The following is a 60948-nucleotide window of genomic DNA, read 5'->3' as shown; positions in this document are numbered from 1 at the left end:
AACGCCAGTGGATGTCAGCCCTGAAGCTGCATGTGTCAAAGGGCGAAGGTCCTAATGTGAGTGTGACCGTGTGCGTGTGTGTGTGTGTGTGTGTGTGCCCACCCATGGTTGAGTCTGTTTGTATCTGTGTTTCTCTGGGTGTGTCTGTGGTTCTGAATGTGTATCTCAGGGTCTACACCTGTAACTGTGGTCAAGGATCCCAAGGCATGCAGCTCATGATTATTTGCTGGTCTGTGTTTGTGTTAGTGTGTGTGATTTGTGTGGCTACATGGATGGGGGCATATAGCTAGGGTCTCAGTGGGCTCTGTCTTCCACTCTGGCTGAAGGGCCCCCATGGGGGCTGCTTAACTTCCTCCTGGACAGATAGTACCTGGCCCTCTGTCTGCTGGGCCTGGGGTGATTTGCTGCCTCCAAACTCACACACACATACACACACAGCACAGCCCTGGATGAAATAGTAGACTGGAAATCTGGGGAGTTGGGTGGGTCCCTGAAGCCGTGCCTCAGTCTCCTGGGATGTAAATGGAGACGGGAACCCCCGGTCACCCTTTGGCTCCCCTTGGACCTTTCTCACTCTTCCCTCGGACGCTCTCAACGTCGCTCTCTCCATCGTTGGGCTTCCTCTGTCTTCTCCTGCCATCTTGTCCACCAATGTCTTTCCCTCTCCTCGCCCTTACTTCTGTCCCTCTGCCGGAGGATCCACCCAGCCCCTGCAGGGCCCCCCAGGTCGCGCCGTCCTTAGTTCCCCCTAGCCCTCTGCCGAGCCAAGATCGCTGCCCCGCTGCGGATCGCGGACTGGCTGGGGCGGGTGAGGGAGGGGGGTCCGCGCCCCACCGTCTCCTCTGCGCCCCCTCCCCACCCCCGGACACGGAGACAGACACTCGCGGGTGCATTTTTAAAGGTTTATTTTTCCAGGCTGCGGGGGGCTCGGGGGTTTGGGGGCGAGCGAGCGGCTCAGTAGACGCCGGGCGGGGCGGGCTCCGCGGGCTCGGGCGCTCCCGCCAGCTGCACCAGGCGCAGCAGCAAGGCGCCGGTCGGCCCGTCCAGCTGGGTCGCGTTGCTCCGGTCGCTGGCGCGGGCGCGGCGGTGGAAGCCGGAGCCCCCCCGGCACTCGGGCTCGGTCACGCAGCTCTCTGCGGGCGGGGGGGGGGGCGGGCACGGGGTGAGCGCGGCGCGGGCGGGGCCCAGATCGGCCAGGCCCGCTGGGACCCCGGGGCCCGCCCCCGCCCGGCCCCCCGCCCGCCCCCGCCCGGCCCCGCGTCCCCGTCCCCGGCCCCGGCCCCGGCCCCCGGCTCACCCGGGCTGCAGCAGATGCCCGCGGCGGCGCAGCGGCCCCCGCTCCCGCACGGCTGGTGGCCCGACTGGCAGGGCGACGGCAGGTAGTTCTCCTCCTGGCAGCGCAGCGCCTCGGCCGTGCCCACGAAGCAGCCCAGCTCGTCGCCGCAGCAGATGCTGGGCCCGAAGCAGCGCCCTTTGCCCCCGGGGCCGCAGGGGAGACACTGGCGGGAGGGCGGGGGGTGAGCGCGGGCCGAGCGAGGCCGGGGGCCGCGGTCGCGGGAGGGGGCGCACGTCCACTAGAGGCCCCGGGTCTTCAGGTGACTGAGGACCGGCTCTCGGTGACAGCCCTCGGCACCCTCCCCCTTCGTTGAGGGAGGCCCCCTCCGCACCAGGCTGCGCCGAAGAGACCCTCCCTCTCAGCTCCGGGGCCATCAGAGGTGTGCGCCCCTCTCTCCCTGCCCACCCCTCCCCTAAGGCCGACCTTCCTCCCCTGCCCCCAGGACTCAAGCTTGATCTCTAGCACGCACGCCCCCGGCAGACAGGACTCTGCCCCGCCCAGAACACTTCCAGGCCCCTCCTCCCGTTTCCTGGCCCGGCTCGACGAGCCGGTGGGCCTCTGGGGGCCCGGACCTGGGCTCACCGGCCAGGCACTGACTGTGGGTGGCAGGAGCCTGAGCCCCAGGGAAGGGCACGGGGCACCTCGCTGACTCCGGTGTCGGAAGGTGCCCAGCAGAGGGCAGCCAACAAACTGCCCACAGACCCACCCCAGTTTGTTCAATAGCTCGGAACTGAGCCCCCTGTGCCCTGGGAGGGTTTGAGCATGGGGATGGGATTTCCTTCAGCTCTGCTGAAAAGGGACTGAAAGGGAATTGACTGGACAAGCAGGGCGGGAGAATTGGGCTAGGTTCCCAGCAGAACTGCCTGGCAGGAGGTGCACCCTCACTCGAAGGAGCTCAGAGCAATGGGCAGCTTCTGTGTGGGGCCCTGGGGAGCCGTGGCTAGGAGAGGGTGACGGCTGGATGGGGAAGGCTCCCATGCTGGTTATGACACAGCCCGTTGCGGCTGTGAGACTCCGATGGGCACGAAGGAGGCCCTGCTATCCAGTTCTCCCTGATCTGCCCCAAGCCCCATTACTGGGGAAACACGGGCTTTCCTGCATCCCTTGCCTGGATGGGGATAGTGTCCCCGCAGTCCTGCAGCCCGTCCTAGCCTGCCTGGCAGCCTGGTCCCCCCACCCCTGCCCAGCCATGCCAAGCCTCCCTGCTGCTTCCCCTAAAGCTGGCCTCTTCCACGACTGCCCTCCTGCCTGGCCCCTGCAGGGTAGCGCAGGCCTGGGGGCTCTGTCCCCTCCAGGCAGCCCCGAGATGCGCCCGGGTCATACCTGTCTCAGCTCCAGGTCAGACAAGTCCCTCTTGCCGCCCCGTGGGCAGTTCTGGAAGTAGCAGGCAGAGGTGAAGGCCAGCAGGCCCAGGAAGCAGGCGGGGAGCATGGCGTCCGGCATCCTGGCGCAGGTGGGCACAGTGTGCGGAGTGTGCTGGGCTGCCTTCGCGGGCTGCCTTTTTATGTCTGCAGGTGCTCCCCCGGAGACGACGTGGCCGCCACCCCCCCTCCCCAGTGACTCCCCAGGAGCCCACGACCGCCAGGCAGTGATTCAGGCATCTGGGGACGCACGTGGACCTGTCTGGGGGGGGCTGGGGAGGAGGGGTGCCGGCCTGCGGGCTGTCACTGGCAGCCGCGTAGCTGTCGAGTGACAGGAGCTGCTGCGATTGTGGCTCTCTGGACCCGGGGAGAGGGACGGATGGGGGCGGGGGGGTCTCGCGGAGACCGTCCCCGATCTTTCTGGCTGCTCAGAGGAGGCTGGGGGGCAGCGGGCCGGTCCCCAAGCACAGCCCCCTGAGAAGGTGGGGAGGGGGGCCCGAGGGGCTGGTGTGCAGGGAGCAGGGTCCGCCCCGGCCCAGGATCAGTGGGACAGGGGACCGTCAGGTGTGCAGAACCCCATCAGGAGGGTTAGCCTCCCAGGGGGGACACTCCCACCCCCCATCCCACACACACCCAGAGCAGGGTTCAGACCCAGTAAGGTTCAAAGGTGGGGGGAAAGCCACCTGCCCCAATTCCTACCCCGACAAGGACCCTAGTTTGTGGGTGCCGAGGCAGGAACCATCTCGGGCCTCGGGTGGAAGTGGGGGCGAGGGAGCTTTGGTGTTGGGGGGCTGGAGGAGCCACAGCCAAATGAGCCCAGCCTGAGAAAGCGGACTTTGGTTCACGACCCCAGGCTGGTGGGATGAAGGGACTAAAGCCTCCCTCTCCTGGGCCACTGGAGCGCCCCTCTGGCCCTTGGACCCAGGCCAGCCACCCTGCTCCTCTCAGGATCTGTTCAGCCCCCAGCTCTCCCAGCCCCAGGCTCTTCGCCTCCTCTCCAGGGTGCCCAAGAAAGTTCTGGGCTGCCTTCTCCCCACCAAGTGCTCTCAGGGGTTTGGCGTCCCAGGGAGAGACCTCCCACACTGCGGACCTGACGGACCTGACGGCAGGCTCTTCAGGAACATCCCCTTATGGACTGTGAGGACACCGGAGCCCAGTGGCCTGTCAGAATCTGGCTTCTGTTGCTCAAAACTTCATGCCTCGGGCAGGTTACTTGACCTCTCGGTGCCTCACTTTCTTCCAGCGTAATGTCGGGAAGATACTAAGTACCCACCTCATGGGGTTGTGAGGGCTGAAATCATGTAATACATAAGAGCTTTAGAAAAGTTCCTGCACCATTGTAAAGCTAATTAATAACGGTATTGTATTGTTAATGCCATTACTCTGTTTTTTTTAAAGATTTTATTTATTGATTTGAGAGAGAGAGAGCATGAGACGGGGGTGAGGGGCAGAGGGAGAAGCAGACGCCCCGCTGAGCAGGGAGCCCGACGCGGGGCTCCATCCAGGGACTCCAGGATCATGACCTGAGCCGAAGGCAGACACTTAACTGACTGAGCCACCCAGGGGCCCTAATGCCATTATTCTTATTAAGAGCTGAAGAGAAGAAGAACCATGAGAGACGATGGACTCTGAAAAACAAACTGAGGGTTCTAGAGGGGAGGGGGGTGGGAGGATGGGTTAGCCCGGTGATGGGTATTAAAGAGGGCACGTTCTGCATGGAGCACTGGGTGTTATGCACAAACAATGAATCATGGAACACTACATCTAAAACTAATGATGTAATGTATGGTGATTAACATAACAATAAAAAATTAAAACAAAAACAAAAACAAAAGCTGAAGAGAGTCTTCCAGAGAGAATAGCATCCTGGGTTAACCCAGGGGGAACATGCTCATTCCACTCATGGGGCCTGGAGAGAAGCTGGGTCCAAACTGTTGCTCCCTTGTGATTCTTGGTTGTGGTGGAGGCCACAGGCCTAGTTTAGGCCAGCTGCGTGGCCTAACACCCACCCTCTTGGAACATGCAGGGGCTAGAAAAAGTCTTGTTACTGCGCTGTCAGGTCAAATATATCACCTCACATGTCACATGGACCTTTTGAACACCCCACGTTCCTACACTTCCCTCTTTATTAGTCCTACCTGGAAAATACATCTCAAATCTATCCGCTTCCTTTCGCTCCTGCTTTGAAATCTCAGAACGTGTTGTTTCTTTGTTCTAGAAGCCTCCCCTACCCTCACCCCTCCGTAGGATTCACCTGGCTGCTTCGGTGTCCGCTTCGGTGTCCTCTCCTAAGAGGAGACCTCCCTGACCGCCCACCTGGCACATCCCTCCCTCAGCCCCACTTCGATTACTTTCTAACATGAGTCAGCGTTGAAGGGTTAATAAGCACTTACTACAACCTGCAGCTCATTTCCTTGTCTGTTTATCTTTTGTGCATGTGTATGGCTGTGCCCCTCTAGAGTGAGACCCCCAGGGCAGAAGGGACTTCATTTTTCTGTTCAGTGCCATAGTCTGGTACGGTGCTTGCCACACAGTGGGTTTTCAATAGATTATGGAAAGGAGGAAGGGAGGGTGGGAAGCTCTGGGTACCAGCCTCAGCTTTCCGGGGAGTTACTCTGTGACCTTGGGGAAGCCACACCTGCTCCCAGAGTTACTCGCTTAATGTACTAACAACCTCACTTCCTATCTCAAGGAGGATTTAAGGGAATCAGACCAAGGTGCTATAAAGGTTAAGAGTTTCTGAAATATTTACAAAACAAAGAGTTGCAAGCCTCCAGATTAAGCCTCAAATCTCAGAATACTCTTTATTTCCTGACTGTTACACCATCTTTTCTTTTCTTTTTTTTTTTAAGATTTTATTTATTTGACAGAGAGACACAGCGAGAGAGGGAACACAAGCAGGGGGAGTGGGAGAGGGAGAAGCAGGCTCCCCGCGGAGCTGGGGGCCCGATGTGGGGCTCCATCCCAGGACCCTGGGACCATGACCTGAGCCAAAGGCAGACGCTTAATGACTGAGCCACCCAGGCAACCCTAGACCATCTTTTCTGAGAGCAAGTAACAGTTAACTGCCCCAGGGTCCATCCATTCCTGTTTCTCATTCTCCTTTTCTCAGGATCAACCCAGAGCCCGCACCACATGACATGCACACAGCCTGTCGGAAGGGGGTTGACCTCACTTGCAAAGGGCCTCTGCGGCCACCATAAGTCCACCTTTCGCTCTCCTCACCTGTGGTCCACCAGTGACACTTGAGGACCCTCAGCAGTGTAGACACGCAAATGCTCTGTCTACTGTGAAGAGGGAACCTGCAGGGAGCAAAGTTGTAGGAGCCCCAAACTGCTCACTGAAGTGAATCAAAGAGGATCCACAGAGCAAGGATGAGAAAATGCTGGGCTTTAGGCAGACAGGCCCCGAGCTGAGATGGATCCACACCAGGAGTGAGAAATGGCAAGCCTTGGCTTCCTCCTCTCATGGGGGGAGCTCAAGGTGAAGATCCATCAGATCTCTACAGGGGCTTACATTAAGCTTCAAAGAATCAGAAATGAAAAGGCCTCATAAGAGGTCTTACTTGCAAAAACAACCTAAATAAAAAGCAAAATAAACCGGGACACATATTTTTGACACTCTCTTCGGTGTTAAACGCCTGTAAGCGGCCGGATGGGTGGAGTCCCATCTGGGGACTCCCAGCTCCGGCTGGGACCCCGGGGCCCGGCCTGGTGTCCCCGCTGGGCTGGGCCCAGTGGCTGCCCCCTCCCCCGCGACCCCCTAAGCACCCCCCTCCCCCGCCATGCAGTCCAGGGGAGGGCCAGGCCTCCGGGGCGGCGGGGGCGGGCGCCCAGGCCCGAAGGAAAGACAGGAAGAGGCTGCGAGGGCCTCGGGGACCGGCGGCGGCGGCGGAGCCGTGCCCTGACTGCCGAGAGCCACATGAGTGCAGCGCCCGCGTCACTCGCCGCCCCCGGGGGCCCGGCCCGAGCTCCCGCCCGGGAAAGGGGCGCACCCCAGCGCCGGGGGCCCCGCGGGAGAGCGGGAAGCCAAGGCCAAGGCGCCGGGAAGCCTTCTCGAATATTCCTTTGGAGCCTGTAGTTTGGGGACTGAAGGTTAAATGGGGAGCTCCGGGAAGAAGGCCAGGGAGGGCACACCTGGCTGGAGCAGGATGCATGTGTCTGTGTGTGTGTGTGTCTGTGTGTGTGTCTGTGTGTCTATGTGTGTGTGTGTGTGTCTGTGGGGGAGGGGAGCAGCAGTAAGGACACAGCACAGGACACACAGGCTCCAGAGCCTGATGACCCACAGACGACGACAGCAAAGACTTCCGTAGTCTGGGCCAAACTTCACATGCATTTCCTTCTCGAATCTGCATAAAACCCTAAGAAGGAGAAAGTTTTTTTTTTAAGATTTTATGTATTTGAGAGAGAGAGAGAGAGAGAGCACAAGCAGGGGGAGGGGTGGGACAGAGGGGCAGAGGGAGAAGCAGGCCCCCCACTGAGCAGGGAGCCCGATGTGGGGCTCCATCCCAGGACCCTGAGACCACGACCTGAGCCGAAGGCAGACGCTTAAACGACTGAGCCACCCAGGTGCCCCAGGTGAAAGTATTTTTTATTGACATTTGCAGACAGGAAACAGGAACAGAGAGGTTGAGACACTTGCCCAAGAAAGCACAGGTAAAGACCAGCAGAACTGGGCCCCAGGGTCTGTGTCCTTCAGCACTTCACTGCCTCATAACCAACGGGGACTAAACCCCCAGGATATTAATATTTACTAGGATTCAGAGCTGGAGGTTGGTGGTCTTGTGGCTGGCTCAGGTTTCAGGGGTATCACCCGGGGTTTCCTTACTCCCTTCTGGCACCCTCCACATGTCTGTGTATCTCTCCTCATGGCAAGGGGGCAGCCACAAAATGGTTCCCTCCTCTGAGCCTCTCCCTTCTGGGGGACCCTCACCTTTGCCCAGGGGCCCACTCCCAAGCCCCTCCAGGCTGGGTGAGCACCTGGCTGTGTGTTAGGTCAGCCAAGGTTCACCCCAGGGCTGCGTGTATCTGCAGGCCCCTCCTGAAATGGGATTCTGTTAGTGAGGACCGGGATGGAGTGGCTGCTGGCCCAGGCTGGGAAGATTTGTAGGATCCTCTCCATCACTTCAAGTGGAGGACCCTGTGGCACAGAGAAGCTCAGTGTCTTCTTGTCCGGGGTCACACAGCGAGGCAGTAATAGAGCTACTGGGGGAGGAACCCTCAGCCCCCAATTCCTGCGCCTCCCCAGGCTGCACCTGATCTCAGCTCTGGCTGGATCGCCTGCAGAGCCCAGGCTCCCATCGTCAGCTGCCAGACCGACCACACCACTTCCCTTTGTGCTTAACTTCGGGACCCTCCATGGCTCCCCACTGCCCACAGGATGATGCGCAAGCACTTTAGTATCACCTTTGTCCGCCGTGCCCTCAACCCCCAAGGTTATGCTTCTCCCAGCCAGGACTGCAGGGCCCCCTCTCTTGGTGCCTTTTATTCAATTTTTCAAAGAATCAACCTCTGCTCTTATCGAATCTCCAATTTGTTTCATTAATTTATGCTATTATCTTCATTAATTTCATTTTATCTTCTGTCTTTGAGTTAATTCTGTACTTCTTTTCTGACTGAGTTTAGTGCTTGGCTCATACATTTTCAATCTTTTTTTTTTAATTTTTTAAAAGAGATTTTATTTATTCAAGTAATCTCTACACCCAGTGTGGGGCTCAAACTCACAATCCTGAGATCAAGGGTCACATGCTTCACCAACCGAGCCAGCCAGGCACCCTTCTTCTTTTTTTTTATTTATTTATTTATTTATTTATTTATTTATTTTAAAGATTTTATTTTATTTTATTTCATTTGAGACACACAGATACAGAGAGAGAGAGAGAGCATGAGCAGGGGGAGAGGCAGAGGGAGAGGGAGAAGCAGACTCCTCGCTGAGCCAGGAGCCGATGTGGGGCTCGATCCCAGGACCCTGGGATCATGACCTGAGCTGAAGGCAGACGCTTAACGACTGAGCCACCCAGGCGCCCCCCCTTCTTTTTAAATAATATGTTTTAAGGCTATAAAACTTTCTTTGTCCCATGAATTTTGATTTATAGCTCCCTTATTGTCATTGGGTTCTAAACATTTCGTAAATGTCCACGCTGATTTATTCTTTTCCTTTCTGGTTATTTACAAGAGTGCCAAGTTTTTGTTTTGGTTTTTGCTCATTTTCATTCTCATGGATTTTTATTGTTTTTCTAGCCAGATAATGTAGCCTGTGTTCTGTTGATTCTCTGGAATATGTTGAGACTCCGTGTTGTGGCAAAGTGGGTGGTCCTGTTTGCCAATCTTTTTTTTTTTTAAGATTTTTTAATTTTGGGGGGGCACCTGGGTGACTCAGTCGTTAAGCGGCTGCCTGCTTGCGTTCCCTCTCTGGCTGTGTCTCTCTCTGTCAAATAAATAACACAAGCAGGGAGAGAGGGAGAAGCAGGCTTCCCGCTGAGCAGGAAGCCCAGCGCGGGGCTCAATCCCAGGATCCTGGGATCATGACCTGAGCCAAAGGCAGACACTTAACGACTGCGCCACCCAGGCGCCCCCCTGTTTGTCGATCTTAAGCGTCTGGTAATGTTACACGAATCCTTGAAAAGTAATTGTATTATGCAAGAATCAGGTGGTCAAGATCGTGATTCCAGTGGTTCGTACCTTCTCTGCCTTCCCACACGTGTGTGTGCTTAGCTATCCTCCCCAGGACAGGTCTGCTGACACCTCTCACTGCAGTCCTGGGTTGTCCGTCTCTCCTGCTTTGAGGATATGCTGTTAGGCGCATACAAGTTTCTGACTGCTGTGTGCTCTTGATGGATTATTTCTGTTATCATTAAATAAAATCTCTTTATCCTTATTAGTATTTTTGCTTTAAATTCTATTTGCCTGATATTACTGTTGCTACGTTCTCCTTCTTTTCCCTCATCCTTTCATGTCCCACCTCCGTGCTTTAGGAATGTCTGTTGAAACAGTACATGGCAGGATTTGATTTTTTACTGAGTGTTCCTGTTTTTTTCACAAGGCGGGCTTAATCTGTTGACATTTGTGGTGATCGCTTGGGCTCATCTGTGCACATTTAGCTTCTGTTTTCTATTTATTATGACAACCGCTCACTTCTTTTCCCTTCTTTCTTGTCTTCTAATAGATTGGCTATCTTTTTTTTTTTTTCTTTTTAAGATCTTATGTTAAGCAATCTCTATACCCTGGGTGGCTCAGTTGTTTGGGCGTCTGACTCTTGGTTTCAGCTCAGGTTGTGATCTCAGGGTGTGGGATTGAGCCCTACATAAGGCTCCCGTTCAGCATGGAATTTGCTTCTCCCCCTCTCCCTCTGCCCCTCGCCCTGCTTGTGCTCTCCCTGTCTCAAATAAATAAATAAATCTTAAAAAAAAAAATCTCTATGTCCAACATGGGTGGGGCTTGAACTCACAACCCCAAGATCAAGACCCGAGCTGAGATCGAGAGTTGGATGCTTAACTGACTGAGCCACCCAGGTGCCCCAGATTGGTTATCTTTAAATTTTCTTTCTATTCTTTTAGTAGCTTACCTAAACAATGTCTGAGGCTGTGCATCTCCCTCTCCTCCTCCAGAGCAAGATGAATTCCCTAGAATGTTTAACCAGGAATTCCTTCACTCTCATCATCCGTTATATTGTTGCCAATATTTTAGTGTCACCTTGATTTTAAGACTCCTCATTACTCATTATTATTAAAAATGATATTGATGGAAACTCCACTCACCATTCCTCTGACAACTAAAGATTCTGTACCCCCCCACCCCGCAGTGGAGAGAAGCAAAAATCTGTTTCCCAGATGGAGAGCTGCCGTAGGCAGCTGGGGGTCTGTGCTGATTTACTCCCCTGGGAAGACTGTATTTGGAGCTGGTCTCCTGGAGATGTGTCCGGATTAAATTCAGAAAGATCCCCTCATTTTCTGAGACCTATCCATTTTCTGCACCAAACAGGGCACACGGAGTAATGTAGAACTAGCTAACATTTACTGCATGCTGACAATGTGTTCTCGGCTCAGACGCTATGAGCCATATGTCATGAGATATGACATGACAACTGTCCCCATTTTGTTGGTGTGGAAACTGAGGCACCCAAGGGTTAAGCAAATGTCCTGAAATGCCACAGCAGGCAAGGAGTAGGAGCAGGATCCCAACCAGCACCGAGCTTCCAGAGCGGCCCCAAGAGGGCTCACCACCCCCCGGATTTCGAGGCTTTAATGGGTTCGCCCAGCTTCTGATCTGCAGCGGAGCTTGGCAGCCAGGGCAGCTGGGAGGAGCTGGCCTCTCCCTCAGCCTTGTTCTGTCCCACATCCCAAGGGACACGCACACAAGTGGGTGCTCCAGGCTGCAGACTTGGGCTCTGTCTGTGCGCCTCACCCTCGGTCTCCTCCTTCCACCATGCAGGCATGTGTGCACACTTCAGGGGGGCCCACCTGGTCACAGACCCAGACAAGAGGACCCCTCCTGCCCTAGAAAAGGTCATGGGAACATTAGGTAGAGTGTTCTAAGCCACAGGCTGTAGGGTCCACATTTGAGGAGGGCACAGCCCCTGGTCTCATCTGGAAGAGGGTCAGAGTTGGGCCCCTAAGGCATGAGGCCAGGGCCCCTTAGGCATTACTGGTCCTTGAAGCCCTCAAAGCCTGAAATCCTGTGTCAGCAGACCAGAATCTTCCAGAACCCCACTCTCAGGAGTCACAGGACTCCAAGGACTCAGCTACTTCATCCCCACCTGCCATAGGACACGGGGGTCCAAACCAGAATATGAATGTCAGTTTCACTATCTTCTGGCCCTTTCTGGACAATCCTACATGCCCCTCATGTTCTTGAGAGTCTGTTGCCAGCCCTCCACTCCTGGTTCTGTGTTCTATAACAAGCTTTGGAAAATTTGAGCAAAAGGAATTTACTGGAAGGCTATTAAGAGCTCATAATTTAGGGGCACCTGGGTGGCTCAGTCAGTTAAGCATCTGCCTTCGGCTCAGGTCATGATCCCAGGGTCCTGGGATCAAGCCACATGTCGGGCTCCCTGCTGAGCAGGGAGCCTGCTTCTCCCTCTCCTCCTCGCTCATGCTCTGTCGCTATCTCTGTCTCTCTCAAATAAATAAATAAAATCTTAAAAAAACAAAACAAAACAATAAAGAGCTCATAATTTAGGGGAAAGCTAGAGACCCAGGCTCAGAAACTGAGTGGTCCTGGAGGACCATGTTTCCTGAAATGGATGTGTCGGATCCCCCAGCGGCAGCCCCTGCGATGGGGATTCTTATACACATGATTTATGAGGCAGGGAGGGCCCTCGGGGGTGAGTGAAGCTGGACGGGGCAGGGGAAGAAGCCAGGCAAAGATGCGGTGTCAGCTGGATCTAGGCTCAACCTGATCCTACCCCGAGCTCTGAGTGTGACACCAGAGTTGTCCTACCTTGAGGCAAAGGGGTTGATTTTTGTTATATATCTGGGTATTAGGTGTTTGTCAAGGAGGTTGGCGGGGAGGGGATCTCCCAGGCATTTTCTTGGTGCGGTGGCTCCCATTGGCTGAGGCCAAGTCTTCAGAGACAGGTCAGCTGCAGGCCATATTCACAGCATCTGGGGGCCGAATGGGCCCGGCATCAGCAGCACCCACTGTAGGATGATCGCCTTCAGCTTTGTCCCTGTGCTTGGGTTCACATTCCAGGGAGGGGTGTCTATTTGGCATAGTTCACCTCATATGCCCATCCCTTAGGCGTCTGAATAAAGCTCCCTCGGCCTGTATCCGATGGAGAAAGAAACCGAAGCTTGAAAGAAGACCAGGGTGAAGGGTCAATTTGCTGTAGAGCAAATCCACCACCAAAAATCCACTGAGATATTTTTCTGAAATCAGAACCGGAGTCCCATCTTTTCTGCCCCCACCACTACCCTCAGCGCAACTGACCTCCTCCTCCTCCAGGTGGACGTGTACCCCAAGAATGCTTGATTCACGTGTTTCCCTGGCTCTCCGCCCCTCTAGACAGTGTCCTTCTCTTCAGGGGGGCCCGGACACTGCGGTGGGTCTCGAGTAAATGCCGGAGTTAGTGGTCAGCCCAGGGAGTGTCACGTTCCTCTCTCTGCGCCACCTGCCCACAGACACGGGTCAGAACGTGAGGTGTTAGGAGAGGGACATCTTTAGGCCTTCTCCTCCCACTCTGTGCTGAGGACGACTCTGGCTTTGCCTTCCTGGTTTCCCCCCAACATACCCCCACCCCAGCTCTCCCCGAAGCAGCTGTCTAGGATCTTGTCATTGTTCCAGTTACTACACTGTGTACCAAACCTCTCCAAAAGGCAGCAACACAGAACCCCCACCATCTTATGATCCTAGGTTCCGAAGGTCAGGAGTCCAAACAGGGCACAGCAAGGACAGCTCTTCTCTGCGCCACAGTGACCAGGGCCTCTGCTGGAAAGTGTGAACGGCTAGGGGCTGGAATCATCTGGAGACTTCTCCACTCACATGCCTCGGCACCTGGACGGGGATGATCCACAGGCTGGGCTCTCTGTGTGGCTTTTCACAGCTTGGTGGCCTCAGGATAGTTGGACTTCTTGAATGTTCCAGCTTCCAGAGTGCTTGAGGAGTGTTCTAGCAAACAAGGGCTTTAAGAGTGTCCCAGCAAATGAGGCAGAAGTGATGTGGCATTTTATGACAGCCTCAGAAATCACGTAGGGTCACTGCTGCTATACTCCATTGGTCAGAGCAGCCGCAAGCCCATCCAGAGTTAAGAGAAGGCAGATGCTTAACCATCTGAGCCACCCAGGCGCCCCAGCAACTGGTTATTTAAAAGAGTCACAGTGGGGGCCCCTGGCTGGCTCGTTCGGAAAAGCATGCGACTCTTGATCTTGGAGTTGAGTTCGAGCCCCACGCTGGGGGTAGAGATCACTTAAACATAAATAAACTTTAAAAAAATAAATAAAAATAAAATAGTCACAGTGGCATGAAGTCAGGAGGAAAGGACGAAGACTAAGGTTTGAGATCGACTTTTCCAAGGAGTCTGGGAAAGGGAGGTGACGGATCAGCTGCAGAGAAGGGGCGTGGGAGGGAGGTGAACGGGAGGTTGACGGAGGAAGAGGGGTTTTAGGAGGTGGTGTTGAGTAACAGCCCCGTGTGAAATGGCATTTGGGTTGCTGAATCTGTTTCTTTTGCCCCGGACTGGCTGGCTCTGAGACTGAACTGCAGTGATCATGGCTTTGCAGACCAAGCTGGGCCAGATCTAGCCAGCCTCACCCAGCTTGCCCCCAGAAACTTTCAGGGTGGAGGCACCTACTGGCATTTCCGTCGCCTCATTACCTAGGGTCAATGGGCAAGGCCATCTCATGCATAAACGCGTGCCCCAGCATCTCATTTCCCCTGGTGTTCATGCTCCCCTGCCCCTCCTCGTTCCCAGGGGCCAGATCCCACCAAGCCTGATCTCATCCTTCTGGTGGGAGGGGGAGGAAGGCAGGAGAGAGGGGTTCTCTCTAGAGGATCCTGGTTCCTGAGACAGGCTAATTACAGGCTTCCTCATTAATGAGCCATGGGGTTGCATTTCATCAGCTGAGTCACGATTAATGTCTGGGCCCTGGACCCAAGGGGAGGGTATTGGGAACCATGGGAGGGGAGGCCAGCCTGCCTCTGCCTCCCCCAGCCGTAATTCTCTACCCACCTCTCTTTTCTTTTTTTTTTTTTTTAAGATTTTAAGAAATCTCTACACCCAACATGGGGCTTGAACCCACAACCCCAAGATCAAGAGTCGGATGCTCCCCTGACTCAGCCACCCAAGTGCCCCTACCCACTCTCTTTTCAAACCCAGTTCTCTCCACTGGTTTAGAGGCTATCAGACTGCCCGCCTTCCTCCCTACTCCTGCCTCTGCTTCCCAACACCTTCCTGGGACGGACCCCAGTCTGTCCATCCTTTCTTTTTGTTTTTTAAGAGTTTATTTATTTATTTGACAGAAAGAGACAGCGAGAGAGGGAACACAAGCAGGGGGAGTGGGAGAGGAAGAAGCAGGCTTCCTGCGGAGCAGGGAGCCTGATGTGGGGCTCGATCCCAGGACCCTGGGACCATGACCTGAGCCGAAGGCAGATGCTTAATGACTGAGCCACCCAGGCGCCCCCAGTCTGTCCATGCTTCATGCCTTCCCGCCCCACCAGGCCCACACAGGGCTCATTGGGTTCTGTTTCCCACTCATCCAGTTTCTCTTTCAAACAGTGTCTCCCTCAGCCACACACATCACACATCTGGGGGTGCGGTCTGCAGGGTGGCAAGCCCAGCGCAGCGGGGGGGGGTGGGGTGGGGGGCAGGCCAGTCCCCGCTGCAGCCTGCCACAGACCATTCCAGGGCCACTCTGCACCTGCTCCTTCCCTGTCTGGCTCCTTGCTCCTTCCCACGTCCTCCTCCTTCGGCAGCCGCACAGGACGGGTACTTTTCCATTCACATCTCAAGCAGATTTCCCCACTTACATGAAGTGAACTGTGCTGAGTCTTTGTTGGGCAGAACAGCTTTTATTTTTGTGCCTAGAGGTGCAATATTTTTTAACGTTCGAAAGCTGTGCTGTAGCTTGGTCATGAGTTGTTATTCAATAATTAGACTTTTTGGGGCGCCTCTGGTTCTAGGTGCATGGTAGACTTGGGCCCGAGCAGAAAGGCTGCTGTAGGTCAAGCAGTTGCATGGCCTCCCACCAGACCAGTGCTAGTGGTGCTTCTGAGCCCTGCCTGGGGTCCCAGTTCAATGGAGGCATCCTTAGACACCCGTGTAGTGACAACATCCAGGCCACACCCATAGAGGGGACTTGAGTCTGCTCTTTGTTTTTTGTTTTTAAGATTTTACTTATTTATTTGACAGAGAGAGACACAGCGAGAGAGGGAACACAAGCAGGGGGAGTGGGAGAGGGAGAAGCAGGCTTCCCGCCGAGCAGGGAGCCCGATGCGGGGCTCGATCCCAGGACCCTGGGATCATGACCTGAGCCAAAGGCAGACGCTTAATGACTGAGCCACCCAGGCGCCCCATTGAGTCTGCTCTTTGGCAGCCTCTGCCACCAGTAAAGCATCCCAGGGATTAAGAGTGGGCTTGGAGTCAGTCAGCTGAGCTCTTCATGGACCTGAGCCTCAGTTTCCTCCTTTAGGAGTTAAGGATTGATGGGGCAGGGCTGGCTGGCTCAGTCTGTAGAGCATGCGACCCTAGTTCTTGGGGTCGTGAGTTCAAGCCCCACGTTGTCTGGAGAGCTAACTTAAAAAAAAAAAAAAAAAAAGAGCTGCAAGGACTAAATGAGGTCATACAAATAAAGCACTCAGCAGGATGCCCCCCCCAAGAGTGTACTCAATACGTAGAAACTTTATAAAAAAACTTGTGAATGCAAAGTTTGTGTTTTTTTCTTAAACACACATGGGTGGCCTTCTCCATAACCTCCTTGATGATAATATATGCCCGATCACACGTGCGTGTAAACCACTTGTTCCTGGGCCCTCCGCAAGGGGGCGACACGGCTTCTCAGGCCCCGTGGGGGACCTGGGCCCTCTGCTCAGGTTGCTTGCCGCTTCCGGTGGCCAGAGTTCTTCTCCGAGTTTCGCCAGAGAATCTTTGGGCTAGAATCCTAGGAGCGGGATGGCTGGGTTCGAGCCAGGGGGTCCACATACATGTGACTTTGCCAGAAACTGTCACGTCACCCTCCGCAGAGCTTGGACCCCTCGCCTTGCCACCCGCGGTGCATGGCAGCACCTGTTAGCCCACAGCCCCCCCAGTGGAGTGCGGCCCCACTTTGAGATGCGTGCCCATCTGCTAAACAAGAGATGGTGTTTCAGGGTTGCTTTTATCATTTTGTGAGCAAGGTTGAGCATCTTCTGACAGGTTTAAGAGGCCGTGTGCATTTCTTTATGAATCTTTATTTTTAGAAGCTATACGAACCATTGTAATACAAGTTACAAATATACTTTTTCCAGGTTGTAATTTACTTTTTACCTTGCTAATGGTAGCTTGCCTTTCTATGTACAAGGTTTTTTGTTTTTAATTTCAATGTAGTCAGACTTGTCAATCTTCTCCCTCACTGTATCTGGATTTTGAATGAGGAGCATTTTCCTCACTCCCAGGTTCTCAGTCATCCCCTCATTTTCCACTTTCTTCTAGTTCTTGGATGGTTTCCTTATTCCAGCAGCCCCAGCACCACTTTGTGAAAGGTCCTTCTTTCCCTGTTGGTCGGCTGGATTTTTAACTTTCATTGGTCTGTGTATTCAAGGGTTAGTTCTCCCCACCCAACCCAAACTGTTCTTCATTTCCAGGGTTTTCCTGGTTATTCTGGCTTGTTTTTCCAAATGATTTGATAATAAGAATAGTGTCTAAGACAAGGGCAAATGTCCATGAAAAAAATGGTAAGGGAAAGAGCAGTCAACAGAACCACACAGCATATATAGGGTTTTTTTTTCCCCCTTATAGAAAGATATTGTAAGGGGGAAGAAACCCAACCCGCAATGTTTGTGTGGTCGCATCTGGATAATGTGGTTGCGGGTGGCATCATCTTGCTATTGGCACAAACCTTGGTGGAGAAAACGTGCCAAAGGCCACCAGGCTGCCTCTTCTTCCTTCATCCTCCCTTCATCCCCGAGCCACTCTGGAGATCTCGTCACCCCTCTGGACCATGGCACTTCTTTGTAAGAGAGGGAGTGCGTTACCGCGGGGTGGAGCCTGGGCTATGGCCTCCACCACAGGTAGGTGGACAGAGCATCTTTGGCTGATTCCCAGCCCAGCCAGACCCTTTCCGCCTAGAACTGGAAGGAAAGATCTGCGGGAGCCAGTGGGCGGAGACTGGGTGGGCCAGTGCAGGCTGCGGAGGGGGGCCCCTGCGAGGGTGGGGGGGACAGCCCTGAGGCGCCCCGCCCCGCCCCACCCACAGCCCTCACAATGGCAGGCGGCCCAGTACCACAACCCCACAGGCGGGAGGCAAGCAGCCAAGCAGCGGCCTGGAAGCCCGGCGGGGCCGCAGCTTCCTCCAGGGGCAGGTCGTTTTGTCTGCAGACCTACTTACAGCAACCCCCGAGGCAGAGAGCTGGTGTCCTGGGGGATGGAAAAGCTCCTGGCGGCGGAGCGGCCTCGGGCTGGAGACCCACGGGAGGCGGCGGTGCGGCCCAGGGCTCGGGGGCCCAGGTGCTGCGGGGCGCTGCGGCTGGGCTGCCAGGACATGGAGTACTACTCTGTGAGCACCGAGCAGATGCCCATCTTCTTCCTAGCCGTCTGGTTCTTCTACTTCTTCTACCTTCAGGACTTCTGAGCGGCCCTCCCTCCCGCTGTCCCCGGGGCCGGCGGGCCCCAGCCGGGAGCGAGCGACCTGAACCGGGCCACAGAGCGGCCAAGGACTGAAGCCTTCCTTAGCCCCGCAGGGAGGATGGCCAGGACGCCAGGTCGCCCTGCTCCACGGGGATGGAGATTTGGGGCCCAGGCCCCCGCTCTCGGAGGGCCCAGGGCTGCGCGCCCCACACGGGCTTGGTGTCTCGAGTACAGGACAGGAAAGGGGAAGACGTGTGCCCCCACGGGACCTGTGGCCGGGCGAGGGGGCAGAGGGCCACATCGAGGCTTTGCGCTCCTGAGTCTTCTCAGAGTCAGTGGGGCCCAGCTCCGTGCTCACTGGTCAGCTGCTCTGTGCCTGGCCTGGGGATGCTGCTGAGAAGTAAACTGCCCTCTGAGCCTCATTGGTGGCAAGAGAACGGTTATTCCCATTTTCTATGGGAGAGAATCAGCCCGGCCATGCTTAGCGTTCTGGCAAGGGTGGTGAAAGACCACATCCTTTCGCGGGACTCTTTAGAATAAGGTAAAGGGGCGCCTGGCTGGCTCAGTAGGTACAGCATGTGACTCTTGATCTTGGGGTTCTGAGTTCAAGCCCCATGTTGGGTATAGAGCTTAAAAAAAAAAAAAGAGTAAGATCAAAACGGATGCATGTCCAAGGACGTGGGTGTGGCTCCACCTGGGTACTGGACAGGAACTGTCCTCCCCAGGGGCTCCCAAGCCTGGTTTCCCACCACGGCCAATCCGGGAGCAGGAGCCGGTTTGAAATGCAGATCATGAGGCCTCTCCACAGGCGGGGAGGCACCTCTGCCCTTATCTGGGGGTGCCTCATGCAGACCCCACGCTGGAAGCACTGCCTCTGGCTCCCTGGGGTGGGGCGGACAGGGCGCCGCCAGATGGCAGGGTGCCCCCAGACGGCAGGGCGCCCCCAGACAGCAGGGCTCCTAAGTAGTGAACCTACCCAGGAGGGCTGAGTGGGCTGCTACCCTGAGGCCACCACAGGCTGAGGAATGGGATCCCCCCCACCCCCAGCGCTGCTTCTGCCACAAATGTGGGGCTTTTCTTACAATACATTGAGGCAAGGAGGGTAAGGCAAGAATCTGGAAAGGCCCAGACCTTTAAAGCCGAAGAGCACCCAGGAGCCTCACTGGCTAAGAGGGAAGCCCACCAGTGCAGACCCTGAAGTCTCAGGTGAGGCTGCCGCCTGCGGCAGGGGAAGGAATTTCCTTTGGGGACACACAAATCCCCTAGGAATCTCCAGCCCCACCCCAGATCTCTAAATTCCTGGGTCTGGACTAGAGTCCAAGAATCAGAGCTTTTAATAAGCTTTTGTAATAAGTTCCGCTCCTCCCTGCCAGCGCCTCATTCCCTGTCCCCCCCCCCCCAGCCCCCGGGGGCAGGGGAGGCAGCGGGCCTGTGGGAGGGGAGGAGAGCAGGTGGCTGGGATTTCGGGGCCCACAGGTGCCTGCCTGAAACCTCACGATGAACTGGTGCAGCACCGCCAGGCCCTCCTTCCCTCGGACTCACAGGGACTCACGGGGAGCAGGGAAGAGTCCGGCGCACTTTCTCACGGACATTCTTCCAGCGACTAGAATCTTCCATGCAGTAAACAGTTGTAGGAGTACAGAGTTTCCCCTGGGACTCCACAAAACTAAATTTTGAGTGAAAAGAATGCAGCCGAGTTGTTTAAGTACTTCTCCTGCCAGGGGCCCCGTGCAGGAAGGCTCGGTGGGCCTCGGAGGGCAGTGCGGCCAGCAGCTTGGTGGGTGCCGGGCCTCCCCACTGGCGCCCGCACCCACGTGCAAACCCTCACGTGTCAGATGCATCCTGAAATGTGACTTCTCATCTGTCAAGCCACTGACCTGAATTGCAGCCTGACGGGGTTGCCGTGCCAGCTCGAGGCTGCCCTGTGACAGCCCCACTTGGTGTGGGTGCCGGTGGGGGACAGACGTATGACGACAGACAGGCACTGTGTCAGGAGGAAGCCCACAGCGGACAGACGTCAACCATCGCTTTATTAAGGCTCGGAGTGGTCTGCCAGTTGGGGGCTGAGTCATTCACTCCAGACCCCCACCACGGAGCACTCCCGGCTCCCGGGTGACACCGAAGGCGGAGGCTGTCTTCGAGATCCCGAGCCACAGTCTGTTGTGCTGCACTCACGTCTACCCTGCGGGCCGGGATGTGTGCGTGGACCACGTGGGGGGCCCCCCAGCAGGGTGGGGCCGGCTCTCACAGGCCCTGGGCTCTGGCGGGGGAGGGGGTGGGGTGGCAGGGAGGCACAGGAGGGCAGGGATATTCCCCATCCCTCCCAGCCCAAACTATGGCTTTGTTATCCTATTGCCACTTGAGCAGGAGTGGGGTGCCCCCTCCCACCCCGTACTCTGGCCCGTGTGCTACACTGTGGAAGGAGACAAAGGGGAAAGCCCCTGGGGAAGAAAGGGCCCCTGTGTGCTTGGGACCCTGGCCAGACCTCAGGGGATCCTGACCCCCACTCTCTCAGCAACTCCCCTCGACGGGTCTTCTCGGGCCGAGGCTGCTCCCTCAGAAGTGGACCCGCAGCACGTCCTGGCTGGCAAACGGCCGCCGGCAGGCGGCGCACGCCACGGGCAGGGAGCGCTGCTTCTCGCCCAGGCACGGCCGGCACAGGAGGTGGCCGCAGGGAAGCTGGTACGCCGGCTCCTTTTTGAAGTAGGGAGAAAACACTCTTTTGCAGGAGGCGCACTCGGGGCCCAGGACGCTCCCAGGCTGCTCTGGTAAATTAGGGAGGAAAATAAGCCAAGGTTAGGGAAAGCGGCCCCCTGGCTCAGGCTCCGTCCCGATGGCCGGGCAGATGCCTGGAGCGGGACAAGAAGCTTCCCCACCCTCCACCCCTGCGGCAGCGTGGCTGTATCCCTCCCGAGGCCACTTCGGGCTGATCCGGAAGGACAGGGTGTTGGGGAACCTGGGAACCTGGGAGGCCTCCCCTCAATGATTAAATCTTGGTGCTCCAATGAGTGCTCAAAAAAAGCTGGCTTCTGAGGGCAGGCAGGCCACACCGAGCCCTCCCTCCTGGTCTCCGAGCAGGACTTACTTTCCACTGGGACAGGCTGCCAAGGTCAGAATGGGGCACAAGCGCATCCTGACAACAAAACTACAAGGCGAGATGCCACAAGACAAGGAAAAAGCAGAGAGGGGTCAGGTGCAGCAGGGGCTGGGCAGGTCAGCGGAGGAAGGAGGGCACCGAGGGGCAGGCTGAGGTCTGTCTGCAGGAGACCTGCCTGCTGAGCCTGGCACCTGCTTTTCTTCAGCCCAGCAGCCCCCCTCCTGACCTGCCAATCCCCTTCCCGTGCTGCAGGTTCTCTCTTTCCCTGCTTCCTGCAGGGCCTCCCTGAATGAGGGCCACAGGGGCCGAGTCCTGCCACCCCCTCCCCAAGCTGCACCCGCTGTGCTTCCTTTTCTTGTGGCCCTGGCCTCGGGAGGCTGCTCTTTCTTCCCCAGTCCACACCCCTCCGGAGAGGGTCAGGGTGGCCTCTTGGGGGAAGAAAAGGGACCAGCCATGCAGAAAGAAAGGGACAGCAAGTACAAAGAATGGCTGGTCTAGAACCAAACCAAACCAAACCAAGAGAATGGCTGGTCCATTAAAGACAGGACCCAGAGGTGTGACGTATGAGACTGGCTTCGGGTGAGCCTGCAAAGGAGGGGGGGGCGGGCTGGGGCACGCAGGACTTCACAGGCAGCAGGAGTTTAGATGTTATTCCAAGCTCAACCGGATGCGCTGAGAGGCGTCTAAGAAGTGCAGAGCCACGAGCTGGTTGAGAGCATAAGAAGACCCCTCTGGCCCCTGTGAGCGACGGGCAAGGGTGGCTGCCGGGGAGCCGCAGGGCTGCTGAAGGATTCGGGGGCCACGGCACAGGAGCTGGGGCCGGGGGGCAGCAGAGGACGGGGCTCTGAGGCATGAGTACCGACAGGTATTGAGGAGTACCGACAGGACCTGGGGATAAATGGGTATCAGGAACGTCAAAGGAAACCAAGGGTGATGTCCACGTTATAGGCCTGACCAAAGGGTAGAAGATGCTGCTGCTTATCAGCAATGGGGTTATGGGAGGTGGGGGGAACCTCCAGAGGGTGTTTGCAGTTCTGAGTTAGAATTTCACTCAAGAAAGATCCATGAGTTTGCCGTGTGGAGGTGCCGGGCAGCTGTCAGGGAGGCTGGGGTCTGAGCCCCAAGGAGAGGAACGAGCTACAGGTGAGCACGGGTAGTCACCGGCCGGGGGACTCTTGCTGGGAGGACGGAGAAGAGAGTCCAGCACCAGAGTCTGGAAGAGACAGAAGAGTCAGCAGTGGAAACTGCAAAGGGACGGTGAAAACAGGGAGAAAGAGTGTGCCATCCAGAAGGCCAAGCAAGAGAGAAGGTGTTTCTGAGAAGCCGCATCAGACATTGCTGAGAGGGTGAGTGACCACTGGGTTTGGAGTCCACGGAAACCACCGGTCACCTGGACAAGAAGGTTCTGGGGGCCGGCCAGGGTGGAAACATGATCAGAGAGACAGGGGGTGGGTATGAGAAGCGGAAGGGGTAAGATGGCCTGGGATCCAGACAAGAGCTCAGCCCAGCTCTGGATGGGCAACAGGAATCGAGTGTCTGCCTTATCATGAGCTCCTTCAGGCTTCATCTTGTAAAAACTGTCCCAGCATTCCAGCAGGTTCTCTCACTTTGTAGCCTAGTTGATTCAATCATCTAATGTGGTCCCAGATTCAGGGTAGGCAAAAACTGGCTCAGTAAGCTGCCCTAGTTCTTTGCTGAAACAACACCAGGGACAATGTTGACAGGAAGGGATGAAGAGGACAACGCCAGACTCCCTCCACAGTTACATAAAATAAACCACACACAGGTCGGATGGGAGACAGATTAGATATGAAAACTAAACAAAGAAGGAGAAACAAACAAAAGTCCTTAGGACAGAACAATTAATATTAGATCTTACCCGAAACACCACAAAGCTGCCAAGTCCTAGGTCCACAGAATTACTAAGACTTAACTAAAGAAAGCCTTTCTTGTGAAGAGTTACACTTCACAGCAGCCCCTCAACTCCCCCCCGGAAAAGGAAAGAGACCGGGGTCTCCCCGAGGCCCGAGCACCAGGGCTGAGGAAGCCGGGCATGGCGGTCAGCAGAGCCCCGGAGGCGAAGCCCAGCCTCCTGCTCCAGGGCTCCCAGGAGACAGATGGGGCCCTGGTTACCCGAGCCGGCGCCTGGCCTCCAGGAGGTGCTGCTTTCTCTCGCGCCCAGCTGCTGGAGCTGCCCCCTGGCCAGCCGAGCCGTGAAGGAGGGCATGGAGCCAAGGGTCGACGTCAAGGCAACTTCCAAGCTTTGTGACAGCTTCTGCTCATGGGACACCGGACCTGACAAGAGATGCACAGACCACAATATCCAGAAAGAGGTTCAGCAAGAGAAGAGCAAGCCGTTAAGTCCTTGGAGGACTACTCGAACAGCACTTCCAGCTTCGAATGGACACAAATGTAAAGAACCTCCTCCATAATGTCCACTCGTGGATTGTGATGACAGAATACCAGCAGTTAAAGCCCTGGGGACCCACCCCACCCAGCTTCCAGGGTTCCTGGGCTCTGCTCTAGCTTTCCTCGTCCTGGACAAACTGCTGGGCAGGCCCGGGCCACCTGGTGGCTCCCCTGTGGAACTGCACCCTACTTTCTGCAGGTCTTGCAGGCCAAGGAAATGACTGGGCAAAGGCCCAGCTTTGTGCCCCTGCTCCCTGTCCACTCCCTCACCAGCAGCCTTTCCTCGTCTCCTCCCTTCCAGGGCCCCTGCCACTCCGCAGGGCCACTGGCCTGCACCTCTGGGCACTTGTGTCCTCTCCCTCCTGCTGAGTAAAGCAAAGTGGTCATTACCAAGTGGAATAACAGAGACCTCACTCTGCCCACTCCATGATCTAAGGGACCTTCTCGGTGTGGTCCACAGAAAGCCAAGCAGTGGGCTGAGGGTGAAGGCAAAGGGGGAGGGGGACAGCTGTCCACGAAAGAACCCAGAGACCTGCCTGGTAGCAGGGTTCACAAAACTGCCCTAAAGCAGAGCGTAAAACACTTTGTCTACAGTTTGTAGGACTTGCTTGGGACCTTGAAGCACAGGTCAGCACGGTCCTATGTCACAACAAATCTGTCAAGGCCAACACTACCGGAGATCTCAGAGACCTCAGGGTCTAAGGACCTTTCCTTGTCTCACCCCGCTGCACCTCAGATGCTTCCAAGAGTTTCTGAGGGTCATATTAACTAAAACTTATACTCAAAACCAGATGTAACCTTTAAGCACACTATTTGCCTATGGTTTTTACAGTAAGAGAGGAAATCAGAAGAATGATAAAATCTAAACAGACTAATTTTCATAAGAAAAAAGAAAGTGTCAAAGAGCTACCTCCAAAACACCTGGCACAAACAGTCATGGGCAAATTCTACCAAATATGTAAAAGAGTAAATGATCCTAATATTATTACATTGTTCTAGTACATGTGCTGCCGAAGCGACCACTCTATTACATTGTTCTAAAATTTAGTAGAGGAAAACTTCTTAATTCTTATGGAACAAATAAATCTTGGTAACAAAACACGACCAAAGATGGCATGCGCCCATGCATACATACACACGACAGTCCAAATTATTTATCCAAAATAAAACACTAGCAAACAGAACCAAGCCGAACATTAAAAGAAGCATGACCAAATGGAGTTTCTTCCAGGACTGTAATACTGGCTCAATATTAAGAAGCCTATTAATGTATTTTTTCACATTAAAAGATCTCAGGATGAAAAATCGTAGCATCATCTCCACTGACACTGAAAAGGCATTAGACAAAATTCAACCACCAATCTTAGATAAAAACAAATAAACAAAAAAACCACCACTGAACAAAATAAGAATCAATGCTGTGGGAGAGCATCTGAAATGGTTCCCAATGAGACCCACCTCCAGATACTCCTGCCTTGGGTACCCGGGTACCCCCACCCCTTGAGCGTGGGCTGGGCTCAGCGACTCGCTTCTAACAGGATATAGCAAACATGATAGGATGTCACCACCACGACTGGGTTATACAAGACTGTGACTTCCATCTTGTTTGCGCACACTGTGACCGTGGCTGTGGAAGACTGTGAAGCAGGTGACCCAGCCAAAGCACGCCTGGACTGCTGACCAGAGAAGCTATGAGATCATGCACGTGTGGTGCTTTACACCAGTAAATGTGGGCGTAATTTAAGGCGGCAAGGCATAAAGCACAGGGTAACAGCGCCAAGTGTCACCTGGGAAGTGCAGGGATGACCACGGACATGGACGTAGGACGTGGAGTACCTGTTGAGCAGTCCATGTGTGTCAGCCCCAGCTCACTGGCAGCTTTCATTTTCTTAGCGGTGTGCTCTGAGGTAGTGGGTGAGACCAGAAGGCTTGTGGTAGAGAAACAGGAAGCTTCGATACTGAGGCTACCATCTGGGGCATGTTCAGCCTGCTCCATCTTCCTTTTCCGAGAGGGCAGAGCAATGGAAGAGGGGGTCACTGCCAACGCAGTCTGTGCTCTCCCGAGCAGATGGCAGCCAGGAATGGAGTGCTGGAGCAGGAAATGGTCGATCCGGGCCTTCAGGGAGGGGTGAGGCAGGGGCTGGGAGTGCGGAGTAAAGGCCACCCCCGTGAAAGGGTCGCTGGGCACTCGGCCCCACGCAGCTTCGCTGCGGTTACACTTCTCCAGCGTGCTCTGGTCGATGACCTTGCCTGAGGGCAGCAGCATGGGGCAAGGCATGATCTCCAGGGTGATGGGATCCAGGAACTCCTCAGGCACATCCCGAATTACCTCGGCTAGCTCCTGCAGGCTGGAGGGGGCCTGCTGGCCCTCAGACAGGCCTGCGGCATCGCAGTCACTCTCCATGGGCAAGGCGGGGGCCTGCAGAGCCAGGTCCTGAGGGAGGCTCTCGGAGGCCAGCAGCAGGACACTGTCGATCACCTCCTGAGAGCAGGTTTTAGCTGGCTGACCCCACACTTCCAACCGTTTGATGCAAGGGATACCGCTGCCTGTCACGTGGGTGATGCAGATCTTGAGATGGGCCACGTGGCTAAGAGAAAGAGCCCCTTTATTCCAGAGCTCCTGTGCCACAACAGCGGGAGAGGGGAGTGTGGCTTCCATTGGGCCAAAAGGTGGCCTGGCCTTGAAGCCCCTGTGGCTAAACACCACTTGGCTCTGGTTTTTCAGTAAGACTTTGCCTACCAAGGTGAATGCCTCCTTGTCCGGGATGGATGGCTCGGCTGGGCCCGGGGTCCGGCACTCGGGGGCATTCCAAGACGCTCTGCTGGATGAGGCGGACGTGTACATTTCCAGGCCTGTGACATTCTGGCCTCCCCCAGCTGTGAGGTCTATGTTAATCCTACAGATTTCCACACTGAAGGGAAAGGAAACTGTCACATAGACTGGTGGCTTAATGAAATACTCTGTCCTAAAACCATGACTTCTCTTTGTGAGGTCTTCAGAGATGAGATTTTCTACTTCATAACCATCAGCTGATATCTAAAGTTAATGACAAATATGAGATGCATTCATTTGATGAGATCCAAATGAAGACAACCAGTTTTCAAGAACTTGCCACTTCTAAGAAAATTATTTAAAGAAAGTATTAAGTTCCTCATTTAAAATGCCCCCTATCACACTGAATTCTCCTGGTTTTTTTTTTTGGGGGGGGGGGAGGCACTCAAGATCAGGTCAAAGGCCAAGGGCAACTTGTTCCTAAGTACTGCCTATTCTTAAAAAATACGAACAAGGGGCCCCTGGGTGGCTCAGTCAGTTAAGTGGCTGCCTTCGGCTCAGGTCATGATCCCAGGGTCCTGGGATCGAGCCCCACATTGGGCTCCATGCTCAGCGGGAAGCCTGCTTCTCCCTCTCCCATTCCTCCTGCTTGTGTTCCCTCTCTCGCTGTGTCTCTGTCAAATAAATAAGTAAAATCTTAAAAAAAAAAAAAAAAATACGTACAAAACTCGGCTCAACCCAACCAAAAATCCCTTCAAAATAATGTCTCTGAGAAAAAAAGGGCTGATATACTAGTGTTTTTCTTTTTATTTCAGACGATGAAACCAGAGAGATTTAGGGGGAAACAAAGATGTTCACTAAAGTTCTTAATTTTGTATTTGAACTCTAACCAATTATAAGTTTCCCTAGCAAGGCACAATTTACAATCTTCTTGTAAATCTATGATTGTTGGAACTTGGTTAAAAAAAGGTGTGTTCAGAAACAAGGACTATAAGACTACGGGAAATCTAGAACAGTGAATATGCTATGGGGTGGGAATGTGAGTAACTTTTTCCCCTCTTAAATTTCCAGTATTTGTTATAACTGGTAGAGATCTTTTTTTTTTTAAGATTCTATTTATTTATTTGACAGAGAGAGACACAGTGAGAGAGGGAACACAAGCAGGGGAAATGGGAGAGGAAGAAGCAGGCTTCCCGCCGAGCAGGGAGCAGGGAGCCTGATGCGGGGCTCGATCCCAGGACCCTGGGATTATGACCCAAGCGGAAGGCAGACGCTTAACGACTGAGCCACCCAGGCGCCCCACCCAGGCGCCCCACAGGTAGAGATTTTAAGATACAGGTACCCCCCCATCTGAAAGCTCACATCACACCGCTTTGCTTTTATGAAAGACCTACATTAGTACCTGTTTTTACCAACCAAAAGAAATCCAGAGGGAATTTTTGCTTTTACAAAGAAAAGTCATTATCACACTAACATAGGTCTTTCGTAAAAGCAAAGTGGCCTAAGGTGAACTTTCGGAAGGCAGGGGATAATCTTCATTTTACGCCATTTCAGCTTATGAAAGGTGTCATAGGAATGTTCTTTTCAGATGGCAGGGGGAAATTGTGTCTCTGTTGGCAGAAATCAGTTTCACAATCTGGGAACCTGAAATAGTATGCTGTGTGCAGAAGGTCCAAATCAGGGGAGGGTTCAGATCTCCCCTTGCAGTTTCCTTACTCCTTGCTCCGGGCTGTGGAAAGATAACCTCCTTTGCACAAAAGGGGAAGCAGCTTAATTCAAATAATAAAGAAGGAATCCAAATAACAAATACAAGCCATCATTTCTAGCGTGGGAAGTAAGCGGGAAGAGCGGCAGGGGAGAGACAGTATCTCTACCTTCACTAGGACTTTGAGCGGAATTAAATTTTATCATCAGAGGGAAGAGCACAATGAATACGACCCTCCAGAAAATGAGCTACAGCTCACCTTCTAACAGTGCTGTATGATTCTGGACGTGGGGCCTGACCCATGCTTACCTAAGTATCACCTGGTGGGATCTAAAACAGAGAAGGTGAAAGCACATCACACCTCCACACACACAAGGCAGGAATGGGGAAAAACATGGAAAGTAGCCACCGTATATTTATGTGCATATACTTGTTTTGTTTACCTTGTTGCAATAAATTCTTGGTCTGAACTGTGGGAGGCAAAGATTGATGACCATCTTTGTGGCTGAAAGGGTAGCTTCCAAGCATCAGAAATAGCCTTCAATAAAAGACAAAACTTGGTATTAGACAAGTTAAAGTTCAATTCTAAACTTTTAGGAGTTGATTCCTAAGGGAAGAGAATCAAACAGGGTAACAAAGACTTCCATGCACATGAGAATGGTCTCATCGTATCATACATGTAATGCTAAGGAAGAATGAGTCACCGAAAAATTGTAGAGGAGCTTTTTTTAAAGTTTTATTTATTTAAGTAATCTCTACCCCCAACGTGGGGCTCGAACTCACAATCCTGAGATCAAGAGTCTCACGTTCCACTGACTGAGCCAGCCAGGCGCCCCGATAGAGGGGCTTTCTCTTGCACCCTGAGCAGGTTGGCCAAGACTGCTGGTTCTCTGGCTGACAGCTGGACCCGGCGGAGGCAAGGGCCTGTCAGCTCTGCAAGGGGCTCCCCACGGGAAAGGGAGGGTCAAAAGTGGCAGAGCATAGAGAATAGAACTACTCAGCCAGAGGGTTCCGAATGGAACAGGTCACAGAAAATAATCACAGTGCTAGGTATCTTTGTCATTTAACACCTGTCAATGCAATTGCATTTTCTTATTAAAACAAAAAATTAGAAGAGTCCAAAACACCATCATTGAGAAACAGAAAATCTTAGACTTGGAAAGCACCGTAAAAGGACATCTAATCCAAACAGCAATTTAATGACGAATGTCCAGGCTGGGGGAAATGGGTGAAGCTGGTCACAAGGTACTAACGTGTAGTTATAAGCTCTGGGGAGGAAATGTACAGCATGATGACTATAGTTAACACTGTTTCATATATTTGAAAGCTGCTGAGAGTAGACCTTAAAAGTTCTCATCACAAGGAAAAAAGCTGGAACTGTGTGAGGTAATGGATGTTAACTAAACTGACTATGGTAAGCATTTTGTATTATATACAAATATTGAAATCGTTATGTGGTACATCTTAAACTTATTCAATGTGATATGTCAATGAATAGCTCAATAAAACTGGAAGAAAAACAAAGATCAATGTCCAAAAGCCTTTGGTATTCTTTGTACAGAAGCGGGGAAACCACTAGAAATAGCCCTCCGAGCAGCAGGGCTTGCCAACGGCTCTGAACTCCTTGGGTGAGCCCAGCCAGGCATTCTATGTTTTTCTATCTGGCAGACAAGACAACAAAAACTGTCAGCCCGACAGGGACAGGGTTACCCTCTCAGGTCTGTGTTATCATGATCAGTAGGTACTTTCGGCTCAGGTCATGATCCTGGGGTCCTGGGATCGAGCCCCACTTCGGGCTCCCTGCTCAGTGGGGAGTCTGCTTCTCCCTCTGCCTCTGTGATCTCTCTCATCCCTGCTTTCTCACAAATAAGATAAAATCTTAAAAAAAAAAAAAAAAAAAAAAAAGAGGGAGATGAATCTGATGATGTAGAAAACCCTTGGCCTAAAGTCTCCTATTCTTTGTGAACCTGTGTTGAAATTCTTAGTACTTCACACTTTATGAGGCATGCATGCCCATCTCTCTGTCAGAATATTCTAGAATCTGGCCTGGAATCAACATGGACTAGTTTATAGAATTCTTTTTTTTCCCCTGGGGAAGACTGTGTTAACAACGTTTATAGCTTCTGACACTTTTCTTGTTCTCCACAACAACTCAAAAATGAGTATATGAGGAACTGCACCTGCAAATGTTCTCAGGGCCCTTATATATGCCCCCTCTGGGCCAGGAAACCAGAACATATTCAGAGTAGCACTGCCCTCAGTTCTCTTGCCCAATTAGGGCAGTGGCTTCTTGTTAAGTCTTTTGGTTTTTGTTGTCAATGTACAATTAAGCCATTGACTTTAATTGAATATGGAAGCAGTAAAATGAATATAAAGCCCGGACCAAGGAAACGAAACACTTCTTCTGGAAAAGCCAGCCTAAAATGCCACAGGAGGACCGATGACAATGACACAGGTGGTGACATAACAGATGTGCGAGCTGGCCCTGAGCCAACAGCGAGGTCAGCCATTGCTGCAGGCCATCCAGTCCTCGGGCTTTGTCCTGATGGAATGGGGCTTTGCTAAGAACAAGCAAAGAGACAGAAACTGTGTCATTACATCAAAATGCTGAGAGGTGGTTGAGATGAGTCAGATAAAGGGCCCCAGGTCTGCAATCACCTCCACCCCACCGTCCACTTCTTAGGCCTTTTCTCTCTCTGACTTTCAGGGACAAAAACAAACCCACAGAGAAACACTGTCAGCTCCTTAAAGTGTGGACCTGATTTCCCAGCGGGAGGCACTGATTTCACTAACCTTTACCTTCTTCCTATCTCCTTGTTATCTTCTTGGGACACTTCACACTGTGGGCTTCTAACTTGCATTTATTCTACACATCATGACATTCATTTCTCTGAGAACTTAAATGCCAGGACCAGAACAAGTCGGGCAGGGGTCCTCTGGAAGCCACGATGAAGGGCTTACCTGTGAGTATGAAGCCAAATGGAAAAGTCTTCAAATACTATCCGTGGGCCCAACTCAATCGTAAATGGCAGCGTGAAATGAAGTTGCCCAGAAGTGACCGCCCTCAGGACTACCGTGCCCTTTCCTTTAACCCTGGCTCAGCTATCACCCGATACCTGCTCCCGCGGTCGGACTGGAGAGGTGACCTGGATGAGGGCAAGCCAAAGGGCTTCCAAACTTCAGCTACCTCATAACTTTAAAAATCCCCCTTCAGGGGCACCTGGGTGGCTCAGTCGTTAAGCGTCTGCCTTCGGCTCAGGTCATGATCCCAGGGTCCTGGGATCGAGCCCCGCATCTGGCTCCCTGCTCCGAGGGAAGCCTGCTTCTCCCTCTCCCACTCCCCCTGCTTATGTTCCCTCTCTCTCTGTGTCTCTCTCTGTCAAATAAGTAAATAAAATCTTTAAAAAAAAAAAAAAAAAAAATCCCCCTTCAGACACCTGAGAGGGGAGACTCTGACTGTCCCTCCAACTAGCAGGACAAGATACAAGGTTTTATCTGCACCGTGTCATAGCAACACAAACAACTCCTAGTGAGTCATGAGACAAGGACCCTCTACTAGCAAAACACAACTCTGGCTAGAAAGACACATACATAAAATGGCTTAGAGAAGGCCATCAGGGATTTTATTCAGTTTTAATCTTACTAACTGGTTAGCCCTCAAGTGGATACTAATGTCTTTAGTTTGCAGATGAAGACATTGTGGCTTAAAGAGAGGTGAAGCCAGCTTCTAAACCTTCCAAACCACTCTGGTTACTATCTACTTGGACACCATTTACCTTGAAGGATTTACTAGGAATTTTTTTTTTTTTAAGATTTATCTATTTGAGAGAGAGTACATGGAGGGAGTGGCAGAGGGAGAGAATCTTCAAGCAGACTCCCCACTGAGTGTGGACCCCCCCCCCCAAGCATGGAGCCCGACATGGGGCTAGATCCAATGACCCACGAAGTCATGACCTTAGCCAAAACCAAGAATCGGATGCTTAACCGACGGAGCCACCCAGAAGCCCCTTACCAGGAACTCATATGGACACTTTACGACTTTATTTTTTTTCCCTCTTACTTGGGTCAGGCTTTCATACCATTCATTTTTAAAAAATCAATTCTCCCAAACCTAAATTAATGTGGCTATCCTCTACAATGTAGAAATTTGGAAACCTTGACCTTGACTGCCCCTTCCAACATGTATTGGATCAAGCCTCAAGCTGTTTTTTTAGGAAAATCTTTAGATATGCTAGCTCTCTATTCAAGCATCTTACCTCATGAGTCTTCTCAACCTTCCTAAGAGGTTGTTAATACCATTAGCCAAATATTAAAGCGTATGGACCTACATCTGACCAGACGTAGTTCACTTGTTCACAGCCCTTACCAAAATCTAATTTGAGAGAATATTTATGGAGACTGTTCAGTCCATCCACATTAAATTCTTTGTAACGCGAGCTAAGTGGCACCTCTTGTTTCCTGCGCCCCGCCCCCCCACCAGACTGCTGCATTCATATCCCACACCACCATCTGACAGGCTGCTTAGCAGTGTGGATCCTCAGCTGTAGCAAAGATAAATGTAACACGCTGATAAAAATTTAGTGGCCTATCTGTGAAAATTCACAGGACACCAGGGTAGCACGACACATCAGCTGGGAATCGTAACTGTAGTCTCTATAACATAACCTCCCCCTGAGCTGCTCCTCAGGGCAGTGTACTGGACCATCCTCATGTTCAAATCCTATACACAGCCATCACCACACTCCTGGAACCGCTGCAAATAGCTTTACCAACTACTGATTTTTTGTGTGGCCCATTAGCAAGGAATTTCATAAGAAACACCTCTATGAAGCTGGCTCCTGTTTTATTAGGTTGTTAAGAGGATCATTCTTTACTTTGGATGGTATCCTCTTTGAAACCCATGAGAAAATTTTTGGTCTCAGTACTAGGAAAAGTTGTTTCTTCCGATCAACTCAATATTTTATGGTATGAATATGAATCATATAAATTGATCGTGATCCTTTCTTTATTTTGGCTGCTGGAAACCTCAGAATAAATCTGTGGCCCATCCCTCCAGATTTCTCTTTGCCTGAATTCTTCAGTTATTTTTATGCCATAGTGTGTATATATTTTGAAAGCTACCTTAAAATCATTATGGAACAAGACAGAGTAAAATTAACAAACCACTCTCCTTCTGGTAGACATTTAGGTTGCTGGCAACTTTTTACTATTACAGTATTAAGATAAAAATCTTGGGGAACCTGGGTGGTTCAGTCGGTTAAGCACCTGCCTTTGGCTCAGGTCATGATCCTAGTGTCCTGGGATCGAGCCCCCCATCAGCCTACCTGCTCAGCGGTGAGTCTGCTTCTCCCTCTCCCTCTGTCCCTAACCCCCCTTCCCGCTCATGCTCTCTCTCTTGCTCTCTCTCAAATAAATAAATAAAATCTTAAGGAAAAAAAACCCATAAAAATCTTAAGTCAATTTTTGTCTTAGTACAATTTTGACTTTTTTTCTTAAGGAGTTCTACATGTTTCTTATTAAGGTGGCTATTTATTAATAGGATCCTTTTATCTTGTTAATTATTCTAACCAGTTTTGCTATATAGAGGAAACTTTTTCACTTGGGTATCTATAGTATGTTCAGCTGTCTTATTAAACCAATTGATTTTAACAGATTTTCAGTTGTTTTTTTAGGGGGGGTTTCTACAATCTCACTAATGAGAGCCTCTTTCTCAAAACGGTAACCCTTTTGTCTCTCATCTTCATTAGCTAGAACTTCCAGAATTATATGAAATAATAATAGAGTTACCATGCTTGTTTTGTTCCATTAGAAAATGGTTCTAGTGTATCATTTCTGAAATAATGCTGATTGAAATATTCTTTTTATGTTAATAAAGCATTCTAATTTTCAGAGTTCTGAAAATCAGGGATAGGCTTTGAATTCTGATTTCTCTATATATTGAGTTTTATTATTTTTCTTATCTGACAGACTAATGAGAGATAGCACATTTTTCTAATTTTAAACCATCCTTTTATTCCTAGCATAGGCTCTATTTGGTTGTGGCAGATTGTTCTTTAAATGTTTTTCAAATTCTACTGAATTTGATTGGCCCTATCTAATTTTAGACGAGATATTATTGCACATTCATATAACATTTATAAGCCCTGTGCTAGACACTGGAATACAGAGATAAAAATGAAATGGTCAGGTGGTGAAACTATTCTGCGTGATACCGTAATGATACACTTGTGACATGAGGCATTTGTCAAAATCCACAGAACCATACAACACAGTGATCCTTAATTTACATGAACTTCAGTTAATTATAATGTTTCGATATTGGCTCACCAATTATAACAAATGTACCACACTAATGCAAGATGTTAGTATTAGAAGAAATGGTATGCAAACAAGAGGAGGTATACGGGAACTCTCCATATTATCTGCTCAATTTCTCTGTAAACCTAAAATCACTCTAAAAAATTAAAGCCTATTTTTTTCATTTTAAAATTTTTTGAAGATTTTATTTATTTATTTGAGAGAAAGAGAGAGAGAGCACGAGAAGAGGGGAGGGGCAGAGGGGGAAGCAGACTCTGCACGGAGCAAGGGAGCCCGATGTGGGGCTCAATCTCAGGACCCCAGGACCATGACCTGAGCCAAAGGCAGTTGCTTAACCAACTGACCCACCCAGGCGCCCCTTAAATCTTTTTTTTTTTAACATTTTTTTTTTTTTTTTAAGTAATCTCCATACCCAACGAGGGGCTCCAACTCACAACCCCGAGATCAACAGTCACATGCTCTACCGACTAAGCCAGCCAGGCACCAATTTAAAAAAAAAAAAAAGCCTATTAATAAGAATTGGGGGGTAGTGACTGAAACAACTTAAACAACTGGAGATCAAACTGAAACGAATGAATGTGCCATGGAAGAAGAGTGGCAGATCCTTTTGAAGACATCTTACAAATGACAGTATCTGTTTCTTTGGCAAATAGTGACGTCCAAACACTAGGATTCTCTAGGATTCCGTCAGTGTTCAAGGACGTTATGTGATCTTATCACCTCTCGGGTTCCAACACCCCTGATCTTTTAAGGTCAAGGGCCTCCTGCCTTAATGCTTAATCCAGAAAAAAAGAATGGCTCAGCTCAACATATGAAAATGCAGACAGCCTCACCCAGGAAGACTCTCCTCAGTCCTGCCTGGGAAATGGCCATGTTACCTGAACTCCTGCAAATACTTAAAGTATTTACTTATACATTTACTTCCGTAAATACTTAAAAATGAGAGCCTCCCTTTCCAGAGTTGGGATCTAAGTACAAGAGAGACTGGGTCTGAGTATAAACTGAGGGCCATGGATCATGGCTAAAGTGCTCTGCAGTTCAGAGAAGTCGCCTGGAGCCAGATAATCGAGGCATTATAAGACAGCAAGATAATACAGGTTTATAAGCGCGTCGATTTATTAGAGATTTTTTTCCTTTCTTAAAGGAAGTATTTCAGATAAAAAGGTAAAGAATATAGTAAACACTCTTATACCCACCACCTAGCTTTAGCAGATGTGAACATTTTGCCATGTTTGCTTCTCATTTCAGTGTTAAGAAAAAACTGAAAAGATACAAACAAAACCCACACTAATCCTTATTTCCTCTCCTTTTTTACCAAGAGGCGAACTCTGTCTGAAGTTGGGGTCTCTCATTTGAATCAGTATTGGGTATGTGCGTATCTATAAACAATATGCAGTGGTCTTATGTATTTCTAATGTACCTTCATGATATTACACGATGCACATCATCTCACAACTGGCTTTTCCATTCAGCATTATTCTTCTAAGGTTTCCCATGTCGAAATGTCGGTATCTAATTTATTCATTTTAACTTCTCCATAATATTCAATTGCAGGACTAAAAACAGTTTCTTTTTCCATTGCCCTATTACATATGTTGTTTGTAATTTTTTTACTATGAAAAAATGCTGTAATAAATATTCTCTACAAGAGTCTTGTGGAAAAAAAAAAGAAAGAAAGAAGAAAAAGAAAAAATAAATAAATGAAATGGTCCTGTCTGCAAGTCTTGAGCATGATGGACCTCCTTCCAACAGTGACTATGGAATAGAAAAGTTTGCAACAGAGCTTTCTGCAAATGGCATTCAGAGTAGGGAAGGATGGCCTAAGTGAATGTTTTTTCAATAGGTGGTTTTGAAATCAAGTTATGGGTTGAAAAAAGAAATATTAACTGAAAGAGAAGATAAAATATCAAAATGCACACAATATGGACATTATTTCATGAAACTTTTTTTTTTTTAGGATTTTAAGAAATCTCTACACCCAACGTGGGGCTTGAACTCACGACCCAGAGATCAAGTTGCATGCTCCACCGATTGAACCAGCCAGGTGCCCCTACTGTATGAAACTTTTGCTTCAGTTTTATCCAAATACATATAACAAATTATATCCTAGGTCCAATATAAAATTTCTTATTGTGGCTCTTGATGGAAAAAAAATGGAAAAATACTGGCCAAAAGTATACCCAGAGAATTCAGGGAAGAATTCACAGGAGTAATGTTTGAAATGGAGACAATGAAGACGTATGCCTGACCTCATGGACAACTCTGAAATGGGACAGATACTACATACTAATGGTACAATGGACAATACGTACTTGACTATGGGAGTCAGGCAGCAAGAACAGGAACAGGGGAAAGACACAAGGGACGGGGACCAGTAATAGCCAATGCATAGAGATGGGACAGTGAGGCCGGTTTAGAAAATGCTGAATATACCACTTAGCTTCTTAGAACGGGAGGAGGAGACAGGGATGGAAATGCAGATGCAGATGGGGAGGGCCTTGAATGTTAACGCCAAGGGGCTTGAGACTACTTTACCTATGGTCTGAGGTAGTGTTTTTCTCCCAAATTGCAGATCAAGAATCAAGAACTCACATTACTGAGACATAACCAGAGTTTTCTTTTTTTTTTAATTTAGTAGAATAGAGTCAGACTATACCATACATGAGGACGGGAAGTGTTTTGTGAAACCTGTGAAATATATAATTGAAACTATATTTCTATCTATCTATTATTCTGGGTTGTTTAATCTCTACGCCTCACGTGGGGTTCAAACTCACAGCCCCAAAATCAAGAGTCACATGCTCTACCAACTGAGCCAGCACCATTAGTCTGGGTTTTGATGTAAAAGACATTTCTTACTGAGGACTGTGATAAAAGAAAGTTTGAAAGCTACTGGTCAGAAGGAAGTCATAGAAGGCTTCTAACCAGGGAAAGAAATGACACTAATAAAAAGCCTGCCATTAACCTCCCAGATGACAAAGCAATTCTGAAGCACTGAGAGGCAATTCACCCTTCAAGGGGTTCCCGCTATCTTTTTTGTACTACATGAGGGGCTATCTTTGCAAATGGCTTCCTGAAGGCATCAAAGTACACACTACTAAGAAATATACTAGCAATCTCAATTTCTCCCTGGGCATTTTCTTCCTTTAATTTTTTTTTCTTTTTTTTTTTTAAGATTTTATTTATTTGACAGAGAGAGAGAGAGACAGCAAGAGAGGGAACACAAGCAGGGGGAGTGGGAGAGGGAGAAGCAGGCTTCCCGCAGAGCAGGGAGCCCAATGCGGGGCTCAATCCCAGGACCCTGGGATCATGACCTGAGCCGAAGGCAGACGCTTAATGACTGAGCCACCCAGGCGCCTCCTGATTTTTTTCTTTTTGAGGGAGGGGTATCCTTAAAGAGGAGGAAGGAGGAAAATGAACTATGTATAACATATTACTGTCTCACAAGGATTTCAAAACTACCTTCAAGGAAATTTTTCTTTTTTTTAAAGTAAATTACCCCCAATGTGGGGCTCAAACTCATGACCCTGAGATCAAACTCGCATTCTCTACCGACTGAGCCAGCCAGCGCCCTGAAAAAATCTTTTACTTTTAAAGATTTTAATTAAACTTTTTATTTTAAGATCACTGCAGATTCACATGCAGTAGTAAGAAACAATACAGAGATCCCATGTACCCTTTAACCAGTTTCCCCCAAAGTTAACCCCTGCATAGCTACTACACATCCTGTCACCAGCAGGAAGTTGACAATACAATCCATGATCTTATCCAATTTCCCCAGTTTACACGTACTCATGCACATGTGCCTGTGGATTCAATTCTATGCAATGTTATCATATGTATAGATTTGTGTAATCACTACCACAGTCAAGACAGAGAACAGTTCCATCACAAGGATCTCCGGTACTGTCCTCTAAGAAGCCTTTTATTTTTTTAGATTTTGTTTTTTATTTTTTTTTGAGAGAGAGAATGAGAGAGAGAGAGAAAGCACATGAGGGGGGGAGGGTCAGCAGGAGAAGCAAGACTCTGCGCTTAACAGGGAGCCCAATGTGGGACTCGATCCTGGGACTCCAGGATCATGACCTGAGCCAAAGGTAGCCGCTTAACCGACTGAGCCACCCAGGCACCCCAAAGCCTTTTATTTTAAAGATTTTATTTTTAAGTAATTATACCCAATGTGGGGTTCGAACTCACAACCCCAAGATCGAAAGTCGGGTGCTCTACCCACTAAGCCAGTCAGGAGCCCCCAAATCCAAATACCCTATTACCACGTTAAGTCTTCAAGTTCTTTACCCAGATCTAAGGCAAGAACGAGGTGCCCGGGGTCAACTGAAGAGTCCAGTGAATCCCACTACCCACACTGTAAGAAACACTTGAGTTGGGGCACGTGGGTGGCTCAGTCACTAAGCATCTGCCTTTGGCTTGGGTCATGATCCCGGGGTCCCAGGACTGAGCCCCGCATCGGGCTCCCTGCTCAGCGGGAAGCCTGCTTCCCCCTCACCCACTCCCCTGCTTGTGTTCCCTTTCTCGCTATATCTTTCTCTGTCAAATAAATAAATAAAATCTTAAAAAAAAAAAAAGAAACACTTGAGTGACATGTTTATTCTTGGTGTACCAAACACTTAAATGATAAATATGACTATATACAAAAACTGCAAAACTATATATAAAATTTAAAAAAGACCACAAAAACAGAAGATTATGATCACACATCTGTTAAAAATCTGTATCTAAAGGGGCGCCTGGGTGGCTCAGTCAGTCTGGGCATCTGACTTGATTTTGGCTCAAGTCATTATCTCAGGGTCCTGGAATCAAGCCCCATGTCAGGCTCTATGCTCAGCTGGGAGTCTGCTTGAGGATTTTCTCTCCCTCTGCCCCCCTCCCCACTTGCCCATGCTCTCTCTTAAATAAATAAATATATCTTTTAAAAAAATCTATTATCTAGGAATATGTACACATGAATACTTTGGGAGGTAATGGTGGCCATGCAGAAATTTAAAATATGGAACAGTAGAGTGGTGGGCTACATTTTCCCTTTCGTGTGTTTAAAGTACATGTAAGGGGGCGCCTGGGTGACTCAGATGGTCAAGCGTCTGCCTTCGGCTCGGGTCATGATCCCAGGATCCTGGGATCGAGCCCCGCATCGGGCTCCTTGCTCGGCAGGGGGCCTGCTTCTCCCTCTCCTTCTACTGCTCCCCCTGCTTGTGCTCTCTCGCTCTCTCTGTCAAATAAATAGATAAAATCTTTTAAAAAATAAATAAATAAATAAAGTATATGTAAGTAGTTAAACAACTGGACTGGGTTCCTGGGGTCACAGGATGATACCAGAGAGGACTGAGGGTGTAGATACAATGCTCAGAGTACTTCTTGCAGTTGACAGTTCCTCCAGGACTGGATGGCCAGATGGAGACAGACCTTTCTCCTCTGCCCCCCCCTCCCGTATGCAGGCTGATGAAGGGCAAGTGCAAGGGAGGGGCTGAGAAGGGGTCCAGGGTAGGCTGATCGACCATGTGGTCTATCTAGGACTGAGGATTTTTCCAGAACATGGAACCTTCTGTGCTAATACCAGAAAAGTCCCAGGCAAACAGGGACAAGTGGGTCATCCTATCTGGAAGGTTTCTATCTGTACTTCTTTGGAGCTTGAAGCTAAGTAAACCTTTTTGTGGTTAAGGACTCAGAACATGGGGGTAGGGAAGTGTGGAGGGATGATTTAGAAGAGAATAAGGTGACCATGACACTTTCTGAACACCTGAGCATCCATCTTCCTTTGGCCTAAAAAGAAGTTGCCATAGCTGAGTTATACAACCTGATTTTTGAGTCTCACAAAAACGTAATGGAAAGTAATTCTGGCAGATACACATACTTTAAAGACTAGGCTCAAACAGGTTACAGAGGAAAAAAAAGAAGAAAAGATTACCTGTCACATAAGAGAAAAGCATTTAACCTCAGAGTGGGTGGAATACCAATGCACTGAGCAATTTTATAAATTGGGCACTTCAGCTTTTAAAGAAGTACAATACTTCTTATAATTTCTAAATTGAGTTACTTGTCCATCCATGAAAAAAATGTGACTTGTGTTCATTTTTCTTAGAGCTGGTTAAAATGAAAGACAGCTGTCCCAGCACATCCCACACAGTCATCCACCAGTGAGAGGCGCACAGAAGACCAGAACACAGGTATGCACCCAGAAAAGGCTTGCAATCCTATATGCTTGGAGCCCAGTCACCCTTCAATGGCTTAATACATGCAAGGCACTCTGCTAGGCACAGGTAGACACAACTTTTACTCTTAAGAAACTCATAGGCTTGGGGCGCCTGGGTGGCTCAGTTGGTTAAGTGACTGCCTTCAGCTCAGGTCATGATCCCAGGGTCCTGGGATCGAGTCCCGTATCGGGCTCCACCTGCTTTGCAGGGAGCCCGCTTCTCCCTCTGCCTGCCACTCCCCCTGCTTGTGCTCTCTCTCTGGCAAATAAATAAATAAAATTTTAATAAAAAAATAAAAAAGAAAGAAACTCATAGGCTCAAATCAAGGCACTCTTAAAATTAAGAGACCCACAGACTCAAAACAAGGAGATGAACAAAGGGTTCTAATACCATTTACTCATTACCTTAACAGCAGGGTCAGCAAAATTCTATGGGAACCCAGGTGAAGCAGCCATGTTCTTCATGTATAAACCTGACCGTTGGACCTTATTCCATCAGTTCTTGCCGCTCTTGAATGCTCAACTTATCTCTGACTACTGACCCTTTCCTCAACATGTCTCTTCTGCCCTCAACAGCCCACTCAAAAAACCTTGCCTTGGTGTTGAGTTTTTCTTACTGTTGCCAATTTAGCAAATAAAAATAAAAACTGCCTACTTGTATCTGAAAATCAGATAAATAATGGATTTTTTTCTTTTAGCACAAGAATGTCCTGTGTACTATTTGTGACATATGCTAAAAAATTACTTATGCACATTCAGCAAACTAAGAACAGAAAGGAACTTCATTAACATGATAAAGGGTATTCGTGAGAAACCCATAGCTAATATATTCAATGGTGAAAGACTGAAAGAATCCCCCATAAGATCAGGAACAAGAGAAGGATGCCTGCTTCTACCACTTCTATTCAATTTCATACAAGAAACTCTAGCCAGAGCAAGTAGGCAAGAAAAAGAAATAAAAAGGTCTCCAAAGTAGAAAGAAAGAAGGAAAACCACCTTTATCCATAGATTATATGATCCTATATATAGAAAATCCTAAAGAATCAACACACACAAAAAAACTGTTACAGCTAATAAAAGAACTAGGCAGGGGCGCCTGGGTGGCTCAGTCAGTTAAGCATCTGCCTTTGGCTCGGGTCATGATCCCGGGCTCCTGGGATCCAGCCCCACATCAAGCTTCCTGCTCAGCGGGGAGCCTGACTCTCCCTCTCCCACTCCCCCTGCTTCTGTTCCCTCTCTCACTGTGTCTCTCTCTGTCAAATAAATGGATAAAATCTTAAAAAAAAAAAAAACTAGGCAAAAAATGCAGGATAAGTAATTCATTTCTAAACATTAGCAATGAACAATTCATAAAGATGTTAAGATAAAAATTCCATTTACAGTAGCATTAAAAAGAATAAAAATACTTAGGAATAAATATAACTGGGGAGGTGCAAGACTTATACACTGAAAACTATAAAATGCTGCTGAAAGAAACTTAAAAAGATATAAATAAATAAAAAGACATCTCCTGTTCATGGATTACAGACTCAGTATTGTTAAGATTGAAAGATGCCAGGGGTGCCTGGCTGGCTCAGTCGGTAGAGCATGTGACTCTTGATCTCAGGGTCATGAGTTCAAGCACCACACTGGGCATGGAGCCTACTTAAAAAAAAAAAAAAAAAAAGAGAGAAGAAAGAAAGATGCTAAGCACCATTAGTCACTAGGAAAATACAAATCAAAACCACAATGAGATACCACTTCACATTCACTAAGACAGCTATTAAAAAAGAAAAACAACAACAACACAGAAAATAACAAGTGTTAGCCAAGATGTGGAGAAAGTGGAATCCTAATACACCGCTGTTGGAAATGTAAAATGGTACAGCCACTGTGGAAAAGTTTGGCAGGGGGCACCTGGGTGGCTCAGTCAGTTAAGCATCTGGTTTGGAATTGGGTCATGATCCCAGAGTCCTGGGATCAAGTCCCGCATTGGGCTCCCTGCTCAGCGGGGAGCCTGATTCTCCTCCCTCTGCATCTCCCCTGCTTGTGCTCTCTCACTCTCTCACTCACTCTAAAATAAATAAATCTTTAAAAAAAAAAAAAAGTCTGGCAGTTCCTCAATAAGTTAAATATAGAATATATAACCCAGCAACTTCACTCGTAGGTATATCCCCAAAGTACTGAAAACAGGCGTTCAAACAGAAATATGCACGTGAGTGTTCACAGCAGCACTATTCACAATAGCCAAAAAGTGGAAAAACCCCGGGTCAATCAACTGATGAATGGATAAACAAGATAGGGGATGTCCACACAGTGGACTATTATTTAGCTATACGTAATGAAGAGCTGGCACATGCCATAACATGGGGGAATCTTAGTAACGTTATACTAAGTGTAAGAAGCCATATACAGGGGCGCCTGGGTGGCTCAGTTGGTTAAGCAACTGCCTTCGGCTCAGGTCATGATCCTGGAGTCCCTGGATCGAGTCCCTGGATCGAGTCCCGCATCAGGCTCCCTGCTCGGCAGGGAGTCTGCTTCTCCCTCTGACCCTCCCGCTTCTCATGTGCTCTGTCTCATTCTCTTTCTCTCAAATAAATGAATAAAATCTTAAAAAAAAAAAAAAAAAAGAAAAAGCCATATACAAAAGGTTACATACTACAGAATTCTACACTTTGGAAATATCTAGAATAGGCAAATCCACAGAGACAGAAAGCAGATTAGTAGTTGCCAGGGTCTGGGGGAGGGGGAAACGTGGAGTCACTGCTTAATGGGTATATGGAGTTTTCTTTTGGGGTGAAAAAATGTTCTTGAACTAGATAGTGGTGGATTGGTTGCACAACAGCATCAATGTACTGTCACTGATTTGCACCCCTAAAAAAATGGCCAATTTTACCACAAAACATTATCCATTACGTATCTGAAATTCAAATTTAACTAGGCATTCTGTATTTTATCTGGCAATCCTAGCCCCGCTCTGCATCCTGCTCAAGGTTCCCCTTCTCTTCAAAGGTTCTCAAGGAACTGCCTCAACATTTGCAACCTGTTCCTTAACTCTCAACATTCAACAGGTGTGCAGTCTGGTTTCTGCCCTGACAATCCAATCAAACTGCTATTGTTAATGTCATCAGTGATGTCCAAGTTGCCAACTTTACTGGAGACTTTTGTTTTTGTTTTTTAAAGATTTTATTTATTTGACAGAGAGAGCCAGCGACAGCCAGAGAGGGAACACAAGCAAGGGGAGCGGGAGAGGGAGACTGAGCCACCCAGGCGCCCCGAGATTTTTGGTTCTTGCCATAACTGCTCTCTCCCTAGCAACCGACATGGTGCAAATTCTTTTTTTTTTTTAAGATTTATTTGAGAGAAAGAGAGAGCACAAGCAGGGGGAGGGGCAGAGGGAGAGGGAGAAGGAAACTCCCTGCTGAGCAGGAAACCCAACCAGGGGCTTGATCCCAGGACCCCAGGATCATGACCTGAGCCAAAGGCAGCCGCTTAACTGACTGAGCCACCCAGGCACCCAAATCCTCTCCTTTTTGCAATACTCTCCTTTCCCATTGGCTTCTGTGCAGTGAAAGGTTAACTCAGCAGGTTTGGGGTGTTCAAATCCTGCACATTCCAAAAAAAACCTGGCCCTTTGCCAGCTCCTTGGAGCTAATCTCTAAGCCTTTGGAACATCCTTCCTATTAAGACTGTCTGCATAGGGCGCCTGGGTGGCTCAGTCATAAAGCGTCTGCCTTCAGCTCAGGTCATGATCCCAGGGTCCTGGGATCGAGCCCCGTATCGGGCTTCCTGCTCAGCGGGAAGCCTGCTTCTCCCTCTCCCACTCCCCCTGCTTGTATTCCCTCTCTCGTCGTCTCTGTCAAATAAATAAATAAAATCTTAAAAAAAAAAAGACTGTCTGCATATATACCTGAGACCTTGGCCACACCAGACAGCCTACACTACCAATGTGATTTATGGTAGGAGCCTTGGGCCACGTCAGTTGGACCTCTGAAGGGGGCAGGGACTGGATAGCTAACTAAGGTCAGCCATGTGGGCACTCCATGCCTACTTGACTGACCCCCAATAAAAACTCTGCACAGGCTCCAGTGAACTATCCTGATGGGCAATATCAGTAAATGTTGGCAAACATCATTGCTGGGATGAAAGTAAGAGCTGCCCAGGGGTGCCTGACTGGCTCAGTTGGTTAAGCGTCTGCCTTCGGCTCAGGTCATGATCCCAGGGTCCTGGGATAGAGCCCCGCATTGGGCTCCCTGCTCCGCGGGAAGCCTGCTTCTCCCTCTACTCCTCTACCCTGCTCGTGATCTCTCTCTCTCAAATAAATAAATAAAATTTTGAAAAAAAACTAAAAAACAAAAAAAAAAGAGCTGTCCATGTGACTGCACTGGAAGAGGACAACTAAAGCTTGTGCCTGGTCTCTCCTAGACTCTACACTATGTGCCTCTTTCCTTTGCTGATTTTAATCTGTATCCTTTCATTGTAATAAACCATAACTGTGAGTATAACAAGCTTTTACGAGTTCTGTGAATCCTTCTAGTGAGGGTGGTATGGGGCCCCTTGACAAACTTGTTACCATTTTCCCTAAGTCTGATTATCTCCTTTTTTTGTCTTTCCTCCTGGGTCCCCTTTCCTTCGCCCTCCCTATAAATGCTGGTATTCTACTCTTGGTTATCTTCTCTCCCCTGCTCCACAACTGTAATAACATCCTTCCCACCTATCCCAGGCAATTTCATTCACTTGTGGTTCTGATTGCCACCTGTCCTCATACCCATTTGAGACTCCAGCCTGGATATTTCTGCCTGGAAGCTCATCTTAGCATGACCAGGTCAGATTAACCCTCACCCCAACACCTTTCCTGCTTTGGTTCCAGTTTTAGTTTCTGACTCCCTATCAGTGTAGTAGGCACTAAAATCCTCATTCCCAGGGCACCTGGGTGGCTCAGTTGGTTAAGCGTCTGCCTTCGGCTTGGGCCATGGTCCCAGGGTCCTGGGCTCAAGCCCCATGTCGGGCTCCCTGCTCAGTGGGGAGCCTGCTTCTCCCTCTCCCTCTGCAGCTCCCCCCACTTGTGCTCTAATAAATAAAATCTTAAAAAGAATAAAATAAAATCCTCATTCCCTAATCAACCAATTAGCCAGTCTTGCTTTTTTCTGCTTCCAAACATCTCTGAAACTGAGACTTTCCATTCCCATAGTTCTGGCCCTCATTAGCTCTCACCTGAGCTCTTGCACACATCTGTGAAATATTATCCCTAATATATCTCATGCATCCCTACCCCCAATCTAGTTCTATCCTTTTTACCTAACAGTTCTAAAACATGAATCTGCCCAATTATTCCTACTGAAACTCCTTTAGAGGCACCCCAGCCCCTGTAGACTTAGGCTCTTCAGCAACGATGTAAGTTGTGACTCAGATCCACTCTCTCTCTACCCACACCCTCTGCCTTCTTTCCACCCCAACTCTTCAGCAATGCCCAACCACTCTAAATTCCCAGACCATATTCACTAAACATTATCATCTCTATGCCATGACCCATTCTAGGCACTATAGGTAAACTAGTTAACTAGACACAGTTAACTCAAAGGGCTATCTTCCAACAGGGGAAACAGTAAGTAAACGGAGTAATTTCTGATACTGCTGAGTGCAGTGAGGAAAATGAAGCTGAAGATGACAGAGCACGATCAAAAGCCAATGGGGATATTGTTTTAGCATGGGCAGGGAAATGGCCTTTGGGAGGAAACCTGAATAATGGTGGCAGGGATCCTTTTTAAAATTCTCAGACCCCAAATGTTTACAAGGTTACTTGTATTAAGTTGCTTACATACATACTGGATCTATATACACAGAATCTGTATGTACAATCTCTTTAGCTTATGGCTCTAATACAACCAAACCTAAAGCCCACTAGACTTCCAATGCATTTCCTTCTTGTCTGAGCTACTTATCATGAAAAACATTCTACCTGGTCATCAGATTTGGGAATCACTGGCTCAAGAGGCACTCATTTAATTCTACTCTTCTAAGTCCAATATTAGGGAGAAAACATTCGAGGGGAAGGGTGGGGGGAGAGTTTATGCAAGAGAAGTAGAAACGCAGAAGAGGGGGGCTAGAGGATGACATTAAGCTCACTAAATCTGAAATGGCTCTTGTAAACAGGAAGAACCAGCAACTAAGGACAACCAACCAAACGTCAATGCGAATGAGATTTTAATTTTAAAGGGAGAAGAAAACATGCATGGGGGAAAAATCCTGAAATGTAAATGAAACTGTAAAAGATTCTTATTTTACTTTATTTAAGTACGCTCCACATCAAACGTGGGGCTTGAACTCCCATGGGGCTTGAACTCCCATGGGGCTTGAACTCATGACCCTGAGATCAAGAGTCACATGCTCCACCGACTGAGCCAGTAAGGTGCTCCAAAAGATTCTTATTTTAAAACAAAGTATATGAAAACCATTTTCAAAAAATTGGCTTTGAAAATGTCTGACTACACTTTTTTTTTTTTTAAAGATTTTATTTATTTATTTGACAGACAGAGAGATAGCGAGAGCTGGAACATACACAAGGGGAGTGGGAAAGGGAGAAGCAGGCTTCCCGCAGAGCAGGGAGCCCGATGTGGGGCTCGATCCCAGGACCCTGGGATCATAACCTGAGCCGAAGGCAGAGGCTTAACCGACTGAGCCACCCAGGCGCCCCTACATTTTTATCTTAAAAATTCAAAATCATCGTGAGGGAAGGCCAGTCAAGAGAGTAAGAAAAATATGATAAGAATTACTTGAAAATAGGGCACATTAAGAGGTTTATTAGTCACCTGCACAAACTAGCAACAACTTGTCCAACTGGGCCAGGTTACAATTAATTCACAGTAACACTAACTTCACTCTGCCGTAGACAAAGAGCACAGCTAAGTCTCCTCAACAGAGGATTTTATTACCAAACCTATATTCTGGCTTTTATAACGGTTTCCCAACACCTTGCACAGCGCACCTCTGCAGCATTTATGAGTAACAATGTCCCTGAAAGCCCTTCAGAGAGCAGAGGTGAACACCTTCTCATGGAGGAACATCAGCTTTTCTAAGCGAGTTCGTTTCAGGAGTGGGAGCCATTCCCAGTGGAATAACTCGACCACACGGTATCCGAGCTGCTTCAACTGTCGCCTCTTCATGTTGTGCAGTCCAAGCAGATCCCTGGAACCATAGCAGTATTGGTTCTTGTTTGTCAACTGAATAGCCAGCCTCACTTGTGGGGCCTGCACGCAGGCTGGGGGATGAGGGCCCGCCATCTTCATGGCCCCCAATCTGTCTGCCACACTGTCAGGGGAGCTCCCCAAATGTATGGCCACCTTCTCTAATTCCCTTGCCTGCTGCTCAGTCTCTGACTCAATTTCTCCCTGGAAGTGCGCTCTTGATTTCCCTTTTAGTAGCTGATTCATCAAATCATCTGTAAGGCTGACTCCCACGTGCTTCAGCCTCAATCTGGCTTCATCTTCAATTGATACGGCTTCTTTGTTAAATGGTAATGGCTTCAAGTTAACATCAAGCTGGACCTCTAAGTCAGAAGATCGGGTATGAGGCAGAATCATATGGTGTTTGATGTACTGGGGCCCACCCAACATGTTCTCAAGTAAAAAGAGAGCTTCTAGGAATTCAGGCTTTGAGCACATATCCCTCCTTGCTAAATTCCACAGCATTTCTGACCCCTCTTGCTGAAGGTGAGCACTAAGACGATTGCCTCTGTAATCTAGACACTCAATGCCAACCGTACCATCAAGAGTATACAACTCCTTAGTGAGTTCGAACTTACTTCTCTCCTGAGCTAACCTGATGAACTCTGGACTCAAAGCAAAGTTGATGAGCTCTAATGGAAAGTACTCAGAAAATGCCAGGCCCAGCAAGCAGGTGAGCAGGTGTTCTGGGTATCGCTTGAACTCAGGCATCTTTCTGTGAATCTCATTTATCAGACTAGAATAAAACTCTTCTGTATTGGGTGGCTTGTAATTCAGAGTTCCAAATGACCACAGAATCTTGGCTACATCCTTACTTCGACAGTATGCCACCCTAGGAGGCAAAGAAGCAGCCACAGCATTCATTAGCCCTTCATCCAGGATGCGTAAGGCTGAGCAAGCAAGAGTCAGGTGCATGACACCCTGAACTCCTAGAAAAGGAATTCGTTGAGGAGCAATCTGGCCAAATTGCTTCATGAAATTTATGTGATCCACGTGAGTGAAACGGAACATTTTGAGAATATTCACTAAGGCATAATTACTCAGATGCTGCATGTCGGCACAAGCCAAGTCTCCAAGTTTCCGCATGACATATTCAGAGAGACTACTACTTGATTTAAAGAACCCCAAACAGATTGTACCAATCTCCTCTAAATTGATCAAATCTATATACTTGAGAATCAACGATTCCAGTTTTTGCATGAGGTCTTGGGGTACCTGGCGACTTTCACCTATAATATAAATTAAGTGAATCAGCTGGGATAAGGATAGATCTTTCCAGTGTAAATTAAGATAACTAAAAAAGATTTTTAAAAACCGAGGTACTCTGCGGCCCAAGTACCGCCAGAGGTCAGCCACCAAGAGAAGCTGATCCAGACTCATCTCCCACACCTTACTGCAAAATCTGATTTCACACACATCGAGCACTGAATGGGAGTAAGGGATTCCTAAACCGACAAAGGCTTTCAAAATATTGATCAGATCTGGGACTTCAAAGAGCTGTATGTTTTTCACACTCAGCTGGCAGAGCAAAGCAAAGCTGGTACTGGACAGCACAACAGGACGCTGCTCTGCAGGCAAAGAGCTCAGCTTACAGAAATAATCAGCAATGACTTGAGGCTGGAGATTATCTTGATAAACTGTGACTTTGTGCAAAATTAATTCACCTTCTGAAACAGAAAGGGGCTGACAAGTCTCCGATCTGTTATAGCTGTGCAGCTGGTACTCTGGTCTTAGCTGGAGGAAACCTCGGGGGTCTTCAAAGGAATCAAACATTTCTATATCGTCTTCAACAACTCCCGCGGCCCCGGGTGAGCCCGGCTTCAACGTGCTGGCCTGAGAGGCAGAAGCCCTGCTGGATTCTGAACCTGGGAGGGCGCTGCTGGTTGTCAGGAGCCTCCGAGAAGAGGAAGCACTATGAATGTTCTCAACTTTTTTGGCAGGCCGGCAGAGGCTGCTGTGTTCTGCAGGGTCCTGTCCCCCATGCCGGGCGCAGCTTCCCACAGTCCAGTATGTCACACTCTGGGTCGCACTGTAGGCAAAAGGATGGCAAAACGTTCGGTATCCTAAAGGTTTTAACAACTTGAGGGTGGCTGCCGTTCTGGGGTCAGTACCGATCGTTCTGGCAGTCAGAACACAGTCCTCACGGGTTTGTCTAGGCAATTTCTTGTTTGCATGGCGCTTGATTAGAGCTGGACGGGGAGGCGTTCCACAGAAACTGCCTGGAAATCTTCGGCAGATCGCAAGAGCCATGGGTCACAAATGACTGGGCCAGAATTGGTGCCAGATACTGAAAAAAGGGTAGATGAAGAATAAGTGGCTTCCACCTATCACAATACCAAAACGCACACATTTTAAGAAAGGGATTAAGCTACACTGCTGTCCACTCAAGTAAGTTCCATGCTAGTGAATGCCCAAACCACAAGACAGCACACATCAAGGATAAACTCCTTATCCTTGGTATCAAGGCATAAAGGGCCCACTTGGAGAATAAGAACGTTGGTAAAACTGTTGTGCTAACTCCAAAAGTAAAAAGTGGGATCTGGTGTAAAGTTTAATTACGCCCACGACAACCCTCCTTGTTCCTAAGGTATGAAGCTCTTGATGACGGGATTCTGTTCTAATGCTGCTCCTACACCTTTTAGAAGATGTTCGTCTCCTCTCCAGGTGGCTTATCAGATACTGAATCGCTATCACAGAGCAGTCACGCAATTGGAACGTATACTCAAAAACTCATTTTGGTGGGAGAAGGCAGAAGGCTGATGCACTCTGCTCACTGTCGATTCACGGGTGGGAAGCAAAAAGCATCTCGAAGTTGGGCTCGGGGTTCAGGGAACACCAGGTCACACGTCTGCCCTGCTGACGTGCGAGGGAGGAGCACAGCTCTCCTCTGGGGGCGGCTGGTTAGCAATGTGGCCAGTGAGTCAGATGCTGACGACCCTGCCTCTGAGCAGCGCAGGTCCCACTGTCCCCCCCAACAGTCGAAGCCCTGAGAGGCTACGACACTGACTCTGCTATCCTCCTGCTTTCTCTAAAGGCTTTTAGCTTTCCTTCCACTAGAGAAATGCCAAAGCCTGACAAGCAAAACCCAGTGAGCCCTGAGCTGCCAAGATGTGGACCAGATAGGGTTGTTGCTGCGCATGATCCCTTGCAGGTTCTGAGGGTGCCAGACTGACTTTCTGAACTCCCTGCCCAGCTCCCTGGTCAGCCCCTTCCCTCCAGAGCCCACAGCAGGAGAACCAGGCGGCCACAGGGCCGGCCAGCGGCTTTGTTCGGGCAGTCCAGCTATACAGGCTTCTCTGGACGGCAGGAGTGCATGCTTTAATTTCTTTGTGAACCAGAGGAGAATTCTATCCCATTAAATCTTTATACACTTAGTTCTTTACTGTGGCCTGTGGACCATTCTGTCCACTAAGTTTCAATCTATGGGTCCAGATACTACAGACCAGGTGTCAGCAAACGACGGTCCACGGGTCCAAATCTATCCCTCCACCTGTTTCTTAGGTAAAGTTTTATGTGAACATAGCCAGGCCACACATTACATATTGTTTACACCTGCTTTCTCACTACAAGAGTAAAACTGAGTAACTGTGGCAGAAAAATACATGGCCTGCAAAGCATAAAATATTTACTATATGGCCCTTTACAGAAAAAGTTGGCTATAGACGATTAGTTTATGCCTATGAATGCAGATGGCCAATTTTTTAAAAATTAGAAAACATTAGGAAAATAGTACTGAAATAACTTTTCCTTTAATAGTTAGAGATAATTGAAAATTTATGCCTCAAAATAGTCACTAGGAATCTCAACCAATATTGCACCACAGGCATGCTAGGAACAAAAGAGAGCAAGTAACAGAACTCTCCAGTTGACAGAATAGGGTTTGTTTTTTTTTTTAAAGATTTTTTATTTATTTTTTTTGGAGGGGGAGAGGGAGAGAAAGAGAAGGGGGGGCAGAGGGAGAGGCAGAGAATCTCAAGCAGACTCTGCACTGAGCACGGAGCCCCACCTCACAACCCTGAGACCATGACTTGAGCTGAAACCAAGAGTCCAACACTTAACTGACTGAGCCGCCAGGGTGCTCGACAGAATAGGGCTTTTAAGAAGACCTGCTTTAGAACCTGGAATCTACATTTGGCTCAACAGAATTTGCAATTAAAACCATAAACCGTTCAAATCTGTAGACTTTCATCTCATCTTGGGAACTAGTTTGAAATAACAACAACAACAAAAGACAAAACATTTTTTTACAAAATAACTGTGCTCTAAAGAAAAAACTGGTGCCTGGCTGGCTCAGCTGGTAGAGTATGCGACTCTTGATCTCGGGGGTTTTAAGTTCGAGCCCCATATTGGGTGTAGATTACTTAAAAATAAAAAATCTTAAAAAAAAAAAAATAAAGCAAAAAACTGAAAACAATTCAAATGTCCACCTGGAAGTAGAGGCTGGTTTATAGAATAAGTGTGTGGCAGGCATCAACGTGAGAAAAAGCACATACAAATACACAGGACAAACAGAACAAAGGAAAGTAATTATATAGCTTTTTGGTGGGGAGACTTTCTGTTATATCTTTGATAAATTAACTTTTTCCCCCTTTTTATTGGCATTGAAACCGTTAATACAGAAAAGTATACGAGTTTAACAAATGCCTTTATAAATAATTTTAAAAGCCCATTAAATAAATTACTTCAATAAATACTACTTAAGAGTACTTTTTTTTTTTAAGATTTTATTTATTTGAGAAAGAGAGACACAGCGACAGAGATAATGAGAAGAGAGCATGAACAGGGAGGAGAGGGAGAAGCAGGCTCCCGCTGAGCAGGGAGCCTGCCGTGGAGTTCGATCTCAGGACTCTGAACTCATGACCTGAGCTGAAGGCAGACGCTTAACCAAGTGAGCCACCCAGGCGCCCCTACCTAAGAGTACTTAATGAAATTACTGTGCATGGTCCTCAAATGAACAAAAAAACCATTTGGAAAATGGAAAAAAACCATTTCCTCAAACATCAATGTTTGAGTGGTATCGATTCTGTATTTTGAATTAATGTGGTTCTTTTTGATTTGCAAAAATACAGGTTAAGTCCCAAGATGGAAAAAACAACAGCCACAATCATCTTGGGGCCTCCTCTGTGCCAAGCCTAGTATGTGCTTTTCATTTATTTATTTTTCTTGTTTTGTTTTTTAATTTTTTAAAAGATTGTATTTTTTTATTTGAGACAGAGAGAGACAGTGCACGAGTGGTAGGGGGGAGGGAGAAGCAGACTCCCTGCTGAGCAGGAAGCCCTATGCGGGCTTGATCCCAGGACCCTGGGATCAGGACCTGAGCCGAAGGCAGATGCTTCATCAACTGAGCCACTCAGGCGCCCCTAGTATACGCTTTTTAAATCTGCATTAGTTCCAATCCTTACAACCTCTCTGTAAGCTAGGTCTTACTATCTCTATATTGTGGATGAGGAGAAGGACACTTCACAAGGTTAAGAAACCTGCTGAAGGTTACACAGCTAAGGGATGGAGTGAGGTTTGACATCAAAGACTGTCTTGATTCCAAAATCCACAGTGCAGGTGTATTCTAGACAAGAAGAGTCAGATTCCAGACAAAGAAGTGGGGAGGACCCTGAACAATCTACAGGGTTTCCAGACGCCAGGGAACTGGAGGGTTAGAATGGGTGAACTCAAAAGCCCCTCACCTCTAATACGGGCAAACCTCGGATGTAGTGTTGTTCGGTTCCAGACCACTGCAATAAAGTGAGTGTCATGATAAAGTGAGTCAAAGGAATTTTCTGGTTTCCCAGTGCACATAGAAGTTATGCTTATACCATACTGTAGTCTGTCAAATGCACAACAGCATTATGTCTAAAAAACAACAGACATATCTTAATTATAAAATGCTTTACTGCTAAAAAATGCTAACCATCATCTGAGCTTTCAGCAAGTCATAACCACTGATCACAAATCACCACAACAAATATAATAATAATAAACATCTGAAATATTGCAAGAATTACCAAAATGTGACACAGAGACAGGAAGTGAGGAAATGCTGTTGGAAAAATGGTACCAACAGACTTGTTTGACACAGGGTTGTCATAAACCTTCAATTTGTAAAAAAACACTCTCTCTGTAAAGTGCAATAAAGTGCAAAATGAGCTATGCCTGTAGTCTAGGATCCGACCTATCACTATGGTTAGTTTATACCGCTTACAAAAAGAACAAAGAGAAGATCTCAAAGACCGAAATCTACAGGAAGGAATGGGTATACAAGATACCCCGTCATCGAGGTAAGGAGAAGTACCATAACTGAAGACCTGGAAGTTGGCAGGAGAGATAAGGGATCCCGAATTCAGGGCTCAACTCAGGAGAGAAGCAAAAGGAAACCCCAGGAAAATGATGAAGATCCCAATACTGGAACTGTGAGCAGACATAAAGAGCAACCAGTTCATGCCAGAGGAGGTAAATATTACCAAGGAGAGAGGTTTATACTTCTAAGGAATAATCTGGGGACGGACAAGCAATTGTAGACAGAAAACCAAGCCAGTAACAACAGTGACAAAAATTATTAACTCCAGGAAAACAAAAAAGTTGTGTAAGACAGAAAATGGTTCCCTGCTCAGCTATGAATATTTACATAATCTTACTGATATAAACCTTGAATATCAGCTTAACCAAAAATTATGAGCAAACTATATATGGAGGATGCAGGGAGGGGAAGAGGAATAGGGGAGGCTGGGTAGTGAGGCCCAGAGCCTCAAAGCCCGTAATAAAGAAGTCAAAGATTTTATAGATATAGATACTTCCTAGAAATCAAGAAACAGCAACACAAATACATTATTTAGAAATAATGCAGATTTAAAAAGCGTATACTAGGGGCGCCTGGGTGGCTCAGTCATTAAGTGTCTGCCTTAGGCTCAGGTCATGATCCCCGGGTCCTGGGATCGAGCCCCACATCGGGCTCCCTGCTCAGCAGGAAGCCTGCTTCTCCCTCTCCCACTCCCCCTGCTTGTGTTCCCTCTCTCGCTGTCTCTCTCTCTGTCAAATAAATAAATAAAATCTTAAAAAAAAAAAAAAATTAAAGAAAAAGAAATATACTGATAAATGCCAAAAGAAACAAGAGTGGAAAGTGCCTCCACAGAACAAAAAAGGAGGGAAAAAGAAAGGGAATTAATATTTAGTGTTATAAGTTCCATCAAACTACTGGACTGTGTAAACCATGTCCAACTTTGACAAAAATTAAATTTGCCAAATGCATGTACTAACAGGAAATTAAGGTAGTCTTCAAGAAGACAGCGTTCAAAGAAAGTAACCTTAAGTTTCAAGGAAAATGTTGAAAAGTTTTTCTAGTCCAAGCAATTCCTACTGTCTATAGAACTTCCTTATGGATGCCCAGTAACAGAAATGATGACAGAATAAAGAATCGTAGAAGCATGCAAAGCCAACTGCAAATGGCAAATAGGAGCTACTTACTTTTCCACCATGCAACTTTTAGCATAACTGTTGAGACACCATATCTACATATATAGGTCTGAAATAAAATCACTTCAGAAGTCTGGTCTTGAGTACTGTGGAGAAGGAAAGGAAAGAAAGAAAGGGAAGATAGAGAACCCATAAAGCAGAACAGTGAGGAGAGGCTGTCAGCTGTGTTTGCCCAGACAGAGAAAACACAGCTGAGTTTGTTAGTTCCTCCTTACTTAAGGACTCCCAGGGAATCCATAAGAAAGACGGAAAGGGAATACTACGAGATGCCCAATCAGTAACTCCTGACACCTTCTCTAGAGGTTCAAAGACATGTGACATCAGCACAAAGCTCCTTTCCTAGTTTAAGTGTATAAACTAAACTATATGTATATTCTCCTCCCCATCTCCTCTTTAGGGGACCTAACAAACCAGAATGGAGCCTCAGAGACCCCTGGCACTGCCCAACCGCCCTGAATGATGTGATTTCACAGGAGTGAGGCCTCTTACCTTTCCACCTTCCCGGTACAGGTCTGAGCAAAGTCGAATAGCTTCGTTTAAACTACAGTCCAGAAGTTAGAGGAAGGGAGCCAGACGGAGGAAGACAGCCATGCTAACTGTAGATTAAGTATATGACACTCTCAGCATATCCAATTCACCAGTTACTGGATCTCCTCTCTTAATTCTGATTACTGTCCTTTTGCTACAAAGGTTTAACCCCCTTATGTCCTGATAAAGTTGCCACAAATAAATGGATACTTCAAATTCTAATCTTGTCTTAGCAAATAATTTGTTGAGTAACCCTGAGAATTAAAACAAAAAACTAAATTTCTCTAGGTGTTGAGAGTCTACAAAACTTTTATGCCCCTGGTGAGGGCTTAGAGACTGACCTAAGGACCCTTAGCTGTTAATGCAAATGCTAACTGGGCTAGACTCTTCCGTGCTTCGGTTTCCACACAGGAGCAGAGCCTACAAGAGAGGGATCTACTACTACCATGAAGGTCAAACACTAGTGCTAAGGTGTTTAGGTCAAGGTAAGTATCACCCCGAGTTAAGCCAAACCAAAACCAAGTCTAACAGACCATCCCCTCCACTCTGTTCCAGTTTGCACTTTTTTTTTTTAAGGGAGGGAGAGAATCTTAGGCAGGCTCCACACCCAGCACAGAGCCCCACCCAGGCTCGATCTCACAACCCTGAGATCAGGACCTGAGCCGAAAGCAAGAGTCAGACGCTTAACCGACTGAGCCACCCAGCCACCCAGGCACCCTCTAGTTTCCGTTCTTATTGGAGAAAACAGCACATCACAATTATCTGTGAAACTTTTTTTTTTTTTTCAGTTTATATAGCCCTCTCCTCCCCTTCTCTAAGCCTCTGCTATCCCTCTATCAGAATGGCAAGAAGGGCCTGGGTAGATACAGTCTGACAAGACCCCACAGATGATTCTGTTAGAGCCACCGCTCTTAAAGGATTCACAACACTCTGTCTTTAGAAAATCTCTGGGTTTAACACAGAGAGCAGGCACCCATGTCCTCTCAGCCCGTTGAGAGTGGAGCTACTAAAGGAATGACCAAAGCCTTGCAAGCAGAGAGAAATATCTGCATCCAAAGTCATGTCAACTGGTCAAATCAACCAAATACTTGGTTTTATCTATTCTAGCTTTGCAAGGCTGAGCAGTACAGTTTTTCAGGCAGTTGAAGGGGAAACTTCAGAATTCTCTGATATCAAAGTTGACGTATCTGCATGACGAATGACAAGACCCTGTTGGGAATCAGAAAAGTAACGGGGAATGAATGGGGAAGAAAATCAAACTGTCAAATAAACTAGGCCTGCACAACTGCCAAAGGCCTCACTGTCTCTGCTGTATTATGCAACACTGAGTCTTCAGATTTTATTTTGGTCTACTAGGCAGCAGCGAACTCATCCCAGAGCTTGCCTGAGGCCATTCAGAGCAGTGAGTTGGAGAATCTGGTTGTGGTAAAGCAGCTGTTCTTACTACTCACAAACTGTGAGCAAGGTGCAGAAAACAGGACTTAACATGCCAGCTGCAACAAATGACTAGAGCAGGGAACACCAGACACACTGGTGCTAAAGCACTTGGCCACCAGCTCCACAGCATGAAGCGCTATTCGAGGGTTTACAGTGAGTGAGCAATGAAGCATGGTCTGAGGAAGTGGATGAGTTAACTGGTACAAAGAGGGCCCAAAGCTCCCTGGGTCAGGACAGAAGAGCTGTGTCATGATTTGTACGGAAAGAGAAAGGGCAATTATTTTTCTTATCTCTGGAGAGGAAAGGGAGGAAGACATCGATAATACCCTTAGGGCTGTGCAACTAGAAACCGTTCTGTTAAAAATGGGGACTAGATATACATCGTATTGATATTTACTGAAGACTCAGGTTGACCCAGTACTAAGCAAAATACTGTAGCATTTTGCGGCTCAAATTGTGGCCTGCGGACCAGCGGCATCAGGCTCACCCTCACCTGGAAGCTGGTCAGGAATGCATAACCTCGGACCCTACCGCAGACCTACTGCCACAATCTCCAGATCCCCGAGTGATCAGCACGCACGTGAAAGTGTGATAAGAAGTGCGGCAAAACACCTCACTGCATTCCCCCAACAGTCCTGCGAGGCAGGCAGTTATGATCTCCGGCTCCCAAAGGAAACGTCAAGGTTCAGACGAACCGTTTGCCCAAGGTCACAGAACTCTGGAGTGGCGGGGTCGCCGAGATGCTGCCTAAAGCGGGCCTGCGAAAGGAGTCCGCAGCCGGGCCCGGAAGCGCGGAGCCCGGCCTCGGCGCGTGCCCGGCCCTGCGCCGCCCAGGACGGGAGAGGCGGGCCAAGCGCCAGGCGGGCAGGGAGCGGGAGCGGCCGCCGCGACCTCCTCCCCGGGCGCCGCCACTCACCTGAGCCTGGCGAACGCGGGCGCCGCAACACCAGACCCCGGATCCCGCGGGAACGCCGCGCCACCACGACTCCTCCAGCAACACCCGGACCTCACAGCCCCACTTCCGGCCAACTGCCCGCTACTTCCGCCTGCTGCGCTGGTGACGGGTGCGGCCGAGGCCCAAAAGACTCTGTCAGCGTTTTCCAAGGACGTTTTCCAGTGGAGGACGTTGCTAAGACGACGCGGGAGTCTAGGACCTGCGGAGGGGAAACAGCGCCGTGGATGGACCGCGCTGGAAGTCGCTGAATAGCCCAGACACTGGTTCGAATCCCAGACCGCCACTCAGGGTTTTATAGCCTTGGAGAAGTCACATCAACTCTCTAAGCCTAGTTTCTCAACTGTATGGTGAGGATAATCACGCATCTGTAATAGAGGAGCATCTGTGAAGTGCTCTCAGGAGAAGAGTTAGTGATGGATAGCCGAACCAGTTAGGAGAAATGGATGTGAGGAGTTGGAGCTGGAGGAGGCCTGTGCATATGCTGATGAGCAGGGTCATCATTTACCTCCCTGGGTAGAGGGGCTCACACCTGAGCCGCTATCAGCAACTAGGCAAGGAAGAGCCCCTCCAGGAGGGCCTGGTCCCGGACTGCTGTTCTGGGGGAAACTTGAGCACTGCCGGTTGGGTTTGTCATACCTTGTCAGTGCCTTGGTTGCTGGTCCACCTATCCTAAGTGCTGCGAAGGAGACTTGAGAACTGACGCTCCTTTCAGGGCACCATCTTGTCAGGGAGACAAAAACCAATGCAGGGAGGACACTTTACTGCAAATGAGGTGCAAGCCTGGCATCCCAATTCCTGAGCTCTGCGGAGGGCAGTTTGCCTGATTCTCTCACTTGGACCAGACAAGAGCAAACATTCCTAGTTGCTAATTATGACTCTCTTTGCCAGAAGAACCCGGAGAGAGCAGAGGACCCATCCCCAGGGGATGAACCATATTGCTCCTAGGCAGCCATGACATTCCTGTTCTTTGCCAAATACTCAATTTCCCAGCCTCCCTTGAAGTGAGAAGAGGATGCAACTCAGTTCTGGCCAACAACATTTAAAGGGAAACGTCCTGGCAGGATTCTGGGAAAGCTTTTACCTTCATGCTAAAGTAGTGTGGCCTCAATCGCTTCATGGAGCTGTGGCAGCCACCTTGTGGCGTGGAGGAAACTACATGCTAAGGATGGGAGAGTAGGAGAATGAAGTCTTATGTCCTTGATGAACCACTACCTATGACAGGATGCTTGTGACCAGAATTGTCAGGTGAGGAAAAATAAACCACTTTTTTAAGGTCTTGTAAATCAGGTTGTTGCTTGTAGTGGGGTGCATTCTTGACTGGGGCGGGGGGGGGGGGCTTTGTAAAGATGAAAGGCAGTTATCATAAAGGACAGCACTTATCCCCAAAGGACAGCTCCCTGCTCACAGCACTCTTGGGTCCATTCTGCCTTTGGGGCTTCACCACTAATTACAACCTTGTTCTCAAGCTTCATGTTTTTGTCTTCTGTCCTCAAACATTGGCCAATCACTGTAAGGTGGCTCAGGACACCGCATCTAGCTGTCCTGCACCACCTACCTGCCTTCCAGCCAGCAGCCTGGTGTCCAGATGCTGAGTTAGAACCACCTTGAAACCCTTCAGGGTGACAATCCGAGCTGAAGAGAAAGCCCCATCGGGCAGAAACTTGGAACGACTCCTCCTGGGCGACATGGAGGAGCTTGGGCTTTGGGCCAGCCTTCTCGCACGGCCCAGTGAGCACCTCCGGTCTCGTGCCTCCTCTGGGAAATCTGTTTACTCCAGCTTTGCCCTCCACACCCCCCTCACCCAGGCTTCACCTCCCAAACCTGCAAAGACACAAGCAGGCCAAAGAATGCCACTCAAGAGGCTTTCTCCATTTTATTTCTTTGGGAAAAGAAAACGAAGTCTTTCCATCACCTATGGTAGAGATATATATTTATATATATTTATATATAATTTCTTTTGTGGTTGGAAGTCCCAAAGCTGAGTCTGTTCATATTTTTTTCTATTTTTTTTTTTTTTCCTACTAATGCCTTCTCTTCCCCCTGCCCCTCTGGCCCAGGCCCAGGTTCTGGGGCAGGTACAGTGAGGGGTGAGTGGAATGGGCAGTGATTGCCAGATGGCCCCCCTCACCCGGCTCAGAGATCTGGTGAGGGTCGCCGGGAAGGGGCTGTGCAGAGGGATAGAGGCCACACAGGGGGGCACTCTTGTTTTTGTGGGGGATGCACAGCTCATTAAACAGTCACCAGTCATGGGAGGAGGCTGGTCAGGGGTTGGGGAACTTGCTCACAGTAGTTGCCAGCTCTCTCCACCCTGTCCTCCAAACCCCATCTTGGGGGTGGGAGGAAGAGAGTGAAAAGAGAGAAATACAAGGGCTGAGGGCCAAGCCTCCTCTAATTTTTATTGCTGGTGAATTAGAAATTTGCCTTTCCCTTCCTATCTTAGGGAGATAGACTCAGAGGATGCCGAGAGGAGAAGGGAAGTGACAGTGCTGTCCCAACCCCCACTGATGGCCATGCCAGGCCTACCCTGGGCAAACACTGGGCTACCTCGAGGTCCTGGGAACTCAGGGGTCAGTGTTCCTCTCAGGTCAGCCTTGTCCTTCAAGGGCAATCACAACCATCCCCCCTCGCCCCCCAAAACAAAGGCCTCTGGCTCAGGCTTGGGCCCATTGGAGCTTGGAAGTGGGCAGTGCACCAAAGATCAAGCAGAATTTTCTACTGGAAGAAAAGGTGAGGTTTGGGGGGAAGAGGTGGCCTAGGACAATGATGTTCTGAGCGTGAAAGCAGAGGGAGGCTGGGGGAATCGAGTGGGAGAAGACACAGGAAGACATCACAGACACTCATATGACCTCAGAAACCGGGTGAGGGGAGTGCCTGAGAGGCAGGTAGCACTTAATAGCTGTAGTCAG

At 49.0% G+C, this 60948-nt stretch overlaps 4 protein-coding genes across 19 annotated transcripts in view; all 4 read right to left on the bottom strand.

The window, feature by feature from the left end:
- Positions 1-898: 898 nt before the first annotated feature.
- On the bottom strand, positions 899-2884 carry AVP (arginine vasopressin). The gene is made up of 3 exons (XM_036093210.2): positions 2660-2884; positions 1298-1499; positions 899-1133 (listed from the first exon to the last, which is right to left on the bottom strand). Exons 1-3 carry the CDS (start codon positions 2777-2779, stop codon positions 955-957), a joined length of 501 nt encoding a protein of 166 aa, XP_035949103.1. The 5' UTR covers positions 2780-2884; the 3' UTR covers positions 899-954.
- A 17081-nt stretch (positions 2885-19965) lies between these two features.
- On the bottom strand, positions 19966-58123 carry UBOX5 (U-box domain containing 5). Of its 6 annotated transcripts, none has more exons than XM_036093183.2 (5): positions 58004-58123; positions 28380-28474; positions 25295-26495; positions 23183-23344; positions 19966-20712 (listed from the first exon to the last, which is right to left on the bottom strand). In XM_036093183.2, the coding sequence occupies exons 2-5, from the start codon at positions 28431-28433 to the stop codon at positions 20297-20299; spliced, it is 1833 nt and encodes a 610-aa protein (XP_035949076.1). In that variant the 5' UTR covers positions 28434-28474; positions 58004-58123; the 3' UTR covers positions 19966-20296. The 6 variants fall into 6 exon arrangements, with proteins under 6 accessions (XP_035949076.1, XP_035949078.1, XP_035949077.1 ...); XM_036093185.2 differs by lacking the exon at positions 58004-58123 and adding an exon at positions 55612-55721; XM_036093184.2 differs by lacking the exon at positions 58004-58123 and adding an exon at positions 55114-55210.
- On the bottom strand, positions 47216-58107 carry FASTKD5 (FAST kinase domains 5). 5 transcript variants are annotated; one of them, XM_078057019.1, is made up of 3 exons: positions 55612-55724; positions 53340-53387; positions 47216-49945 (listed from the first exon to the last, which is right to left on the bottom strand). In XM_078057019.1, exon 3 carries the CDS (start codon positions 49906-49908, stop codon positions 47461-47463), a length of 2448 nt encoding a protein of 815 aa, XP_077913145.1. In that variant the 5' UTR covers positions 49909-49945; positions 53340-53387; positions 55612-55724; the 3' UTR covers positions 47216-47460. The 5 variants fall into 5 exon arrangements, with proteins under 5 accessions (XP_077913145.1, XP_035949065.1, XP_035949066.1 ...); XM_036093172.2 differs by lacking the exon at positions 53340-53387 and adding an exon at positions 55114-55208 and having other exon boundaries at positions 55612-55654; XM_036093173.2 differs by lacking the exon at positions 55612-55724 and adding an exon at positions 55114-55177.
- Positions 58124-59890: 1767 nt separating the features above from the next.
- The window catches only part of LZTS3 (leucine zipper tumor suppressor family member 3), a 10000-nt gene continuing 8942 nt past the window's right edge, over positions 59891-60948 (bottom strand). For all 7 annotated transcript variants that reach the window (XM_036093178.2, XM_036093175.2, XM_036093182.2 and 4 more), the window contains one exon: positions 59891-60948. This exon is cut by the window's right edge and continues 1525 nt beyond it. The gene's annotated coding sequence lies outside the window, so the exon portion shown is untranslated.

This window comes from Halichoerus grypus, chromosome 10 (assembly GCF_964656455.1).
Source record: "Halichoerus grypus chromosome 10, mHalGry1.hap1.1, whole genome shotgun sequence".
In the NCBI taxonomy this organism is placed as follows: domain Eukaryota; kingdom Metazoa; phylum Chordata; class Mammalia; order Carnivora; family Phocidae; genus Halichoerus; species Halichoerus grypus.
The sequence above is the reverse complement of the archived record's forward strand: the minus strand, read 5'-3'. Positions and strand labels throughout refer to the sequence as shown.

Bases quoted from the DNA above. Each gene is read 5' to 3' on its own strand.
- AVP (XM_036093210.2), bottom strand. From the start codon at position 2,779: ATGCCGGACGCCATGCTCCCCGCCTGCTTCCTGGGCCTGCTGGCCTTC. The intron at 1,500-2,659 runs GTATGACCCGGG...CCCTCCCGCCAG, and splicing joins CTGACCTGGAGCTGAGACAG to TGTCTCCCCTGCGGCCCCGG. The intron at 1,134-1,297 runs GTGAGCCGGGGG...CCCCGCCCGCAG, and splicing joins GGGCATCTGCTGCAGCCCGG to AGAGCTGCGTGACCGAGCCC.
- UBOX5 (XM_036093183.2), bottom strand. From the start codon at position 28,433: ATGGTCATCAATCTTTGCCTCCCACAGTTCAGACCAAGAATTTATTGC. The intron at 23,345-25,294 runs GTACTCCACGTC...ATCTCTTGTCAG, and splicing joins ACACATGGACTGCTCAACAG to GTCCGGTGTCCCATGAGCAG. The intron at 20,713-23,182 runs GTAACCAGGGCC...TTACCAGAGCAG, and splicing joins GAGGCCAGGCGCCGGCTCGG to CCTGGGAGCGTCCTGGGCCC.
- FASTKD5 (XM_036093174.2), bottom strand. From the start codon at position 49,908: ATGGCTCTTGCGATCTGCCGAAGATTTCCAGGCAGTTTCTGTGGAACG.